Source organism: Colobus angolensis, unplaced genomic scaffold (genome assembly GCF_000951035.1).
Source record: "Colobus angolensis palliatus isolate OR3802 unplaced genomic scaffold, Cang.pa_1.0 Scaffold17, whole genome shotgun sequence".
Lineage (NCBI taxonomy): Eukaryota > Metazoa > Chordata > Mammalia > Primates > Cercopithecidae > Colobus > Colobus angolensis.
In genome coordinates, this window is record NW_012114821.1 from 2,084,527 (window position 1) to 2,145,719 (window position 61,193).

The window sequence follows — 61,193 nt, forward strand, 5'->3', positions numbered from 1 at the left end:
AAAAAAAAAAAAAAATCCTGGGTCCTGGCCTGGGCAGCTTATGTCAGAAGTGAAAGACTCAAATGAGATCCCACCGTCCACCCCTGATTCCCATATTTTAGCCAGAGCGCCCTAAGTCAAGTATAGGCAGGGTTCCACTGAAGGAGAAGGCCGTTGCATGCACAGATTCAGGGTGTAAATCTTCCTAGCCGTCCTCTTGCCAGGATGAATGTGCATTGGAGAAGGAGAAATGACCAGATTTTTCAGGATTTTCAGGATGACTGCACACTGATAATTCCTGGAGACTTAACATGACACAGTTCCTTCATTCCAGGGGGTGGGGGTGAGAGTGAGCAGGTCAGATGGCAAAGAACATTTGAGATCAGCTCCATCTTATAGTGAAACTATTAATAGCAAGCCAGGAACCACCATGTGGTGAATATTCCATTTCAGAATCCATACTTAGAACAGAGAAATGTTTGCCAGAAGCTTGGAAAAGAAGCCACACAAAATCCAGGCGTCTTCTGTCTCGGTGGGATCTCGGGGGTCCAGCGGCTGGGGGCATCTTCTGATTTCCCCCCAAGGGAAAGAGAATTGCTGCCCTGGTACCTCCCATCAATAAGTGAGGGGGACAGTGCCAGGCAGGGCATTCTGGATTTTGGAGGCAGAATAGTCTTCAGCAGATAACTGTTCTCCTTTTAAGAAAAATAAAGAGTCTGGCTTTCAACTGGGCTCAAGTGGAGGCTCACCACTTACTAGAGGTGAAACTAGTAAGCCAATGAACACTATGAATGTTCCATTTCAGAATACATGCTTAGAACAGGCAACCTATACCATAGAGTACAAGTTGTCAAGGGACCTGGGCCTCCATGAGTGAGTGTCACCCAGCCCTCATGCCCCAGATATGCACGGCAGCACCCTGCTAACCAGGAGGGGTGAGGCATGTGGCTCAGGCTTGTGCACGACTGACATGGCTGCACCCCGCTAGCCAGGAGGGGTGAGGCATGTGGCTCAGACTCACACATGGCTGATATGGCTGACTCCTGTTGCACTCCCTGGTCTCTCTCCCTACACTGATGGCCTCACAGGTTGTTCCCTCTGACCAGTCCTATAGAGGAGAAAATATTTCGGCCTAATTTCTGGATTTTTTAAATGAAATACTGGCATTACCTGAAAGTGCGTGGCCACACCCTTCCCCTCTGAGGGGTGGCCCTAAATGATGCAGAGGGTGAAACTGCCTTTGCAAAAATGATGAGTGAGAAAATTATGGCGGTGAAAGAGATCTGACCTGACCAATCCCATCTTGCCTTTAACTCCAAACTGCCCTCAGTCATTCCTAGGCTTGGGCCAAACTAAATTTGGGAAAAATTTAGTTTATAGTTGAAATTATTAGGTTGGTGCAAATGTCATTGTGATTTTTGCCATTAAAAGTAATTCAGTTACTTTTGCACCAACCCTTTCCCCAGACTAAATCACCTTTGTAAAACGAATGAAAGACTTCCACGTTAGGAGGCTGAGAGGGACCTGAATTCTGCTAAGATGTGGGCATAGTTATATGATTACCAGCCATTGCTCTGGAGGCCACAAGATTGGCAGCTTCCCCAGCTCCTCCTGCAGATAACTTCGCTATCGTAGAACCTGAGGTGGCCTTTTGAAGTGTCTTTTCAGGCTTTTGCATTTCTGACAACCGGATGGCCCCACCCAGACCCTCAACTCTTGGCTCACCTGGTCCTGTGGTCCTCACCCAGAGGCAGACTATCATTGCATCCCCAACCAGTCAGCAGCACCCATTCCCCTAGTCCCCCTGCCCACCAAACTATCCTGGAAATGTGTGGAGAAAACCTTGAAAAGCCCTAGCTATCAAACTCTCCTTGATCAGACGATTACGAGGGCAGAGGGGAAAGTCCACCTTATAAGCAGAACCTGTGGGACTCACCTGGCGTGGGTTTGCCTGGAAGGAGAAGGGGACAGAGCTGTAGCTGTATGTTGATTCAGCACCCAAAGGGGCTGGACTGGACAACCGGGGTCTGGGAGGGAACTCTGTGGGCCGGAAGGTCTCAGGGAATAGCTAGTGGGTAGACGTCTCTAAACGAGCCCAAATGTGGAGATATTCGTGTCCCAGCTACATGCTCAGTAAGCACAGCCTCAGCAGAGGCCTCTCCCGCCAGCGAAGTGCACAAGGTGCCCCCAGAGTGGCCCATCCTGGTCTCTGCTGGTGCAGGCGGCCTCGACAGCGGGGTGGGGGATGTGCAGCTCCACCTCGTGGTGCCCTCGCCCGTGCTGACGCGGCTGCTGTACTGTGAGGTCCAGCTCCTCCCTGGCGTCTGCTGCAGCACAGCCCAAGGGGCTCCTCAGGGGCCAGACCCAAGTCTGGGTGCCCAGAACAGGAACCTGGAACTCCGCTGCACACACACCTCTCTCTGGGCTGGCGAGTCTCCCTAGCCAGGGGAATGACATCTTCACTGCCGTGGGTCCAGCCCCAGGCTATTGAGATCCTGGACTAGCTGGGTGGTCTTTGGGCTCAGAGTTCCTTGATGGACATGAGGGAGCTTCGAGTGTTCACAGCAGGACCCCAAGAGGGCACAGCTGACACCACTAAGAGAAACGCCTTTCACCCCTTTGGGACCTCTCTGCCTCACGCCTCCAGCATGTGCTTGGTCCACAGGCAAGCCACTTTCCAGACTGAGCCCCAGCTCACCCCAGCAGACACTTCCTGCTGACGAGTGGGATTGTAAATGGTCAGAGAGGCCCCAGTTTGGAGTCATCACCCCCTCGCACGGTGGACTGTAGGATTAGTGTGTGTTGGTAAAAGAGGGTGACAGGACAGGACACACAGGCACCCCAGGGGGCCCCTCAGGCAGCTCATCGGACCCCGTCTGCCTTGAGGAGCTCAAGGTCCGGTGGAGACAGAGAAACAAAACCTTAGTGCCTGTCTACATGAGCACTCGTTTCCATAAACCTGCTGTGCCTCTGGGGAGGTTCTGACGCAGCCTGAGCCCTGCCTGGTCCTGGCCTGCCTGGCACTGGGGGTCCTGGGTGAGCATCTAGAGCATTGCTGTCATTGTGGGTCCTAAGCCTGTTGCCACCAAGTCCAGGGGCCCTGGGCCCAAGAGGAGCCTGCGTCGTCTGGTCAGCACCTTGGACAGGGGCACGGGATGTTGTTCGCGGCCATGGCCGCCGACTCCCGCCCGGCACAAGCCTGGTGCCTGGGCCCAAAGGGATGAGCAGAGCAGAAGCCAGCTCAGGTGGCTCTGACTCCAAAGCGCGGGGCCCAGAGCCCTAGGACTTCTTTCTCCGTGAGGAGCTCAGAGCACAGCATCGGGCCTCTTGCATTGTTCTCTGACCTGGGATGTTGGGAAGTCATCAGCACACCCTTCTCTGCATATTTCTCAGACTTGTTTTTGTTTTTAACAGCTTTATTGAGATATAATTGACATACAGTAAACTGTAAAAGTTTAGAGTGTACAGTCTGATAATTGTTGACACGTGCATGGTGAACCAGCATGCTGATGGAGGTAAGGAATGGATCCACCACTCTCAAAACAGCCCCCGCCCCTCTGTAATTCCTCCTCCATTCCCTCCCTACCCCGCAAGGCAATCACTGACTCACTTTCTCTAACTGTAGACTAGTTTGCATTTTCGGGAATTTTATCCGACTGGGATCATTCAGTTGAGACACGTGTTTTTGTCTGACTTACTTATTCTGAGCTTCGCCTGTGTGGCGGCGTGTATTAGCAGTTAATTCCTTTCCATTGCTGGGCAGTCTTCCATTCTTGGATGGAGCACACTTTGTTTACTCATTTGCATGTGGGTGGGTGCTTTGAGTCTTTCCAGCTTCTGTCCATTACAAGTAAGCCTGCTACGAAATTCGCATACGGGTCTTTTTAAGGATGTGAGCTTTCATTGCTTTCTGCTAAATACCCACAAGTGGAATGGCTGCACCATATGTAGGCATACATTTAACTTTTTAAGGAACTGCCAAACCATTTTCAAAGGTGGTTGTAGCATTTTCCATGTTCAGCAGCAGGACAGGAACGGTCTGTCACTCCACCTTTTCACCAAGACTCGGAGTCCTGTGATTGGAAAGTAAGGGAAAAGTCAGAGGATGACAGCGACATCTCAAAAGCACACAGGACCCCACTCGATCGGGCTCCTAGGGACCAAGTCTGGGATACTTTTTTAAAATTCAACTTTTAATTACGAGATCATTGTAGATCCACATGTAGTTGTGAGGAATAACACAGAGAGGTCCTGTGTGCCCTTCACCCAGTTTCCCTCAATCGTAACATCTTGTAAAGCTGAAAAGTGCAACAGCACAACCAGGACATGAGCATTGATGTGGTCAAGGCACAGACATTTCCGGCACTATGTGGGTCCCTCCTGTTGTCCTTTATAGCCACACCCTTCCCCCTCCTCCCCCCATTTCCAAGACCTCCCTCACTCTTGGGGAACACTCATCTGTTCTTGGGGAGCACTAATCTCCACTAACTCTTGGGGAACACTCATCTGTTCTTGGGGAATACTAATCTCCACTAACTCTTGGGGAATACTCCTCTCCATTTCTATAATTGTGTCATTTCAAGCATGAAATAGAAATAGAGCCCTACATTATGTAACCTCTTGGGGCCGGGCACGGTGGCTCATGCCTGTAATCCCAGTACTTTGGGAGGCTAAGGTGGGCAGATCACTTGAGATCAGGAGTTCAAGACCATCTTGGCCAACGTGGTGAAACCCCGTCTCTACTAAAAATAAAAACATTAGCCGGGTGTGGTGGCAGGCGCTTGTAATCCCGGCTACTCAGAAGTCTGAGGCAGGAGAATTGTCTGAACCTGGGAGGCGGAGGTTGCAGTGAGCCGAGATCGCACCACTGCATTCCGGCCTGGGCGACATCTCAAAAAAGATGGTTTCTGCCCCTCCCCTCTTTTTCTGCCCCTCTTTTTTGAGACTCCATCTCAAAAAAGAAAGAATGTCACTTCTTGGGACTGGCGTTTTCTCCTCAGCGTAGCTCTCTGAAGGTTTATCCATCTTTGGAGTGCGTCGAGCACTCGTTCCTTTTTATTGCTCAGTAGTGTTTCATGGTATGGATGTGTTGCACTTTGTTTAACCGTTTGCCCACTGAGGGATACCTGGGTTGCTTCTAATGTTGGGGTATTTGGTATCAAGCTGCGCTAAACATTCATGTTTAGGTGACATGGTTTGGCCGTGTCCTCGCCCACATCTCATCTTGAATTTCCACGTGTTGTGGGAGGGACCTGGTGGGAGGTAATTGAATCAGGGGGCAGGTCTTTACTGTGCTGTTCTCATGATAGTGAATAAGTCTAATGAGATCTGATGGTTTGGAAAAGCGGGAGTCTCCCTGCACAAGCTCTCTCTTTTCTTGCCGCCATCCTCATAAAACATGACTTGCTCCTTCTTGCCTTCCATCATGATTGTGAGGCTTCCCCAGCCATGTGGAACTATAAGTCCAATAAACCTCTTTCTTTTGTAAATTTCTCAGTCTCAGGTATGTCCTAATCAGTTGTGTGAAAACGGACTAATACGGCAGATTTGGGTGTGAACATAAGCCTCCATTTCTCTAAGTAAATGGCTGGGAGCACAATTATTGGATGGTATGGTAGTTGTATGTTTATTTGTTGTTGTTATTATTATTATGATTATTATTATTTGAGATGGAGTCTTGCTCTCTCACCCAGGCTGGAATGTAGTGGTGCTATCTGGGCTGACTGCAACCTCCACCTCCCAGGTTCAAGCGATTCTCCTGCCTCAGCTTCTGGAGTAGCTGAGACTACAGGTGTGCACCACCATGCCCAGCTAATTTTTGTACTTTTAGTAGAGGCTCAGTTTCACCATGTTGGCCAGGATGGCCTCAATCTCTTGATGCTATCCCAGGGGAACTCCTCCCAGCTGGTTGTTGGTGCAGCCCCTGGTGACCTCTGTCACTTGTTCTGAACCTGGGGAGAGAGGATGCTGGGCTCACAGCTCTGGGCCTCCAGGGGCAGCACAGAAGCCGGCTTTCCTGGAGGCGGTGAGGACCAGGGAGGACGGAATTCCTCTCCAGACCTCCCTGAACCTGGGGGCGGAATTCAGAGCAGCAGGTGGTCTCCCAGTGCCTGTGGGCGTCCGACCCAGGCTTGGCTGGGTCCTGTTTGTGTGCACAGATGTGACCGAGATGTCAGGAGAGGCCTCTGCCACCGTGTCTGTTTATAGGGGACCCTCCTCACAAGGCACAGAGGAAAACCCGGAATGGCCCTGAAAGAGAAGAAAGGCTCGTGTGAGCGCAGCAGGAGGTGCCAACATCACACCCCATGCTCAAGAAGAATGTTTTCCAGCCGAAGGAGGCCTGGGATTCTGCTGTCCCTGTCCCCAGGAAGCACTGCGCAGTTGGATAGGGAAGAAACAGGATCTTTGAAGTGCGAGTCAGTCCCAAGGGCTGAGCCGCCCCTGTAGCCCGCCTCCCTCCCGACCTGCCCAGGGCTCACCCAGGTGGGGGCTTTGCTGCCACCAAACCTGGACCCAGAAGGACAGAGGGGAGGGGCAGAAACCAGCATGAGCTGCATCCAGGTGAAGCTGCAGTCTCCATTTATACAAAACTTCCTTCAAAACAGGAGGAAGGAGGAGCAGATGCTGAAGGAGCAGTGAGGTGGCTGCCTGAGAAGGCGGCCAGGGCAGATGGCAAACAGGAACAGCCTGCCCAACAGGGCTGGAGTTCAGTGCTTGTCAAAGCCCCAGCTGGCCAGCCGGGTGCAGTGGCTCATGCCTGTAATCCTGGCACTCTGGGAGGCCAAGGTGGGAGGATCCCCTGAGGCCAGGAGTTGGAGATCAGCCTGGGCAACATAGTGAGATGCCCATTCTATAAATAAATAAATAAATAAATAAGTTGGGTGTGGTGGCACGTGCCTGTTGTCCCAGCTACTTGGGAGGCTGAGGTGGGAGGATCACTTGAGTCTAGGAGGGCAAGGCTGCAGTGAGCCATGATCGTGCCACTGCACTTCATCCTGGGTGACAGAACAAGACCCTATTTCAAAGATAAATGAATAAAAAGCCACCAGCCACCCCAAACCACTGGGAGAAGAGGACATGGTGCCGGGAGGGCCATGGGCGTGCTGAGGGCTACATGCCCATCAGCACATCAGTGAGGGAGTTTTCAAGGGAAGGTGACTTGCAGCCAAAATTCAAAATGTGCCTCTCTTATCTAGACTGGTGACAGAGGATGCAAAACCACGTACAGCAGGGTGGTGGCCTAGCTAGGCAGGGCATTGACGTCTTTGAAAGTAACAAGCCAGCCCTGCACCTGCTAGCCCCCAAAATACTCAGAAATGATCACAAAGAAAGAGGAGGGTGACGGTGCAGCAGCTCACACCTGTAATCCCAGCAGTTTGGGAGGCGGAGGCGGAGGATTGCTTGAGCCCAGGGGTTTGAGACCAGTCAGAGCAACATAGTGAGACTCCATCTCTACAAAATAAAAATGATAAATAAATAAGAAAGAAGGAAGACAGCAACACATGGCGGGCACGTCCTGGGGATGCCTGCTGCTGCCTGTGTCCCTGGGATGCCTGCTGGTGCCTGCTGCGGAGTTTAGAGTTGACCTGCATTGTGGCTTATGCCCTTTGGAACCAGAGCAGGGAGAGGACTTCCTGTTAACCAGGGTCTTCCCGTGGAATTGGAATGTACATCAGTTCTCTCTCTGGTCACCCCAAAAGAGATGGGTTTCGTTGGCCCTCTGGACTCCTGGCTGCTCCCCTCCTCTCCAGGCATATGTAGCATCCTAGGGCCTGCTTTTCCCAAGGGATCCAGAGGCTCAGCATGGAGTCCCCAGCCGAGTCCACGAGGAGGATGGAGGGAGGAGGAGGCTGCCTAGGCCAGAACTCAAAATCTAGGTCCCCCCACCCTGGATCCCCAGGCCCTGCTCACAGCTGAGCAGGAGCCCATGGAGGGAACCACTGAGCTCAGAAGCCCATCCCCACCCTCTCCAGGGACTGTCCGGGCTGGCCCTGCCCTGTGTGGACCACTGCATGCTGAAAGAAACCTAGGCCCTCCTGGGCACTGCAGGAGACTGGCTTCTAGGCCCGCTGACGGTGTGGAGGCAGTGGTAGCATGACAGGCTTTGGTCTGCAGGAGTAGGGGTGAGGGCAGAGCCGTGGGCTCCGAGCACACCTGGGTCTGGGGCCAGCCACTACCATGTGAAGATGCCCAGCAACCCCAGGCTCACAGCACCTCAGGTGACACCCTCAACCCTGAGCACACATTCTCCACCCTGGGACCGGCGTTCACAGCCATGGGTGTGAAGCCACATAGCATCCCACCCCCCTGCAGGGTCACAGGGCAAAATGCACTCAGCATAGCAGGCCTGGGTGGTCCTCAAGGAAACATGTGCCTCACACCACAGAGACACAGCCGGCCTTTCCTTCCACCCCGCCCTGGTGTCTTCACCTTTCTCTGCACACACCAGCATGGGCCCCAGAAGCAGGGGGAACTGTCCGTTATGCAGGCAGCAGGTCTAGGCTGAGAGCAGAGGCAGAATCTTGTAAGGGCCCTGACCTCTGCTCTCTCCCGTCAACCCTTGGTCCTGCCCCTGGACGCCTCCTCTGTGCCCAGTGGGATGTGTCCTCCTGGCCCCTCCGGCCCTGTCCTCATGGAGGTCTGCATCCCAGGGACCCTCGCCTGAATCCCCCTCCTGCCCCTTCCCTCAGACCTGGGCTGGGCCTGACAGAGGACAGAGGTCTGGGGAGGATTCCTGGGGTTCTTACGCAGCAGCCTTGCATGCCCAAGGAGGAGGATGCAGCCGTCACAGCCCGGGGGGAGGTGCAGGTCCACCCCCTGCCAGACTCAGCCCCAGTCTCAGCTCTGATGCATCCCCTCTTTGTCTAACAGTCCCCAAAAGCAGGGCACAGGGCTCCACACCGTGGGGTCACCAGGGACCGTGAAATCTGGGAGCAGAACCAGAAGTCTCTGAGCTCCTGAATGGACAGGGGGCTGAGGCTGAGAAAGTGTGGAGAGGACAGTTTGTTTTATCAAGTTCATGTTCAGTGAAACCAACTGGTTCCTCAGGCTCCCTCGGCTCTCACCCTGTGAGCATGATGGACACGGCATGCCCCCAGCACTCAGGCACTCAACCCTGGAAGCTTGAACAAGGACATCCAGGGCTTTGATTTTATCCAGCATGTCCAGATCTTATCATTCTTAAAAACTTTCTGTATCTCATATCTTAAGACCATATTCTCTGATACGATGAAGTCATACATTCCTAACAAAAAGGATAAATACATATTTTCACAAGTAAAAATGCAAAAAGCACATTCCAAATGAATAGATTCTTTAAAAGGAGAAGATCTTAAATATTTTTTTAAAAACCTAGAACAGATGAATGAGGAAAATACCGTTTCTCAAAATGGGATGCAGTGAAGGGTGGTAGCTGAGCAAAATGCATATCCTATGTCCTTACATGAAAGAAGAATAAAGGAGAACGTTCTGTTGGGAGTTCATTTTTAGCTTTTCAATTTTCTTTTTTGTTGTTGTTTTAACCTCTACTCAAGACAACTTGGATTAACTTTTCATTTTGAAACAGTTTCAGATTTATTAAAAAGTTGCAAAAAAAGTACAAGAATTATTCTGCTTTATATAGATTTTCCGAGTCTTAACATTTTTCATAACTGTAGTACAGTGATCAAAACCACAGAATCAGCACTGATAGAACAGTGCAGTCTAATCTACAGACCTCATTCAAATTTCAGCCATTGTCCACCTAACAGCCTTCTCCAGTCCAGCATCTAATCCAAGCTCACACGTTTCACTTGGTTGTCCAGCCCCTTTAGTCTGCTTTAACCTGGAATGGGTCCTCAGCACAGATTTATTTCATGACCTGACACTTTTGAAGAGTAAAGGCCAACCGTTTTGTAGAAAGCACCATCATTTGGGATTGTTGCTTAGGTGTGCTGCCCTGTGTGTTCACACTGACACCTCTTTCCCACTGCCATAATATTCTGTATTTCCTTCCTTCTTGCGTACTTTTGATCTCTTTTCTCCCATAGTGACAATGCTGGCTTGTGACAAAATCAATTTATTTCAACAGTTTAATGATGATGTGTCTGCATCTGTATTTATCCTATTTGAATTCACTGGGCTTTTGAATCTGTAATCTTTAGGTTTATGTTCTTTTTCAAAATTGAAACATTATCAGTCATTAGTTCTTCAGATCTCGTTTCTGTACTCCACTCTTTCTCCTCTCCTTCTGTGACACCAATTATACAGCTGTTGGACTTTTTGGTATTGTTCCTGAAGTGCCGTTCATTTTTTGTTTTGTTTTGTTTTGAGACAGAGTCTCCCTCTGTCACCCAGCCTGGAGTGCAGTGGTGTGATTTTGGCTCACTGCACCCTCTGCCTCACGAGTTCAAGCGATTCTCCTGCCTCCGCCTCCTGAGTAGCTGGGATTACAGACATCTGCCACCACACGTGGCTAATTCTTGTATTTTTAGTATAGATGGGGTTTTGCCATGTTGGCCAGGGTGGTCTTGAACTCCTGACCTCAGGTGATACATCTGCCTCGGCCTTCCAAAATACTAGGATGACAGGAGTGAGCCACTGAGCCTGGCCTCATTTTTTTATATCAGTGTCTTTTGTATTGTTCAAATTGGACAACTGCCATACTGACTCTTTCCCTTTTCATTTCCAGTCTGCTGTTGGCCCAGCCAGAGACTGCTTTATGTTTCCAGTGGTGCAATTCCCACTTTGCCATTCTTTGTACATTCCACTTTCTCCCTGAGCCTTCTTTTCTTTCCATTTATCTCAAGAGTGTTGGCCATTACTTGCTAGAGAATTCTTATGATAATTACTTTAAAGATGTTACATAAAAATTCTTATGATAATTACTTTAAAGCCAGTGCTGAGGATTGGAATCATCAGCACTGGCACCTACTGATTGCTATTTTCCTTGCTCATTGAGATTTTCCTGATCTTTTGTAGAAGTGATTTTGGATTGTGTCCTGGGCATTTTGAATGTTATGAGAACCTGTATCTTATTTAAGTGGTATGGAGAATACTGCTAGTTTTATTTTAGCAGCAATTGATGTGGTTGGGCTTACACTGCAAGTGCAGACCGACCTGCAGAGGCTGTGGCTTCCACATCAGCTCAGTCTTTAAAGCCTCATGGTGTTTGGGTATGCAGGTCACTCTGACCCCTCAGTGGAGGTCGATCCCATCACCTAGCTCTCATAGTCCATGCCATCGAGGGTCACATCCATGCAGGCCCAGCTCGGGAGTGAGCCTGGGGTTTTATTGATAACATGATGGATTGCTTTCCAAAGTTCCTCACCCCCTGCAGTTTCTCTGATGCTGTGTGGTCACCTGGGACTCTTCTTTGGGGCATCTAGTCAGAAGGCTGTGGCTCACTATGTCACAGTGCTTACACGTCCTCCCTCCTCAAGCCCCTCTGGGGTCATGATGTGGGAAGAGGTGGAGAGAAAAGACCTGTGGCCTTTACCCCGCCCTCTCAGAATCACAGCTTCTCTGATTAGAGGCAAGCTCCCTGCCCTCAGCGTTGTGAGTCCCTGCAGGCTCCATGGTGGCTTCTGTGGCTACTGCCAACCCACTCCCTGAGTAAGCCCTGGAGGGATCCCCCAGAGCTCCCCACCTGTGCCCTGGTGTCTGCTCCTAGAGTGTGGGCTGCCTTGAGTCAAGGCCAGGGAATGCCAGAGCAATGAAAAGGGAAAACTTTCCACTGGTTTGGTGGCCCTCACATTTTTACCTTATTTCTCAATCTTCCTGCTAATTTTCTGATCAGAGTGTCCATTTGCATGTGTCCTGGAGGCAGCTCAGATAGCTTCTCCATGTGTTTCAGGCCGGTTTCACAGCTGCACTCAGCAGAAGAGATGGGGGGAAACTACCTCCTCCACCTGACCTTGAGCTCGAACCAGCCTTGGCAGTGCTGCCCTTGACAAGCTGCAAGTTACCCTCTGCAGCAGATGCCGCCCCAACATCCCTAGGGCTATTTTCATTTGCGTTTCTTCCACGAGTGAAGGGCAACATTTTTCCTTATGTTTAAGTGGTATTTTATATCAGTGTTGCTAATTGTTTTTGTATGTTGCTCATACTTTCTATCAAGCTTTTGGCCTTTGCCTACCTCCCCCAATTAAGAGTTCTTTATAACTCCCTGGTATGTGTTTGTTTGTTTGTGTGTGTGCCCATGTGCCCCTCATACAAAATATCTATATTTTTATAGAGTCAAATTAGTCAATCTTTTATTTTTTGCATTTGGATTGAATTAAACTAGAAAATCTTTCTCCACACTCAGGTTATAAAGATATTCACAGTCAGGCGTGATGGCTCACGCCTGTCATCCCAACACTTTGGGAGGCTGAGGCAGGTGAATCACAAGGTCAGGAGTTCGAGACCAGCCTGGCCAACATGGTGAAACACCATCTCTACTAAAAATACAAAAAATTAGCTGGGCGTGGTGGTGGATGCCTGTAATCCCAGTTACTTGGGAGGCTGAGGCAGGAGAATGGCTTGAACCCATGAGGCAGAGCTTGCAGTGAGCTGAGATCACGCCGCTGCACTCCAACCTGGGCGAGAGAGCAAGACTCTATCTCAAAAAAAAAAAAGATTCACATATTATTTCTTTTGGTATTTGTACGCTTTGGTTGTTTAACATTAATTCTTACGTGTGCTATATGGATGTATGGGTGGAGGTCCTATTTGACTTCTTCCAGGAATCCATTCATTTGTTCAAACATCAATTATTTTAACAAGTTTATCTTTGATTCAGAGATTTGAGATTCTCCCTGCTTCGTACCCTGAGTTTCCATGCATTCTTGGGTGTATTTCTGGTCTTTCTATTCTCCTTCACTTGATTATTCATTCTCATGACAACACCACACCATTTTAATTTTTGAGGGTTTTTTTTTTCTTTTAGTATGTTTTAATCTCTGGTAGTGCTAACCCATCAATAACTCAACTTTTTTCGGAGTTTTCCCTAACCAATCTTGAATGTTTTTGTTTGCATATGTTTCAACTTGTCTTGTTCAAGAAAAAGAAGTCATGATTTTTATAGCAATCACATTAAATGAAAACATTTTATAAATTAGGGAGGACTGATGTCTAATGGCATTGGTGCCATTAGACAACAGTGAACAGCTGAGAATAAGGAACAGCTTTACAGTTGCTCAAGGCTCCAGGTGCATCTTGCAGGCGTGCATTGAATTTTACTCCCTTAGATTTTGCACACTTTAAAATCTGATTTATTTCTAAACATTGGATTTTCCCCCCAATTGTAAATGAGGTTTTCTCTTCCATTATATCTTCTAGTTGATTATTGCTTCTATATAAAAAGGTTGTTGGTTTTCACTTTAATTTCATATTATACTACCTCATTGAATGATTTCATTGAATTTTCTAGTCTTAGCATTGCTCCATTAGGACTTTTTTCCTTTTTCCTTTTTTTTTTTTGATGGAGTCTCACTCTGTCATCCAGGCTGGAATGCAGTGGTGCAATCTTGGCTCACTGCATCCTCCACTTCCTGGGTTCAAGCAATTCTCCCACCTTAGCCTCCTGAGTAGCTGGGATTATAGGCGCTTGCCACCACACCCAGCTAATTTTTTGTATTTTTAGTAGAGACAGGGTTTTGCCATGTTGGCCAGACTAGTCTTGATCTCTTGACCTCGTGATCCACCCGCCTCAGCCTCCCAAAGTACTGGGATTACAGGAGTGAGCCACTGCGCCCAGCCAGGGCTTTCTTCAAAGAGTTTCTGAGGTAGATGGGTCAGCTGCAAATAGACTGTATTTTCCTCAAATCTTATGCCTCCAATTGCTTTCTCCTCTATTTTTCTTTGCTTCTGTCTCCACTGCAATGTTTAAAAAATGACGGTGTCTGTCCTGCTCTTGTTCAGTGCATTAGTGGGACTGCATCCAATACTTTCCCATATGAAGGGGTGGCCTGCCCCTCCACACCTGTGGGCATTTCTCGTTAGGTGGAACGAGAGACTTGAGAAAAGAAATGAGACACAGAGACAACGTATAGAGAGAGAAAAAGTGGGCCCAGGGGACTGGCGCTCAGCATACAGAGGACCCATGCTGGCACCGGTCTCTGAGTTCCCTTAGTATTTATTGATAATTATCTTTACCATCTTAGAAAAAAGGGAAGTGGCAGGATAATAGGATCATCAGAGGGAGAAGGTCAGCAGTAAGACATATGAATAAAGATCTCTGTGACATGAATAAGTTTAAGGAAAAGTGCTGTGCCTTGATCTGCATAGGCAAACATCTCCATAAACCTCTTAGTGCATAAAGAGCAGCATTGCTAGCAAGTCCCACCTTTTGCCCTAACGAGGTTTTCTCCTTTCTCAGTAAACAGAACATATAATCGGGTTTTATACCGAGATGTTCCATTGCCCAGGGACAGTCAAGAGACAGATGCTTTTCTCTATCTCAACTGCCAAGAGGCCTTCTTTCCTCTGGTACTAGTCCTCCTCAGCACAGACCCTTCACGGGTGTCAGGTTGGGGGACGATCAGGTCTTTCCCTTCCCATGAGGCCATATTTCAGACTATCACATGGGGAGAAACCTTAGACAATACCTAGCTTTCCTAGGCAGAGGTCCCTGCGACCTTTGGCAGTGTACGCGTCCCTGGGTACTTGAGATTAAGATAATGGTGATGACTTTTCACAAGCATACTGCCTTCAGGTACTTGTTTAACAAAGCACACCCTGCACAGCCCAAAATCCGTTAAACCTTGAGTCACCACAGCACATGTCTCTTGCAAGGACAAGGTTGGGGGTAGGGTCACAGATTAACAGCATCTCAAATACAGAACAAAACGGAGTCTCTTATGTCTACTTCCTTCTATATAGACACAGTAACAGTCTGATCTCTCTTTTCCCCACACCCACACAGTGAGTTTCTGGCTTCAGGGTTCTCTCACGCACACGCACACGCATACACACACATGCATGCCCACACACAATCATGTTATTGTCCTGTGTGCTACTGAATTTGTCTTGCTAATATTTTATTTAAGATTATTGCACTGATATATAAAAGTGCTATATTTTCCTTTTTGGTATCCTCTTTATCATGTTTAGCTGTCAATGTCATGCTTGCCTTGTAAAAGGAACTTGGAAACTTTACCTCTTGGGTCCAATCTGGCAAATTATGTTGTTACTAGAAATACTTCATTTCATCTAAATTTTCAAACTTATTCCATATAGGTATGCCAAATGTCTCTTGTGGTCATTTATTTCATTTTTATTTATTTTTTTGACACAGGGTCTCATTCTGCTGTCCGGGCCGGAGTGCAGTGGTGTGATCTCAGCTCATTGCAGCCTTTACCTCCTGGACTGAAGCAGTCCTCCTGCCTCAGCCTCCCCAGTAGCTGAGACCACAGACATGCACCACCCAACCCGGCTTCTTGTGCCAGTTGGATCAATTTTACTGGTGTGATTTACACACGACAAAAAGCACCCATTTTAAGTGGTCAGCTCAATGAATATTGGCAAATTTACATACCACCACCACCACACTCATCACACTTGCCTCCCACAACAGGCACTTGCCATGAGTGGCATGGTCCCCCCATCGACATCCAGCTCCAGGCAGCCGCTGATCCACTTCCCACATTTGGCACTTGATTCAATTTCCACTTGCTGGGATTTTGCATGAATGGGTGACTGGGACAGTTCAGCCTCTTTAACCACTCAAGCCATTTATCTGTGTTTCCCCTTCCGTCTCATTCTCAGTCCTGCCAGCAATGTCACCATTTTGCGCATCTGTTGACTTTGTGGATCTTCTCTATTTTAGTATATTTTGATTTCTGATTTATTTAATAACACCTTTAGGGGGACATTTTCCTTCAGACCTCCTTGGGTTTAATTTATTGTTCTTCTTCTCAAGGTTCTAGACCTGAATACATGGTTTCTTAATTTTCAACCCCTCTTCCTTTCTAACACTAGGGCTTAAGTCTATATGTTTTCCTCAAAGCACTGCTCTTATTTTAAACAAATGCTGGTTCTGATTTTTGTTACTATGCAGCTCAAGGAATTTTTAAAAAGCCTATTATAGTTTCTTCTTTAACAGATGAACTAACTGAAATGTTAATTAAATTTCCCATATTTGAAATTTTAAAGTTTATCTTCATAAACATTTAATTTAAATGCACATGGTCAGAGAACATGGTGCATGGGAAATGTGTTACCCTGGGACATTGAATGTGTCAGGTCTATACCACTGGGTGGGTGTGTTACCCTGGGACATTGAACATGTCAGGTCTACACTCTGGGCTGGTGTGTTAACCTGGGACATTGAATGTGTCAGGTCTGCCCCGCTGGGGACAGCATCGCCATTTCTGGCTGTAGGGTGTCTGATAAAAGGTCTTGATTGTCCTTTGTTACTCAACTGTATAGAAGGGTTTTTCCCCTATCAGTAGGGGGAGGATGGGTGATTGATTATCGATGTTTCTGCAATTGTTATTTTTAAAAATAAATTTGTATATAAAAAATGATGTGTTAAAATTGAAAATCCACATACAAAAACAAAGCAAAACAAAACAAAAAACTAACCCAGACACAAATCTTATACCTTTCACAAAAACGAACTAAAAAGGACCATAGGCCTGAATGCAAAATGCAAAACTATAAACCTCCTAGAAGAAAATGCAGGAGAAAATCGATGTGACCCTGGGTTTGGTGATGAGTTTTTAGATACAACATTGAAAACATAATCCCTAAAATTTAAAAAATTGATTTAAAAAATCGACAAAGAGGTTGGGCATGGTGGCTCAACCTGTTTCTCTTGAGCTCAAAGGATCTGCCCGCCTGAGGCTCCTAAAGTGTAATCCCAGCATTTTGGGAGCCTGAGGCAGGCAGATTCCTTGAGTCCAAGGGTTTGAGACCAGCCTGGGCAACTTAGGAAGACCCTGTCTGTATTTAAAAACAAAAAACAAAAAAAAAAAACTCAATAAGAACATAAAAAATGAAGAAAGCATCTGACCAGACACCTTACCAAAGATACACCACTGGCAAGTAAGCAGATGGAACAAGGCTCAGGGAATAGGGAATTGCAAACGAAGACACCTATAAGACACCAGCACCGCTTTTTAAGTGGCTGAAATCCAGAACACTGACAATATCAACAATATCAGTTTCTGGCTGGGATGCAGAGCGACGGGCACTCCCTGTCATTGCTGGTGAGGGTGCAAAGTGGCGCGGCCACCATGTATTGGGGGAAATTTGCCCCTGATAATTCACGTAGGTTCTTTCCTATTTTCCTAAGTGTCAGCTGGTCTGAGAAATAAAGGGAAAGAGTACAAAAGAGAGAAATTTTAAAGCTGGGTGTCCGGGGGAGACATCACATGTTGGCAGGTTCCATGATGCCCCCCTGCCATAAAACCAGTAAGTTTTTATTAGTGATTTTCAAAAGAGGAGGGAGTGTACAAATAGGGGGTGAGTCACAGAGATCACATGCTGCAAGGGCGACAAAAGATCACAAGGCAGGAAGTCAGGGCGAGATCACAAGGTCAGGGCGAAACTAGAATCACTAATGAACTTCCATGTCCAGCTGTGCACGCGTTGTCATTGATAAACAAGTTCAAGAGCAGAGAACTGGCCTGACTAGAATTCACCAGGTGGGAATTTCCTAATGCTAGCAAGCCTGGGGGTGCTGCAGGAGACTAAGGTGTGTTTTATCCCTATCTACATCTGCATAAGGCAGACATCCCCAGAGTGACCATTTCAGAGGCCTCCCCTAGGAATGCATTCTTTTCCCAGGGCTGTTAATTATTAATATTCCTTACTGGGGAAAGCATTCAGTGATATTTATCTTACCTGTTTTTGGTTATAAGAGAAATATGGCTCTGTCCTGCCCACCCACAGGCAGCCAGACTTGAAGGTTATCTCCCTTGTTCCCTGAACATCACTGTTATCCTGTTCTTAAGGTGCCAGATTTCATATTATTCAAATACACATGCTCTACAATTTGTGCAGTTAACGCAATCATCACAGGCTCCTGAGGTGACATTCATCCTCAGCTTATGAAGATGACAGGATTAAGAGATTAAAGTAAAGACAGGCATAGAAAATCACAAGAGTATTGATTGGGGAAGGGATAAATGTCCATGAAATCTTTACAATTTATGTTCTTCTGCCATGGCTTCAGCCGGTCCCTCCGTTCAGGGTCCCTGACTTCCTGCAACAGCCATGGAAGACAGGTGTGAAGTTTTTCACACAGCTACACAGAGGCTTCCCGGCAGCTCTGGCAATTGTGCTCTGTGGCATTTAACCAGAGAGGTTGAAGACTGACGTCCACATAAGAACCTGAATGTGGATGTTTACTGTAGCTTCATTCGTAATTGCCTATGCTTGGAAGCAACAAGATGTCTTTTGATAAGTGAGTGGATAAACAAATCGTGCTACATGAAGATGGTGGACTATTACTGAGGGATAAAAAGAGATGAGGTAACTAGCCATGAGAAGACATGGAGGAACTGTAAATGCAAGTCCCTAAGTGAAAGAAGCTAATCTGAAAATGCTCCACACTGTGTTTCCAACCACAGGACATTCTGGAAAAGGGAAAACTGGAGTCAGGAAAAGAATCAGTGGTTGCTGGGGTTCAAGGGGAGGGAGGGATGACTAGGGAGAGCACAGGGGATTTCTCTCCAGCTGTGGAAGTATTCCACTAGACACAGCAGTGATGGCACTGGACATTGTGCATTTATCAAAACCCATGGAACTTTATAGCACAAGGAGTGAATTTTTTTTTTTTTTTTTTTTTTTTGCCATTCTTCTTTTTGAAATGGAGTCTCACTCTGTCACCCAGGCTAGAGTGAGGTGGCGTGATCTTGGCCCACTGCAACTTCTGTCTCCCCAGTTCAAGCAATTCTCCTGCCTCAGCCTCCCGAGTAGCTGGGATTACAGGTGCCCAGCACCACGCCTGACTAATTTTTGTACTTTTAGTAGAGATAGTGTTTCACCATGTTGGCCAGGCTGGTCTCGAACTCCTGACCTCAGGTGATCTGCCCGCCTCAGCTTCCCAAAGTGCTGGGATCACAGGCATGAACCACGGTGCCCGGCTTGCCATTATTCTTATGATACGGAAAAATATGGATTCTGGCAGCTTTGGTTTTTATGTGTTGCCCCACACTCCTGAGCGTTTGCCTGGCCGGCCTGGCTGTCTGCCCCGTGCCTCTCCCTTGTACAGGTGGCGCTGGGCCACTTGCCTGCATGTTCTCAAGGTCCCCTGCCGTGTCCCGTCCCCCTGTTGGAGGCTCAGCCCCTGGTCTGATCGCTGCCTGTGGGGAACACAGATGGCTCAGGTTCCCCAGGTAACGGGGAGGGCCCCACTGCCCTGGAGAGACTAGAACAGTGGCTCAGAATTTTCTCAGGTCAGAAGGACAGGGAAACTGAGGGCCAGGAGAGAAGCAGTGGTGTGGGAAGGCACGCACCGCCCTCCTCCTCCGCCCTGACCGTCCCTTCTGTGACCACTTCCCAGTCTCACGTGCTCACCCTCAGCAAGCGTTTATTTACCACTCGAGGAGTTTTTTCTCATTCATCTCTGAAGCATTTAGTCATCATCTTTCCTTCCTTCATCCTTTTTTTAAAAAATCCATTTATACAGACAAACTGTGGTGGCACACACCTGTAATCCCAGCATTTTGGGAGGTCGAGGCAGGAGGATCACTTGAGGCCAGGAGTTCAAGACCAACCTGAGCAATATAGTGAGACTCTGTTTCCACAAAACATAAAAATGAGCTGGAGTGGTGGCACGCGCCTGTGGTCCTAGCTACTCAGGAGGGTGATGTGGAGGATCGCTTGAGCCTGGGAAGTCAAGGCTGCACTGAGCTAGGATTGTGCCACTGCGCTCCAACCTGGGCAACAGAGCAAGACCTTGTCTCAAATAATAATTTTTAAAAAATCAATGTATTAAGCAATGTTTCTGAGTTCCAGCTGAGCAGGTGCCCTGAAGGAATTGTGGTTCCCGTCCTCCTGTCCAGAGAGGCCAAAGCCCCCAGCTCTCAAAGGCACAAGAGTGGCTGGTCCAGTGGCTGTGGGGAGGCGGGCCATAGGGTTAGGTGCCCAGATTAGATTCACACATATTTCCTAGGAAAATGCATCAGGGAAGACCTGCATGGCCACTCTCACTGCGGCCAGATGACTTCCCAGTACCTTCCTGTGCAGAAAAACAGAAGCTTTCGGGCCAGGGTCCTGGGGAATCTCCTGCCAGCACTGGTCTTGCTGGCTGCCCCAAGGCATCGGATGCCAGATTCCTGACGTTAGGAGGAGCACCAGGCACCCTGCCCTGAGGATCTGCCCTAGCCGTCAGCGTTGGAATTCAGCCGAAAATTCATAACTGCAAGAGGAGAGGAGCAGGTCCTGCCCTGCCTGGGAACCCGAGGACCCTTCTCTGGAGAGCCTGCAGCCTGCCGAGGACAGGGGATCCAGGGCCTCTTCCTGAGGGGGCTGCCATGGCCTCCTGGGTCCACAGGGGAAACATTGACTGGCTGGAGGACAGCAGGGGGTGCAGTGCACAGGCGCAGGGGTGCAGGCTGCAGGGGTGCTGTGAAGACCTGCCCTCGGGCAGCAGGTGGCAGACCCAGCATTGTCCTTCATCTGGGGCTTGGCTACCTGGTGAGGCCACCTCCTTCCTGATGCAGAAGGCCTCCTTCTCAGCCACCCCTGCCCCAGGACAGCTCCAGGATGTCCCATGGTGCCCTGCTTAGCCTGGCCAGTCCTGAACTCGGCATTGGTCCCCTCTGCCCCAGCCTGCACATTACCCGTGCCTCACCTGGCAGCCCTCCCATTCCTACCCTCCCCTTGCTGGCACTGTCCATCAGTCCTGACCTCCTGCTATCCTACTGTGGCTGCTCAGACGGGCACCCCAACCCTGGTCACATGCCACAGACCCCTTTCTCCAGGCTCATCCCCACCTCCACTCAGGGGCCCCAGCCCTTCTAGGATCCAAGCCCCGAGCCTGTGACATACTTCTTACCCACTGCTGGGCCTTAGGCTGCAGGGACGGTCCCTATCCTCAACCTCCCAGCTGGAAGGCTTTTTGCAGATCTGGCTGCTCCAGTGGCCGCCGGTACCGACCCACAGAGCCCTTTGCTGAGGGCTGGGCAGGGCGGGTGGACGGGGAGGAGGAAGAAGGAATGAGCACCATGGAGCATGAGAGTTTATTGTCTTCAAGAGGGTGAAGGTCGTGGTCCCAATGTACGGGTGGGGGCACCCACAGTGTTATCCTTCCTGGGTTTCCCTTGGGCAGAGGGAGAGCCCCAGCTGTGGCCACACCTGGGCTCTCCTGCCTCTCAAAGGGTCCTGGACAGCATTCAGGGCAAGGGGCCTCATGCAAGGGGCCATCGCCCACCAGAGGCACCATCCTTGCCCATCACCCAACACCAGAGGCACCGTCCTTCCCATCACCCACACTGGAGGCACTGTCCTTCCCCAGGAGGAACAGTTGCTGAATCCATGGGGTTCCCCAGCAAAGGGGCCCCTGTGGGGGAGGAGTGAGGTGGCTAGATCCAGGGTGGAGGCAATGGCACCTTCCCCACCACCTCAGAGAGGGAGGGTCCCCCCAGTGTCCTGGAAGGGGCGGACAGAGGATGGCAGTGGGAGGCAGGAGACAGGACAGGCCAGCAGGGCCAAGAGGGGGTGTAGAGGGAGGGCCCTCACAACAGGGCCCCAAGGAGGCCGAGGCCCACCTGGAGCAGGAGCCCCCCTTGCAGGGCCCAGCGCCCCTCCTGTGGGGTCGGTGCCCTGTTACAGAGAGCCCCGGAACAGCAGCGCCTAGTAATCACGCCTTGCACCGAGGGGGCTGGCGACCATTCAAATTTCATGTTGGTGTTGGGACATCTGGGAGCACAGCGTTTGCTGAGCAGGGTGTGTACACTCCATTCTGCAGAAAAGAGGAGAGGCAGGTGGCCCCAGAGTCCCCAGCAAGGAAGTATCCACAGTTATCAGGAAAATGCAAGGATGCTTTCCAAAGGGGCAGCCAGGACCCAGAAGAGCTAGAGCAAGGAACCTGGCCCTGTGAGGGGGACCAAGAGACCACTGTCTCCTGTCCTTTCCTGGGCAAGGTGCTGCAGAGCTGGGGAGCCTGGCTGCCCAGGCCACCTCCACCCCGCAGCACAGCAAATACAGACTCCAGGGCAACTGGCTGTAAGGGGCTTTCCCTTGAAGCCAGGCACAGCCTGGACCACCCTGCCAGCCCTGGGGCGCGTGCGTCGTGGGGAGAAGGGGTGACTCAGAGCAGTGGAAAGGGGCTGCCCATCACAGAAAACCTGCTGGGCTGGGTGCCCAGCCCTGGGCTCGTTTCTCTGTGAGGCTCACTTAAAGACATGGCAGAGACGTTCTGATGGACACGTGTCTGTCAACAACCACGGAACCCCTGAAAGGATGCACAACACTCAAAACCCAAATGGTGGAGAAAAGAGCTTGGGTGGAATCTCCTTTGTGTGTCATAGTGTGTTATGGTGTGTTGCGTTGCATTCTATTTTATTACATTATGTTGTGTTGTATCGTATTATATTAAGTTGCAGTATACACGTTATATTTGTTACGTTGTGTTATACTATATGACCCTGTCATACACTGTATTAGATTCCCAGCGCAGCCTGCCCGATGCTGGGCTGTATGGCAGGCCTATTGTGCTGTGCTAGGAAGGGCGGATAACCCCTCCACCCGAACAGCTGCCTCTCCCCACCCCTGTGTGTTCCTGCTGTCTTTGTAAATTCAGTGACGTTGGAGCCTTTGTCCTGCTGACAGTTCCTAGAGACACTTCAAATGGAGGAGAAAAAGAAAAGTCAAAATTCACACTCTGGGATGCTCGCCCAAACCCAGCGCGGGAGAGACAGCAGGAGGCACTGTCGGACCCACACGGCCCCAGGCCCTGGAGCGCCGAGGACGCATCAGCTGAGCTGCTGAGAGGCGGGCGCCTGGCAACTGCCCTCTGCCCCAGGGGGAACTCACTAAAAGAGATGACCACCTCGTTGGAGATGCAGACTTGGTCCAGCGGGCTGCACGAGGTGGGTGGGCACTGCCTCCAGCTGCTCACCTTGAAGCACTGGTAGCAGCTCAGGTTCCGAGCTGTGGGCAGCAAGCGGGGCGCGGTGGACCAGGGTCCGCAGCCCCAGCCCCAGCCCCGATGCCCCCAGCCCTGCCAGGGCCGCTCCTTACCTGGCGTCGTGGCGCAGCCAGCAGACGCGGCAGCCAGCGGGAGGGCACACAGGGCTAGAACGAGCCCCTCCATGACGCCAGAGGGCTCAGCCTGAGTGGGGTGAGGTGGGTGTTGCGGGGGACTTCACCCACAGAGCCCCCTCCCCAGCTTCCTGCTCCCTAACCGGGCTTCACTCAGGGCGCAGCCCCCATCCCACCCCAGCCTCTGCGCTCCCGGATGCGGCTTCACCCCCCAACCTCCTGCTCCCGCGCTCGCTCTCCTCCCTTCCCCACATCCCCTCTCCCTGGGCCCTCTGCCTTTGGTCCCCCTTCCAATCTCTCTAAACCCTCGCAGCCCTGTTCTCACCCGACCCTCATCCCAGCCCCCGGCCCACAGTCCGGACCCCTCTCCAGGCACCTTCTCTCCTGCCGGGCTGCGGGCATCTGCGCCCTGGAGGAGGAGTCAGTCCTGGGACCAAGGGGGCTGGACCGGCCGGCCCCTCCTCTGGTCTCGTGCACTGGGGCGGCTCCCGGGGTTCCTGCAGGTCTGCCTGCAGCCGCCTCCTGCGGAAAATAGCCCGAGACCCGGGAGGAGGGGGACGCCTGCAGGTCCCCCAAGGCCAGCCTCAACCCCAATCACAGACCCTGGGCTCCACGCCGTAGGGAACGTCGGGCCAGATTTGGTTGCTGACTCGGGGACCCACGGAGGCTGAGGGAGACCCAGAGGGCCCTGAGCTCCTCAAAGGGCGCGGAGGGCGGGAAGACCCTTTCCCTGGGATGGGGCGGGAGTGGTCTGGATTTGGCAGCAGATGAGGGAGGGAGGAGGCTTCAAGGCGGAGGAGGAGGAAGAGGGAGGAGGCGGAGTAGGGACCCTGGGGACCCTGGGGCGCAGGTGAGATTTGGACAACCTGAGATGGAACGGGCGGCGGCCAGGGCAGGGCAGCCCGGAGCTGGCCAGGCAGATCCAGGAAGGAGCATAGTTAAGGGCAAATGAGGTCGTCGGGGATGGTTAGGCCACAGGCACAGAATCTTCGTTCTTTCTAGAGTGCTTGGAGTGCTTTCCCCCGGCAGAGGTGGCCTGGGAGGAGGGGAGAAGGGAGGAGAAGGGCAGACGCCTCCAGGGGCCCCTTGGGCGCGCTCAGTGGCTCAGAGAAAAGCAGGGCATAGCCTTACAGGAGCCTGGAGCAAGGGTTGGAGGCTGCTGCTCCAAAACCCCTGCTAAGTTTCTGGGACCTGCAGGGGGCTGAGTCTGCGCCTTTGAAGACTGGTGCCCTGGAAAAAGGGCTCCTGTGCAGGCTGCCTCCCAGCTCTGTCCTCCCACACTTCGACCGCTCACAGGTGAGGCTGGGGCCCAGCCGGGTCTGTCCGGGTGCCTAAGCGTCCCTGGGCCCCTCCGAGGCTGTGGTTCCAATTTCTTTTGCAGCATCTGCCTGGCCCCATGTAGGTCTTGGATGCAGAGTGTTAGGCCGCCCCCGTCACAGCGCAGACCTGCGCCCTCCCCACTAAACTCATCTGCCTCCTATACGGGGTCTTCCCTTTGTCCTGTTGTTTATTTTTATTATTATTATTATTATTATTTTTTACCCCGGGAGCCAAGGGAGTTGACCCGTGTTGTCACTGGGCCACTGGAACCCAACAGTGTGGACATCCTGGTTGGTGGGCACCCAGCTCTCCCCTCCGGAGGCACTGTCACACCCTCCCCCACCTCACCAGGGGGCACAGAGCCCTGCTGGACCCAGGCGACGTCAGGAAATGCTGTCCTCAGTCTGGAGGACCACCGACCCACTTTCCTCCATGGAGCCCCTCCCTGGGACCTCGGTCTCTCGAAGCTGTCTCTCTAAGGGGCAGCCCCAGGCTCTCCCCTCCAGCCCAGGTGGTCACACAGCTTTCACCCTGTGTCAGGTTCACTGTTTTCTCCTTCCTGCCTTCATTTCCTGAATCACATCCTTTTGAGCATGTGTGATGACAAGGCAGGGCTGGACCCTGGGCCTGCAGCAGTGAACCGGCCCAGTCACCTGCCCTAAGGGGTCTTGCAGGAGGTAAGTGGCAGAAAGAAGAAAGGAGCAACTGCTACCCATCAGGTGGTTGGTAAGGGCTGCCTCTGGCCCCAGCGTGACTGCTGCCTACCACCTCCAGGGGCCTCTGCATCCCCTCCTGCACTGCAGCCCAGCAAGCCCCTCCCCTGCTGTGGCTTCCGGGTAACAGCTGCTGGGAGAGAAGGTGCCGACCCGGCCCAAGAGTGAGTGTGCAGGCAGGTGGCGCCATTTCCCCTGCATCCACGCAGTGGCCCACCCAGCAGGACTGTCCGTTCCTGTTTCCCCTGGTGCATGCTCTGGGGATGCCCCAGATGGGCCCTGCCCTCTGACCCCTGCCTGTCCAGGCTCAGCGTCCTCTGCTCCCTTTGTCCTCTGATGTTCCAGCCCTTTCTGCCACCCAGCCTGTGTGTGGGTCGGGGCTGGTTTGGGGGTGGGTTTAGAGGGCACGGGATGGAAGTCGTTGGAGGGGAGGGGCCGTATGCCCTTTGTTTATCATGTGCATTTTTTCATTTGCCATTCACACTGTGATTGATTTGAATGAATTTGGCACTGTGAAATCTGCAAAGTCAAAAATCAAAAGAACAATCAGAAGAACAGTGGCATTGGAGGCATGTGCAGTAAAGGAGTCCAGGTGGCAGTTGGAGGTCAGAGGCTGGAAGGAACACACAGTTCTCAAAGGAAGTGGCTGAGGGGTCTGCAGAGACTCATCTGAGCCTGCGGCTGGCGGTGAGATGTTGGAGCAGCCACGGCCAAGAGGGCCGTGCTCAGAGCCGCACAGCTTTTAGTGCCCACGAGAAGGCACTGGCCCTCCTCAGGGCTGACCATGTTCCTCGGTACTGCATCCAGCGGTGCTCCTGGCCTCGTTTCTTCTCTCCTTGGTGAATTAACTCCCAGACACAGCAGCCCCTGGAGGTGGCGGGGAGTAGCCAGGGACGGGAAAGGGTCGGTCAGCCTGTGGTCAGCAGGGCGGCGGGTGCAGGCCTGGTGTTCCCAGGATACTTTGCTGGGTCATGCAGTTGTCCCCATCACGGATCACTGCAGCTCCCCGGAAGGCACAGCCTGTTGCTGTTCCTGGGGGCACCCCTGGAACGAGCATAGTTCGTGGACAGGCTTCAAAACAGCCCAGAGCAAAGATGTGGGTGTGAGGGAGGGGCACGGCTCTGGGGTCTTTGCCTCCACGGTTCCCTGACTTGGTCCCGCAGTTGCCCTGGAGAGGCAGGGCCACCTCCTTGTTAAGGGCTTGCTTGTTCCTGCTGGTCTCTCTCAGGAGCCCCCGTCCCCTGGCCCCAGACTCCAACACCTGTCCAGGTGTGTGAGCTAGTGTCCATCTGGCAGGAGAGGCCTGTAGGAGCACAGCCCACAGGCCCCAGTGACGTTTGCTGAGTGTTTATTCTATCGATATTCTTCATTTCTGGCCTGACTTCAATCTTAGGAGGTGGGGACCATGATGAGTCCAATTCTAAAAATAATGAAATGGAACAGAGACCTGAGGAGATGGCTTCCTGACGGGGGACCAATGTCCCAATTTTAGCACTGAAGTCCTGCGACCTGGGAAGCCCTCAGTGCTGGGCAAACCCGGATGGTTGGTGCCCTGATTCAGGATCACCCAGGTAATAGGTAGAGGGCTGAATTCAAGCCCGGCTCAGCCGCACGGAGCCTCGGCCTGCACTCTGCTTCCGAGTGGTGCTGGGAGCAGCACTGTCCAAGGAGCCTGGGTCATAAAACCCAGCTGGTGAATAGGAACCATGTTTGTATGTTCTAGAAGAGGAAAGAATAGAATTGAACCGAATAACAAAGATCAGGGTACATTATGCACAATTAGGACACATATATTTTAATGAAGAAAGTATTTAAATAAAAATGTATTTTATTTATGTTTCTATATTTTTGTGTATGTATGTGTATATAATGTTTTAGATATACAAATAAATATTGTGTTTCATATTTTATTTCATATTTTATGTTTATGTTTTGTTATAAATATGTTGATCAGTTATAAATGTATGTGAATAAGTTCTGTGAATGTTTTCTGTGTCAGCGTTTTGGGTGTGTTTATATTTATTTAACTTTTTAAAGTGCAGATCTCAATCAGGAAAATGTGAGAGCTTCCTGTTTAGATGAAGTGGATGACCTTCCTTCCTGCCCTTATTGTATTCACCGTCCGAGAGCTGGGTGCCAGGAAGCTGCTGTGTGGGTATGTGTGCCAACCCTGGCATAGGCATGGACAGAAACACACTGTGGAATTTTTCCAGTGAGGGGGTCTTGGCATGATGTCCAGAGGCCTCCCCGAGTGGTGTCCTGAATGAGTCCCACAGTCTCCGTCCCTGCACTCTTGCTATGGAATGCCAGGCTGAATTGTTGACACTGAAGATCACTGTGCTCCCGCTACACTTGTACCTCTGACCCTTTTTCCTTTTCACCTGGGCTGTTGGGAAGCTCAGATCCTAACCATTTGCCCCCAGGTGCACATGCGGGGCCTGGCAGGTTTCTTGTCGCCCCTCCTGGCTCTGCCCAGGTCGTAACCTGCTTGCCTTTCTCCTCCCCTTGCCATGTAGAACCCTGGTTTGAGCGTCAATTCTTAGGGCCGTGGAGCTTTAGCCCTTTTGACTCTTCATAGTTTTGGTGCCTTGGCTTCTTTCACGCTCCAGTTCCTGGCCCTGCCTTGGGGGCTCCATGCACAGCTCTCCCTGGGAACAGGTCGTCTCCTTGCCCTGTCTTAATCTGGGGACTGGTGTCTGGGCGTCCCCAGCGAGACCCCTCTCTGCTGCTGACAGGGCTCCCAGGATGAACGACAGCGGCACCCCAGAGAGGCATGAGGGTGCAGAGAGAACCGGGTCAGCAGTGGGGGCCTCACACTCTGGCTCCTCACTCCCCGAGCCTGAGCAATTCATCAGGTGCTCTCCGTCTTAGATGGACAGGTGTGTGCGATTGTGTTCCATTTCTGACTTTGGGTTTAGTGACGTCAGTAAGCCTGAATGGTCTCCCCTCAGTGCACAGCCCTTCTTGTTAATGCTGCACAATCAGTCAAACACAGGCACCAGGGAGCCGTGAACCAGAGAGCCCAGGACTTTGATTTTGTTCTAAATGTACAGATTGTTATTATTTTCTTTTTTTTCAAGGCAACAGTGAGCAAGGGTTTTGTTATCATTTTCAAACTGGCACATTTACCACACTGACAATATTCTCTGACCCAGCACAGAAGTTCTTAACAAAAGCATCAGTGACATAGTTACACATGTTAAAAGATTGAAAACCACTATTCTAATAAACCACAGTTAAAGAAGAAGTCATATTGGAAATTAAAATACCTAGAAATGATTAAAACTAAGATACTACTATCAAAACTATTGGGCTGCAGGAAAAGCTGTACCTGAGAAAAAAAATCTAACTCTACATATTTGCATTGGGAAATAAGAAAGGTTAATTTTTTTTTTTTTTTTTTTTTTTTTTTTTGAGATTGGAGTCTTGTTCTCTTGCCCAGGCTGGAGTGCAGTGGCACGATCTCAGCTCACTGCAACCTCCGCTTCCTGGGCCCAGGTAATTCTCTCACCTCAGCCTTCCCAAGTAGCTGAGAGTACAGTTTTGCACCATCATGCCTGGCTACTTTTTGTATTTTTAGTAGAGATGAGGTTTCATCATGTTGCCCAGGCTGGTCTCAAATCTCTGGGCTAAGCAACCCTCCTGCCTCAGCTTCCCAAGTAGCTGAGAGTACAGTTTTGCACCATCATGCCTGGCTACTTTTTGTATTTTTAGTAGAGATGAGGTTTCATCATGTTGCCCAGGCTGGTCTCGAACCCCTGGCCTCAAATGATCCACCCTCCTCAGCCTCCCAAAGTGCTGGGATTACAGGCGTGAGCCAACGTGCCTGGCCTTATTTTTGAATTAATAATTTTCTCAGCCATTAGAGTGATATTTGGTGAGTAGGAGGGAGACTTTTTTCTTAGGCAATCAATGCTGGAGTTATTGAGGGAAACTGGTGGGAAGCCTGAAGTTAGCAAGCTCAGGGTCCAATCTCCGCATTTCGAAACTCAACTGAAGAAAAGGGACAGGACTGAGAATGCCCATTAACTAAACACAGAACCAAGGTAAAATCACATGGCTATGGCTGCGTCTTTGAAGGAACAAAAATTAGATGAATATCTGGGAAGACTGAATAAAGAAAAAAGATCCACAGATGAATAATGTAAATGAAAAAATGGGTCATAATGACAAATAACTCCCAGATTTTGTAATGCAAAAAGACAAGAGTTTCACTTCCAGTTAGCATGAGGAAAGAGTGTGAAGCCATCCTTTCTATTTCAACAATGAGAAAAAAATGGAATTATGAACAAAAATTATCATTGCTTTCAAATGCATTGGAAAATGATGGGTGCAAATCTGAAGGAACTGCCAGTCTGGGGGGACCCTTCCTCGCAGTGGAGCTGAATGGTGCTGAGGGCGGGTTAGTCATTGGCAGAGCTCTATCTGCAGGGAGAGACTGATGTTTCTTGGTTCTTTTGCATATAATTTCTAGCACACTACCAAAAATTATAAGAATTACAGGAGAGTGTGCTTTTCAACCAAGAGATAAGCTATGCAATAGAAGCAGACACACAGATAACCCAGATGAAAGAATTAGCAGACAAGTGCTTTACAATACTGTTGTAAATACATGAAATAAGATGGAGGAAAGGATGAACAAAATGGATGAAAAGGTGGAGAATTTCAACAGAAAGATGGAAGCTATGAAAATAAGTGCTTATTATCTGTTATTAAAAATAAAATAATAAAAAATATGTGTTTATTATTATATTAACCAATTAATATAATACCTGAAATTAAGAACTCATTGAATGGGCTTAAGAGCAGACTAAACATACAGTAGCAAAAAGGATTAATAAAGTTTCAGACAGGTCTATAGAAATTATCCAAAATAAAGCACAGAGACAAAGTAGAATTAAAGGTACACAAACACAAACACACACACACACACACACACACACACAGAGACAGAGAGGAGAGGGCCATATGATACTGATCCAACTGTCTAACATGTATATTGGAATCCCAGGAGAAGGGTGAGAATGGGATAGGAGCAATATTATTTTCATGGATAGTAGCCAATTTTCCAAAGCTGATAAGAGGCATTAACCCACAGATTGAACAGGCTTATTGAACTCCATGAAGTATAAAGCTGAAGAAAGCCATACACTTGTCACATCGTAGTCAAACTGCTGAAACTAAAGGAAAAGAGAAAAATGTTAGATGTAACCAGGAGGAAAAAACACCTTAGCACTAGGGAACCCCGAGAATGATGGCTGTCTCCTCAAACAGGAACCCCAAGGATGATGGCTGTCTCCTCAAACAGGAACCCCGAGAATGACGCTGTCTCGTCAAACAGGAACCCCAAGGATGACGGCTGTCTCCTCAAATAGGAACCCCGAGAATGACGGCTGTCTCCTCTAATAGGAACCATGAGAATGACGGCTGTCTCCTGAAACAGGGACTCTGAGAATGACAGCTGTCTTCTCAAATAGGAACCATGAGAATGACAGCTGTCTTCTCAAACAGGCACCCCCGGAATGATGGCTGTCTCCTCAAACAGGCACCTCAAGGATGATGGCTGTCTCCTCAAATAGGAACCATGAGAATGACGGCTGTCTTCTCAAACAGGCACCCCCAGAATGATGGCTGTCTCCTCAAACAGGAACCCCAAGGATGATGGCTGTCTTCTCAAATAGGAACCATGAGAATGATAGCTGTCTTCTCAAACAGGCACCCCCAGAATGATGGCTGTCTCCTCAAACAGGAAGGCTGTCTTCTCAAACAGGCACCCCCAGAATGATGGCTGGCTCCTCAAACAGGAACCATGAGAATGACGGCTGTCTCCTCAAACAGGAAACCCCAGAATGACGGCTGTCTCCTCAAACAGGAACCTCCAGAATGACGGCTGTCTCCTCAAACAGGAACCCCCAGAATGATGGCTGTCTCCTCAAACAGGAACCCCGAGGATGACGGCTGTCTTCTCAAACAGGAACTTTGGAAGCCAGAAGCAGACACTGGTAAGAAATAAAATTGCCAGCTTGGACTCTGACACTATGCACAATTTCCCTCACAAATTAGGGCAAAATAAAGGCATTTTTCAGATAAATAAAAGCTGAGAGGAATTGCTGCCAACTGCAATGTCAGGAGGAAGCATAGGGGTGCCACATCCTTTTCAGAAGGTAAGTGTGAGGGGAGGTTGTGTTAGATGCTGTGTTGACTTTGGGGTGGATGGTGCTGGATTTTCTGTTGTAACCTTGAACCCAGCACGTCCTCTTCTGAAGAACCACCGGACTCCCTCCCGTGTGGCTCTGAATTAGAGTTTTCCAAGGGAAACTCACGTAGAACTTGGAAGATTAAGCAGAGGCCCTCCTTTCCTGGGATGGCTGAAGCCGGGTGTGTGTGCAGACGGCAGCCTCACAGAGATTCTCCTGCGAGCTCGTGGAGATGCTCTTTGCTGTAGAGAGTGACAGTAGGTGGAAGCTGTTTGGGGACCTTGGGTATTGCAGCAGCTTCCAGGAAAACTTATTTATTTATCATAGACTCTATTTCTTTGAGCAGTTTTGGCTTTATAGAAAATCGAGAAGATTGTACAGAGGGTTCCCATGTATCCTCCCCTCTTTCACATCTCTCCTATTACTAGCACCTTGCATTCATGTGGTACAATGGATAAACCAATACTGACACGTGGTTACTAACACAAGGTTATAGCTTACATCAGAGCTCACTCTTTGTGTTGTATATTCTGCGGGTTTTGACAAATCCATAACATCATGTGTCCACCATTACAATGTTGCAGAATCGTTTCAGGGCCCTAAAAATCCCCTTGCTCCACCCACTCATCCCTCCCCTCTAACCCATAGCCCTCTGACCACTGCTGCCAGGAGAATGTTTGAGACCTCTTCTTGGGTGCTTCAAGCTGACATGTCCACCATCAAGTCTTCTCACTGTGGGGACAGCTTCCCTGACATCCATGCTGCCGGGTCTTCCACCAGCCGTGCCGTCTCCTGAGTCTGTGTTCCACCCTTTATTCCATCCCGTGTGAAAACAAGCGACCTTCCCTTCCCCAGCACACTCTGATCCATACACATCTCTCTCTGGGTGAAAGTGTGTGCTCTGGGAAGCCAGCCAAATCCTGTTAGAATACTTCGTAACATAAATACTAAGTCTGTTAATTTACAACATCAGTCCTTGTATAAAATAATAAGGTAGAGGAGGAGTGAGAGGAGAATAAAAGAAATAATATATAAAAACACAGGGCAACTGCGGCCAGGCGCGGTGGCTCATACCTGTAATCCCAGCACTTTGGGAGGCCAAGGCGGGTGGATCACGAGGTCGGGAGTTCGAGACCAGCCTGGCCAACATGGTGAAAGCCCGTCTCTACTAAAGATAAAATAATTAGCTGGTTGTGGTGGTGCGTGCCTGTAATCTCAGCTACTCCGGAGGCTGGGGCAGGAGAATAGCTTGAACCCAGGAAGCGGAGGTTGCAGTGAGCTGAGATAGCACCACTGCACTCCAGCCTGGGTGACAGGGTGAGATTCCATCTCAAAAAAAAAAAGAAAGAAAAAAAATATATATGTATATAGCAGCTGGAGAAAGCCCATGGGCACTTGTTACGGCTGAACCGTGCCCCCCTCAAATTCATATATTGAGCCCTCACCCCACTATCTCAGAATGTGATTGCATTTGAAAATAGGGTCCTTAACGAGGTGATTACGGTAGAATGGGGTCATTAGTGTGGGCCCTAGTCCAGCATGCCTGGTGTCCTTATAAGAGGAGATGAGGACGCAGACACACACAGAGGGCAACTGTGACAGAATGCAGGGTGTAGATGCCATCTACACGCCAAGGACAGGGGCCCCAGGGGGAGCCAGCCCTGCTGACACCTTGATCTCGGACCTCCAGCCTCCAGGACCAGAGAATCCATTCCTGTAGCTTAAGCCCCCAGTTGTGGTGTTTGTTATGGTGGCCAGAGGTGACTAGTGCACTGCTGGACCCTAATGCCTGGGGCTTGCTATGACGCTGGGTGCGGCTGCTGTAACATCCCCTGTCCCCTGTTCATTCACGTGTATTTTGTCCTCAGGAAAGGGCTCTTTACTGGTGGGCTTGGAGCCGCCACAGGTTCAGGTGTTCTCTGCTTGCAGAGTCTAATTAACAAGAGCAGGGGCCGGTAGAAAGGAAGAAACGAAGAGACTTCATTAGCCAAGACTAGTGAAAGGAAGTAGCTGGATTCTGACCCAAAGCAACCACTTCAAACGTGGGGGGAAAGGCAAGGGTTCACAAATGGAAAGCTCGATATGGAAGGCATACAGGAATCGCGCTGAGCACAGCGCCTGTGTGTCCTGTCCTGGTGGCGGTCTTGGGTCTCAGCCCACCTAGAACGTGGGCTGGCATCATCGCAACTGTGGCCAGGCTGTTAATTACCCGCTTCGAAGTCATCTCCGGAATTTTGCAGCTGGGTCTCCAGGCTTGGCCTGTCTGTCTCAAGATTAGCCTGTGGCACTTCTAAGAAGGCACATAATTAGATACTAATGGACCATTAGAGAAACGGGAGGGATTATTTACAGTGAGAAAGGGAGGGATGAGGCGTCTATTTCAAGGCTGAGGGAAAAGGCTTCTGCAGTTTGCTTCAAGGTTATATCTTGAAACCGAAGAGAAAAGAAACAAGTCTAAAAATGCATTTTGAAGACCAGGCATTCAGTTACCAAGCCCTCACTGCGGAAGTGTTTGGACTTTCCACAGCCTTGTCTCTTTCTAGGGGCTCTGGTTCCCATTAACTTTTTCTCTTGGATGTGGGAGACGTAAGAGATGACAGACAGCCTTGAGCCCAGAGACATTTCCCTCCACCCCGTGGTGCGGTGCCAGCTCGCTTCCTTGGTGAGTCGAAAATAGCCCCAGCTAGGATGGCACGGCCCCTTGCTTTGCCTATTGACTCAGAGACAGGAGCTCAGAACCACCATGGGTCAACCTTGGCTTCCAACTCCCAGGACCCTTGGGGTCCTCCTGGGCTGGTGCGGGGAGCATTTCTCCCTGGGACATAAGATCTCAGATCCTCAGACCCAGCCCAGCTCACTCCTGCAGTGACAGGATAAACAATTCTGGGAGTGGCACTGCAGAAGAGCTCGGATTTTTACCCTAAGCATGTAGTTTTCTAGGAAATTATTAGTCAATCTAGAGCAAGATTCTCAGGAAAAAAAAAGAAATTATTAGTCAAGTGCCCTTTTGTTGGCATAAATCACCATAACAACCACTATAAATAAATAATTAGTGTTCTCCAAGGAAACTGAGACAAGAAAATTTTGACTCTTGCCTGTTGTGTTAGTCTGTTCTTTTGTTGTTGTAAAGAAATACCCAAGACTGGGCAACTTACAAAGAAAAGAGGTTTAATTGGCTCTTGGTATTGCAGGCTGTACAGGAAGCATGGCGCCGGCATCTGCTCGGCTTCTTGGGAGGCCTCAGGAAGTTTCCAATCATGGCAGAAGGCAAAGGGGAAGCATGTTGTGGGGAAAAGAAAGAGAGATCAGATTGTTACTGTGTCTAAGTAGAAAAGGAAGACATAAGAAACTCCATTTTGATCTGTGCTAAGAAAAATTGTTCTGCTTTGAGACATGGTTAATCTGTAACTTTAGCCCCAGCCCTGTGTTCACAGACACATGTGCTGTATTGAATCAAGGTTTAAGGGCTTTAGGGCTGTGCAGGATGTGCCTTGTTAGCAATATGTTTGCAGGCAGTATGCTGGGTAAAAGTCGTCGCCATTCTCATTCTCTATTAACCAGGGACACAATGCACTGCGGAAAGCCACAGGGACCTCTGCCTGAGAAAGCCTGGGTGTTGTCCAAGGTTTGCCCCCACTGAGACAGCCTGAGATATGGCCTCGTGGGAAAGGAAAGACCCTGTATCCCCCAGCTCAACACCCGTGAAGGGTCTGTGCTGAGGAGGAGGAGAGAAAGAGGGAGGCCTCTTCGCAGTTGAGATAAGAGGAAGGCCTCTGTCTCCTGCTCTTCCCTGGGAATGGCATGTCTCAGTGTAAAACCGACCATTCATTCTATTCTGAGATAGGAGAAAACCGCCCTGTGGCTGGAGGCGAGATATGCTGGCAGCAATACTGCTCTGTTACTCTTTGCTACACTGAGATGTTTGTGTAAAATGAAGCATAAGTCTGGCCTATGTGCACATCCAGGCACAGCACCTTCCCTTGAAATTATTCATGATACAGGTTCCTTTGCTCACATGTTTCCCTGCTGACCTTCTCCCCACCATCACCCTGTTGCCCTGCCACACCCCCCTCACCAAGATAGTAAAAATAGTGATCAATAAATACTGAGGGAACTCAGAGACCAGTGCTGGTGCAGGTCCTCACACGTTAAGCGCCAGTCTCCTGGGCCTGCTATGCTTTCTCGATTCTTTGTCTCTGTGTCTTATTTGTTTTCTCAGTCTCTCGCCTCCACCTGACGAGAAATACCCACAGGCGTGGAGGGGCAGGGGTCCCTGTGGCTTTCCGCAGTGCATTGTGTCCCTGGTTAACAGAGAATGGAGAATGGCGACGACTATTACTGAGCATACTGCCTGCAAACATATTGTTAACAAGGCACATCCCGCACAGCCCTAAATCCCTTAAACCTTGATTCAATACAGCACATGTTTCTGTGAGCACAGGGCTGGGGCTCAAGTTACAGGTGAACAGCATCTCAAAGCAGAGCAATTTTTCTTAGTACACATCAAAATGGAGTTTCTTATGTCTTCTTTTTCTACATAGACACAGTAACAATCTGATCTTTCTTTTCCCCACAGCAGGTATCTCACATAACAAGAGTGGAGCTGGGGGTAGGAGGCGCCTCACTCTTTTAAACAATTACATCTCACATGAGCTCAGAGTGAGAACTCACTCACTGTCATGAGGATGGCACCAACATGTTCATGAGGGACCCACCCCCACAATCCAACCACCACCCACCAGGCCCACCTCCGCCACCAGGGACTACACTCCCGGAGACTTCTGAAATCCCACCAGGCCCACCTCCGCCACCAGGGACTACACTCCCGGAGACTTCTGAAATCCCACCAGGCCCACCTCCGCCACCAGGGACTACACTCCCGGAGACTTCTGAAATCCCACCAGGCCCACCTCCGCCACCAGGGACTACACTCCCGGAGACTTCTGAAATCCCACCAGGCCCACCTCTGCCACCAGGGATTACACTTCTGGAGACTTCTGAAATGCCTTTGGGGCCTTTTCCCCATGAGATTTAGAAGAGACAGACATCTAAACCATATCATTCCACCCTGGGCTTCCTGAATCTCATGTCCTTCTCACATTGCAAAGTAAGATCGTCCCTTCTCAGTAGCTCCCCAAAGTCTTAACTCGTCCCAGCATCAACACAACCAAAAGCCTCCAGTCCCAGGTTCAGTCTCATCTGGAAATGAGTTCCTTCCACCTATGAGCCTGCAAACTCAAAGACAAATTATTTATTTCCAAGATACAATGGGGATGCAGGCATTGGGTAAACATTCCCATTCCAAAAGGGAGAAATTGGCCAAAAGAAAGGGACAACTGTCCTCTCTCTGGTCTTTGCCTCCAAGATGACAAAGAAAAGAAGGAACAATGGTCATGCCAAGAAGGGCTGCGGCCATGTGCAGCCGATTCGCTGCGCGAATGGTGCCTAATGTGTGGCCAAGGACAAGGCCATTAAGAAATTCATCATCTGAGGCTGGGCGTGGTGGCTCACACCTGTAATCCCAGCACTTCGGGAGGCCAAGGTGGGTGGATCACCTGAGATCAGGAGTTCCAGACCAGCCTGGCCAACATGGCAAAACCCTGTCTCTACTAAAAATACAAAAAATAGCCGGGTGTGATGGTGGGTGCCTGTAATCCCAGCTACTCAGGAGGCATGAGAATCGCTTGAACCTGGGAGGCGGAGTGCACCACTGCACTCCAGCCTGAGCGACAGAGTTAGACTCCATCTCAAAAGAAAAAGAAAACAGAAAAGAAAAGAAAAGAAATTCATCGTTGGAAACATCATGAGGCCACAGCAGTCAGGGACTTTTCTGAAGCAAGCGTCTTCAATGCCTGTGTGCTTCCCAAGCTGTATGTGAAGCTACATTCTTGTGCAGGTTGTGCAATTCACAACAAGGTAGTCAGGAAGGGATCTCGTGAAGCCCACAAGGACTGAACACCCCCACCTTGATTTAGACCTGTGAATGCTGCCCTGTGACCCCCACCAAAGCCCACATGAGGAACTGAGTCATTAAAGACTAAAGACGGACTCTTCTCAGGAGAAAAATAAAATGGATATTGTACAGAAAGAGAGAAAGAAAGAAAGAAAGAAAGAAAGAAAGAAAGAAAGAAAGAAAGAAAGAAAGAAAGAAAGAAAGAAAGAAAGAAAGAAAGAAAGAAAGAAAGAAAAAGAAAGAAAGAAGGAAAGAGACAAGCGGCCACACGCAAGTCCTGCGCCCAGCACAGGAGTCATTAAGTCTTCCAGCTCCAGTACAGGCAATACTCCATCCCTTCCTACACAGTCATCTAGGGAGAATTCTGTCAGATTGGAAGAACTTTGGTTATCCATCCATGACCAAGAAAAAAAAAAATCTTCTATTGCAACACAGCTTGGCCAATGTTTGTTTGGGGGTCTGAGACATGGTGGCCAGTTTTTGGATCTTTGCAATTTCATACCATCTATCCATTAGAACCATTCTGCCAGAGGTCAGGTAAAGGGGGCAGAACACCTGACATGCAGACAGGTATGTGGCTGCATAATGAGGATGCAGAAGAAAAGGGAAGTGAGCTCATGGTGTGAGGCACTGCTAAGGTCTGTCCTGCTCCCCAGGGGAGGAGGAGAAAACCTCCAAGCCTGACAGTGAGTGCCCTAAACCCCAGAGTGTCTCCTGCCCCAGCTCAGAAAAGAGAGGGAATGTGACTCCCAGAGTACAGGGAAGCACCAGGGCTACTGTCTTCCTCTCAGACTAGGCAAGGTACTAATTTTGGCCAAGGAGTCAACGGAGTCCAGAGCAGGGCGCTGCACAACGTTCCCACGATGACAACATTCATCAGCAAGCAGCTCCAGCCCGAAATGATTGGGCCTGTAATCCCTGCTCCACCTCAGACTTGTTAAATTGGAAGAACTCTAACCCTCCCTACAGACAGGGAGGATCCCCGAAAGATGGCTGAATTATTGACCGCTGTTTGCTGCACACCATCTCACCTGGGCAGACGTGCAGGCTCTCTGGGACAATATGCTCACTGCAGATGAGCGTATTACTTTTAAATAGAGTAAAGGAAGAGGCACAGCACCTTCATGATGAAAATCCAGACAACACTCCAGATCCTGACTGGGGCAATTCCCCGCACGGACCCAAACTGGGATGTTGTAGAGGACATACATCCCACCGTAGCTCACCTGTATACTTTGTCTGTTGCTCTTCCTGGAGATCATAAATGGTTTGCAGTACTGGATTTAAAAGAAGCTTTCTGTTGCCTACCCACAGACACAGAAAGCTAACTGTTGTTCACCTTTGAATAGATAGGTCCTAAAGCCACACACAATTTCAGTATCATTGGACTGTGCTCCCACCAGGATTTCAAAGCTCTCCAACTATATTTGGAGTAGCCTTGGCTCAAGATTTGAGGCGCTTACAGGCCGGGCGCGGTGGCTCAAGCCTATAATCCCAGCACTTTGGGAGGCCGAGACGGGCGGATCACGAGGTCAGGAGATCGAGACCATCCTGGCTAACACGGTGAAACCCCGTCTCTACTAGCAATACAAAAAACTAGCCGGGCAAGGTGGCAGGCGCCTGTAGTCCCAGCTACTCGGGAGGCTGAGGCAGGAGAATGGCGGGAACCCGGGAGGCGGAGCTTGCAGTGAGCTGAGATCCGGCCACTGCACTGCAGCCTGGGTGACAGAGCGAGACTCCGTCTCAAAAAAAAAAAAAAAAAAAAAAAAAACAAACATTTGAGGCGCTTACAATGGAAAAACTGGGTATAGTTATAATACGTGGATGATTTACTAATGTCTAGCCCCTCTGAATGGGACTATCAGAATAACACCATTAAAACCCTAAACCATCTAGCAACCTATGGATCTAAGGTTTCGAGTAAAAAGGCTCAAATATGCCAACAAACTGTGGAATACTTAGGTTTTCTTTTATAGAAGGGAAACAGAGCTCTAACAGTGGAAGGGTGAAATGCAACCTCTTCCATCTCAGCCACAGCTACCCGAAGGCAGCTAAGAGGATTTCTAGGCGTAACAGGGTTTTGTTAATCTGGATTCCTAACTATGAACTACTGATGAAGCCGCTAGACAAACTGTTGAAGAAGCTAACAATGGCCCCTTCTCCTGTGAACAAAACACCAGCACGCATGTGAATAACTGAAACCTAAGTTAACCTCTGCCCTAGTCCTCGGGCTCCCAAATTCTCACAAGCCCTTTCACGAGCCTGAGAGACTGGGTCTAACACTAGGGGTCCTTACACAGAAATTAGGAAGAATATTGCAGCCAGTGGCTTACTGGACACTGTGGCCATAGACTGGCCCCTTGTGTAAGGGTGGTCGCTGCCACCTGCCTACTGTTAAAGGAAGCTGAAAAGTTGGTTTGGGGACAGCCCATCATGATCCACGAACCTCACCAGGTGCCGGTGTTACTAGAACAGAAGGACTGACAGCAGGCAGGCTGAGCAAATGCCAGGCCACACCTCCAGATGACCCTACAGTAAAAGTGCAGACTGCTGGAGCCTTAAACCCAGAAGCTGTACTTCCTGCTACTGAAGAGCACAAAGAACCTATACACAATCATTTAGAAATGATCTACCAGGTGTCTTCCAGTTGCCCTAATTTAAAGGACATAGCCCTGCCACATTCAGACTGGACATTGTTCATGGATGGGAGCAGCCTGGTAACCAACAGAAAAAGAAATGCTGCATATGCCTTGGTAACTGTTTCCAAGGTAACAGAAGTGGGGACTTTACCAACGGGAACCTCTGCACAGGAGGCAGAACTGATTGCCCTTATGAGAGCCCTGCGGTTGTCCCAAGTACACAGGACACTCCGAATAAATTGGGAGTCACACTCAGCATGGAGACCACAATCCTCTGGACCGATGGAAAGGAAAAATCAAACCCTAAAAACAGTTCTTACCAAACCGTGTCAGGAAACTCAACTGAAATGGATTTAGGGCTTTGGCCTTGCACTGCTCTGGGTAAGAGTGACCCCCAGAAGTGGGATCAGGTTAAGTCCCTATGAAATTATATAGGGGAGACCCTTGGCTGCTAATCTGTCTCAGGTTACTGGGGTGCCCCTTGGTAGAAAGCCAACTATTAAACTTCCTCAGGTGGGACAAATTCTTCATGTTTTGCATAAGCTCGCTCCGAACAGGAGCCCTGTGAACTCGGCAGAACCAGTCGGCTTGTTCCAGCCTGGTGACCAAGTGCTGCTAAAAAATGGGCCCAACTCAGCAGCTGTCTGTCCCCTTTGTCAACACCAAGCTTTCACAACAACGGAAAGTTTCAGAAAATCTTGACATGTGATTCGTAAGCCCTTGTTCTTCTCCAAGGTTGCCCTGGTTATTCTAAAACTTCAGTATTTCCAGGTAAATTATAGACTCAGCAGGCGAATTTTGACATCCTCATCATTATCATCATTCCTGATACCCTTTTGATCAGGATTGCATCAAGTTTCTACATCAGTTTAAAAGCATTAACTCTTCCAACAGATGCCTTTGTATGTCCTTCCTTATGTAGATCTCCATTTTTTCCTCATGTGTATTTTTATTTTTATTTCTTTGAAATGGAGTCTCACTCTGTCATCAAGGCTGGAGTGCAATGGTGCGATCTTGGCTCACTGCAACCTCCGCTTCCTGGGCTCAAGTGATTTTCGTGCCTCAGCTTCCCAAGTAGCTGGGATTACAGGCACCCACCACCATACCCGGCTAAGTTTTTGTATATTTAGTAGAGACAGGATTTCACCATGTTTACCAGGCTGGTCTTGAACTCCTGACCTCATGATCCACCCACCTCAGCCTCCCAGAGTGCTGGGATTACAGGCGTGAGCCACCATGCCCAGCCTCATGTGTATTTTCTTGGTTTTCAGGGTAGAGGTCTTCTGCATCTCTCGTTAGGTTTCATTTTAAACATTATATTGGTTTTGATGATAATATAAATGATATTGTCTTTTACATTTCACTTTACCTTGTCAGTCTGTAGAATATATTTGATTTTTGTACCTTGACCTTCAGAACCCTGTTAAATTTATGTATATTTTGTTTGCAAATTCTTTTGGTTTCTCCCCATATGCAAATATATCATTTGCAAATAATGACATTTCATTTCCTTTCTAGTCATACCTTTTTCTTTTTTTTTTTGAGACGGAGTCTTGCTCTGTCACTCGGGCTGGAGTGCAGTGGCTGAATCTCAGCTCACTGCAACCTCCGCCTCCCGGGTTTATGCCATTCTCCTGCCTCAGCCTCCCGAGTAGCTGGGACTACAGGCACCTGCCACCTCGCCCGGCTAGATTTTTTTGTAGTTTTTTTGTTTTAGAGACGGGGTTTCACCATGTTAGCCAGGATGGTCTCGATCTCCTGACCTCGTGATCCGCCCGTCTCGGCCTCCCAAAGTGCTGGGATTACAGGCTTGAGCCACCGCGCCCGGCCTAGTCATACCTTTTTCTTGCCATATTGCATTTATTTCTTTCCAACCTTTATATGTTTTATTTCTAATTCCAGATTAATTGCATGGTTGAGTATGGGACACATGTGATAAACGTTCTACATTCACTTAAAGAAATGTGGATTCTCCAGGTGTTTGGTACAGTATTCCATGTATGTTCAGTATGTGAATATTTATAATCTTGTGTAAATTCATGTATTCTATTTTTTTGTCTGCTTGTTCTATCAGTTACTTAAAGATTCATATTAAAATACCTGGCCAGGCGCAGTGGCTCGTGCCTGTAATCCCAGCACTTTGGGAGGCCAAGGCGGGCAGATCACCCGAAGTCAGGAATTCAAGACCAGCCTGACCAACATGGAGAAACCCCGTCTCTACTAGATTAGCCGGGTGCCGTGGCGGGTGCCTGTAGTCCCAGCTACACGGGAGGCTGAGGCAGGAGAATCACTTGAACCTGGGAGGTGGAGGTTGCATTGAGCCAAGATCGCGCCATTGCACTCTAGTCTGGGCAACAAGAACAAAACTCCATCTCAAAAACAAAACAAAACAAACACCAAACAAACAAACAAACACCTAAGTGTGATTGTGGATTTGCCTTGATTTTCAGCTTTGTCATATTGTGCTTAAACGTTTTGAAGCTGTTATTAGATATGTACAAATGTAGATTAAAATATTGTCCTATTGTGTTGACCCTTTTATCACTATAAATATCCTTTTATTTCAGCTGCATTTCCTGCCTAATACTATCAGTATGATGTATCTTTTCCCATTGTTTTGTTTCAGTGACCTTTTTTTTTTTTTTTGTAGAGACAGGGTCTTGCTTTGTTGCCCAGGCTTGTCTTGAACTCTTGGGCTCAAGAGATCCTCCGACCTCAGCCCCTCAAAGTGCTGGGATTACAGACGTGAGCCACCATGTCTGGCCTGTGTCCTTCCTTTTTTTTTTTTTTTTTTTTTCTGAGGCGGAGTCTCGCTCTGTCGCCCGGGCTGGAGTGCAATGGCCGGATCTCAGCTCACTGCAAGCTCCGCCTCCCGGGTTCCTGCCATTCTCCTGCCTCAGCCTCCCGAGTAGCTGGGACTACAGGCGCCCGCCACCTCGCCCGGCTAGTTTTTTGTATTTTTTAGTAGAGACGGGGTTTCACCATGTTAGGCAGGATGGTCTCGATCTCCTGACCTCGTGATCCGCCCGTCTAGGCCTCCCAAAGTGCTGGGATTACAGGCTGGAGCCACCGCGCCCGGCCTGTCCTTCCTTTTAAAATAAGTGCTGTGACCAGTTTATTGTTATCTTTATTCAGCCTAAAACTTTCTGTCTTTAAATTAGAATAAGTTCATTTACATTTAACGTGAGAACAAACATAGTTGGGTTAAAATATTTCATTTCACTGTGTGCTTTTATTTTTTCCCAGCTTTTTTTTTTCTTTGTTTTCCTTTACTGTATTCTTTTGGATTTGTTAAATCTTTCTCATGTTTTCTTTTGTTATATTCTTAGATACATTTTACGTGACTCGTCAGAGGTCATTTTAGACATAACGATATGCATCTTTGACTTATAGTCCGTCTTAAGTTGGACTTATTATAGGCTCCAGCCCTACAGGGCCTGTGGGTTTTTCTCCTCATGGGTGGAGATGAGAGATCGTAGAAATAAAGACACAAGACAAAGAGATAGAAGAAAAGACATTTGGGCCCCGGGGACCACTACCACCAAGGTTCGGAGACCGGTAGCCGCCCCGAATGCCTGGCTGCGCTGTCATTTATTGTATACAAGGCAAGAGGGCAGGATAAGGAGTGTGAGTTGTCTCCAACGATGGGTAAGGTCACATGAGTCATGTGTCCACTGGACAGGGGGCCCTTCCCTATTTGGTAGTCAAGGCGGAGAGAGAGAGGGGAGAGTTTATGTCATTATTTCTTCTATGTATTTCTGGAGAGATCAAAGACTTTAATACTTTCACTAACTCTGCTACTGCTATCTAGAAGGCAGAGCCAGGTGCGCAGGGTGGAACGTGAAAGTGGACCAGGAGCGTGACCGCTGAAGCACAGCATCACAGGGAGATGTTGAGGCCTCCGGATGACTGTGGGCGGGTCTGACTGATGTCAGGCCTTCCACAAGAGGTGGTGGAGCAGAGTCTTCTCTAACTCCCCCAGGGAAAGGGAGACTCCCTTTCCCAGTCTGCTAAGTAACGGGTGCCTGCCCAGGCACTGGCATTACCGCTAGACCAAGGAGCCCTCTAGTGGCCCTGTCTGGGCATGACAGAGGGCTCACATTTGTCTTCTGGTCACTTCTCACCATGTCCCTTCAGCTCCTATCTCTGTATGGCCTGGTTTTTCCTAGGTTATAATTGTAGAACAAAGATTATTATACTATTGGAAAAAAGAGTAATGCTACAAACTAATGATTGATAATATTCATATAGAGTCATATCTATAATCTATTTCTAGTATAACTATTCTTATTCTATGTATTGTCTTTATTAGACTGGAACAGCTTGTGCCCTCGGTCTCTTGCCTCGGCACCTGGGTGGCTTGCCGCCCACACTCATGAACAATTCAAGAACATTACACAGCATAACTTCATTTACCTACCTCTATTCCATTGTACTTTTGTTGTTTTAATATTTGCTTGTGCCAGACACAGTGGCTCACGCCTGTAATCCCAGTACTTTGAGAGGCTGAGGTAGGAGGATCACTTGAGCTCAGGAGTTCAAGACAAGCCAGATATTGGGGAAACCCCCCCAATGTTTCAACATAGGCTCTTTCTATTTTCCGTGTCAGCTGGCTGAGAAATAAAGAGAAAGAGTACAAAGAGAGGAATTGTACAGCTGGGCCACCAGGGGTGACATCACATATCGGTAGGACCATGATGCCCACCTGAGCCTCAAACCAGCAAGTTTTTTATTAAGGATTTCAAAAGAGGAGGGGTGTAATAACAGAGAGTAGGTACAAAGATCACATGCTTCAAAGAGCAAAAAGCAGAACAAAGATCACATGCTTCTGAGGGAACAGGACAAACGGCAAAAGCAGAACTACTGATAAGGGTCTATGTTCAGCAGTGCACATATTGTCTTGATAAACATCTTAAACAACAGATAACAGGGTTCAAGAACAGAGAACCGGTCTGATCACAAATTTACCAGAGTGGAGTTTTTTCCCTACCCTAGTAAGCCTGAGGGCACTGCAGGAGACCAGGGCATATCTCAGTCCTTATCTCAACCGCATAAGATAGACACTCCCAGAGTGGCCGTTTATAGACCTCTCCCCAGGAATGTATTCATTTCCCAGGGTATTAATATTAATATTCCTTGCTAGGAAAAGAATTTAGCGATATCTCTCCTATTTGCACATCCGTTTATAGGCTCTCTGCAAGAAGGAAAATATGGCTCTTTCTGCCCAACCCCGCAGGCAGTCAGATCTTACAGCTGTCTTCCCTTGTTGCCTAAAAATCACTGTTATTCTGTTCTTTTTCAAGGTGCACTGATTTCATATTGTTCACACATACATGTTTTATAATCAATTTATACAGTTAACACAATTACCACAGTGATCCTGAGGTGACATACATCCTCAACTTACAAAGATAACAGGATTAAGAGATTAAAGACAGGCATAAGAAATTGGGAACTGATAAATATCCATGAAATCTTCACAATTTATGTTCCTCTGCCGCAGCTCCAGTCGGTCCCTCTGTTCGGGGTCCCTGACTTCCTGCAACACCAGGCAACATATGATTCCATTTCTACAAAAAAATTTTAAAAATTAGCTGAGTGTGGTCATGTGTGCCTATAGTCCCATGTATATTTACTTGTATATATGTTTTAAACCTACAAGATGTTATTCTTATTTTACACCAGTAATTACACCAATATTATTTTATGCTTATCCAAGTAGTTATTATTTCTGCTTCTCTTGCATTCTTAGAGTTCCGTACTCCGATTTGGGATTGTTGTAAGTTAGCTTGAAGAATGGTGCTGGAACAATCAAATATTTGTCTAAAAAAAAAAAAACTCTTCAGTAAATCACGATCTCAAGCCTCACAGCCTACCCAAAACCATCCTAGCCCTGAATGCAGGACTTAAAAACAATAAAACATTTAGAAGTCAACACATGGGAATATTTTAAGAAATCTTTGTCTACTCCACAAAAACACTAACTATCAGAGTAAACGTACATGAATTTGACCTCATTAATATTGAGAATTTCTGTTCATAAGAAGACGTGGCCGCATGTGGTGGCTCACGACTGTAATCCCCGCACTCTGGGAGGCTGAGGCAGGCAGATCACTTGAGCCCAGGAGTTCAAGGCCAGCCTGACCAATCATCTCTATTTTATTTTTAAAAATATATTACATATAGGATGGATATGCCTGTCTAATCATTCACCTGCCACCTCGCTGCCTGTCCTTTCTGAGGTGGCCTTAACCTGGTCACTCCCTGTCCCAGCCCCTTGTTTGTGCATCCTGAGAACCCTCATCACTATCTGAAATGCTCTATTTGTTTGTAATTGAATACAGTTAAATTAATTGCACTGACATTAATGACCTTGCCTCCACTTTCTTTCTTCTCAATTTGACTCAGTATGTGGGCTGCCAAGATTTGACAGAGATGCAGAGGGAGGGAGGGTCGGACAGAGGCAACGCTGAGACCACCCTCACCATGGGCCGTATCCCTCCAGAGCTGCTGAGACCACCCGCGCCGTGGGCCGCATCCCTCTAGTCACGCGTGGGCTGGTTGAAATCTCTCATATGGCACCCGACACAGGCCACCAATCAGGCCGGCCGCAAGAACTGGAAAATCTCACCCAGTCTAACTGGCTGTTGGATGGTTTTTCAAGGACACTTCGACAGACAGAAGCCCTAGATAGAGCTCATCAGATCAACACAGCAATTAACCTGAATGTGCCCTTTGAGGTCATCAAACAATGCCTTACTTCTTGCTGGATTCATCCCGCCAGCGGCCAAGTCTACAACATTGAATCAACCCTCCCAAAACTGTGGGCATTGATGATCTGACTGGGGACCCTCACATTCAGCATGAGGATGATAAACCAGAGATGGTTATCAAGAGACTAAAGGCAGCCAGGCACAGTGGTTCACGCCTGTATTCCCAGCATTTTGGGAGGCTGAGGCAGGTGGATCACAAGGTCAGGAGTTCTAAACCAGGCTGGCCAATAAGGTGAAACCCCATCTCTACTAAAAATACAAAAATTAGCCGGGCGTGGTGGTGGGCACCTGTAGTCCCGGCTACTCAGGAGGCTGAGCAGGAGAATCGCTTAAACCTGGGAGGTGGAGATTGCAGTGAGCCAAGATGGCGCCACCGCACTCCAGCCTGTACAACAGAGCGAGACTCTGGCTCAAAATAAATAAATAAATAAATAAATAAATAAATAAATAAATAAATAAAGAGACTAAAGGCTTATGAAGCCAAACAAAGCCAGTCCTGGAATATCACCAGAGAAAAGGGGGTGTTGGAAACATTCTCCGGAACAGAAACCAACAAGATTTGGTCCTATATATATACTTTCCTACAAACTAAAGTTCCACAAACAAGCCAGAAAGCTTCAGTTACTTCATGAGGAGAAATGTGTGTAACTATGAATAGTAAGATGGGCAAACCTCCTAGTCCCTGCATCTAGAAGTGCTTTTCCTAAGACTTCCAGTGTGTATGAATTCTTTGAAAACTATATGACTTTTATTTCTACTGATTTTATTCTGGATACTAAGGATGTGCCAAATGAGTCAGATACTAAGATTCGTCCTTTGAAATCATGTAGTGTGTTTTATGCAGCTATCCTCAAAAACATCAGTGATGCCTGAACTTTTAAAACATCTGTTAGAGCAAAATTAAACGAGCATTTGGTAGTAATCTCACTTTGTGTTCAGTTAATACGTGGTTGATAAAGTTTCCATATTTTTCTGGAAAAGTTAAAAAAAAGTTACATGTCATTTGAGGAAAATATGTAATCAGAAATTTTTGCATAGATTGATTCCAAAGAAGGCATTTCTAGCATTGTGGAACATGGTGAGACATTATATAAATTCCAGAAAGAAAGCAACTGGATTTAGAGATTTATCGTAAGACACAAATTCACTGCTGCCTTTACAGTAAGAAATGTATGTGCTAACCATATAGGCTGTATTTATTTTGTTTTTAAGGATACTTTCAGTTTGCTCAGAATTTTCAATTTGCTATAAACATGTATCAGTTAGCATACAGAAAAATATTACTTTAAGATGACTTGTTTCCTTTGAAAGTACATATATACTCAGGGCTATGATTTATGTCAGAAACTGACATTATAAGTCCTTGGACGAGCACCAAAGTTGAACGAATTTTCAACAAAATGTAATTAAAGTCTGTATGTTTTCAGATATGACTCAGGTTAAGAAATGTGTTTTAGGATCTACTTGATGGTTTCTCTTTTTGATCCAAATGTATGATCTGCCCTGATAAATAACAAGTCATAGCGCCACCCAGCTGCCAAAAAAAGAAAAGAAAACAGAGAAAACCGCGGCACCGTGTAAATAAAGCAAGCACACTTTGTGGTGAGTAAACAGATGAGGCATGCCTCGCATAAATAGCCATCAATCATAATTAGTAAACGGGTGTGCCAATAAAGAGAATTTACGTAAACAGCTGTGCCAATAAAGAGAATTTACGTGACAGGTTAACAAGGACCAGGAAAGTGAGTGAGTTTCCTGAAGGAGTTCTTGGTTCCTGATCAGAGAACTCCATACTGGTAGCACTCATTGCCGCCTTATTGTAAGGAGAAAGAACTCTACCGGCGTCATCTGAGCAGCCATTTACAAATCGGAATCTAAAGTGATTCCTGAGTGGGGCAGCAAGGACGGTTGCTGACGTGCTGTGTGGTCTGGTAGAAGTGGGGCAGTATGAGAGGTGGAGGAAATACCCGATGGCGTCTTCCATGGTGTATTTACTCTTCCTTTGCTTGGTGCCAAGTCAAATGAAACAAGCCCTCGTACAAGCTGTTATTAATTGTCTTTAAAAATCTGTTCCGTTGTTTTCCAGGTACTTAAAATACCAGTGCCAGTAAGTAGTTCTTATGTATTTTGGGGGGAAAATTTCATTTTCCTTTTCCTCTGATATTTAAAAAATTCATCTATCTTTCAAGATGAACCAAAGTTTCTTAAAATAATTATAGCAAACACTTCATTCTTCATAAAACTTTCTATAATGCCTTATTTGAATGTTAATCATATGTGCTTTTTTTTTTTTTGATACGGAGTCTTGCTCTGCCGCCCAGGCTGGAGTGCAGCGGCCGGATCTCAGCTCACTGCAAGCTCCGCCTCCCGGGTTCCCGCCATTCTCCTGCCTCAGCCTCCCGAGTAGCTGGGACTACAGGCGCCCACCTCGTCGCCCGGCTAGTTTTTTTTGTATTTTTTAGTAGACACGGGGTTTCACCGTATTAGCCAGGATGGTTTCGATCTCCTGACCTAGTGATTCGCCCGTCTTGGCCTCCCAAAGTGCTGGGATTACAGGCTTGAGCCACCGCGCCCGGCCTGTGCTTTCTAAAATGTTGTAAACTACCAAACTTATGGATTATTGCTAGGCTATCAGGCATACATTAGTCTTTATCAGAATAAAATGAAATTTAATAACTGTGGCTATTACTTTGTCGTTGGTCCTTCCCAGGGCCTGCTCCCCACCCCACCTTCCTTCCTGCTGCCTGATGTCTCAATGGCTTCTGAATGACTGTGTTCTAATAAAAGATCTTAAAACAGAAAAGCAGCAGCAACAACAACAACAAAATAAAGTTGGACTAAAAGTGAAGGCTAAACGTATGATAATAATCAGCACTATTAAAGGGAGTAGGGCAGACAACAGCCATTGCTTCCCAGTTCCCATGGAAGGCCTGAAGATTCCATTTTGTCTGCCTGGGTAACAATGTTTTTAATACGTTCTAGGACCAAACCGGGCTGACTGATGTAGCCACAGCATTCTCCTTTTAGATACAGACATGTTCCCCCTTGTCCAGCATGAGAAGATTGAAGGTCCCTCGGTTTTGCAGGACTACAGCAGCCAGGGAGTCCAGCTGCTATTGAAGACTCGTGAAGCCCTCTGCCGTTTGCTGGAGGGCCATTCAGTCTCCCAAGACAGTTTATGCTGGATTCCCAAGGCTCTGTCTCCCATAGCTGTCCCTGCTAATCCCAACAGAGAGGATAACACTAAACCCAAGGGAATAAGGGGTCCTGCTCAGCGGCGGCTCGCACAATGTTGGTACGTGGGAAAAGGGAGAGACACAGTAGCCCATGCGGGGTTAGATGGGGCGAGCTGTAAGTGATGGAACGCTGTCCCTTCCAGAGTGCAAGGAGTCGTAGACACGCTGGAGATCCACAACCCCCCAAAACTCCGTGTGCTACAAAAGTATTTTTCATTAAAGTGGTGAAAGCAGTGGAGGTTCTAGAAAAGACGGTTTTCTATTTTCTGGCCTATGAGTGAAAGGTTTTGTGCAGCTATGTTGGCAGTGCTCACTGGGTCCACCAGGGACAGGAGAGTTGGATGGTGGTGTTAACAAGTTCTTTAACTAGGGTTCCCCTCTTAGGGTCCTACCACAGGTGTAGTTGTCTTTTTTTTTTTTGAGACAGAGTCTTGTTCTGTTGTCCAGGCTGGAATGCAGTGGCACGATCTCAGCTCACTTCAGGCTCCACCTCGTGGGTTCATGCCATTCTCCTGCCTCAGCCTCCCAAGTACCTGGGATTACAGGCGCCCACCACCACGTCTGACTAATTTTTTTTTTTTTTTTTTTTTTTTTTTTTTTTTTTAGTAGAGACGGGGTTTCACCGTGTTAGCCAGGATGGTCTCGATCTCCTGACCTTGTGATCTGCCTGCCTCAGCCTCCCAAAGTGCTGGGATTACAGGTGTGAGCCACCGCGCCCGGCCACGTGTAGTTATCTTTAACAGGAAATGTTGACGGTCCCCAGAGGATACATTGAGATAGAGTGATTAAAGGCTTCCCATGTGAAGGCAGCCCCAGCAGAAACCCCGTCCCAGCTTTGTTGACAGGAAGTAGAGACCATGCCAGTCAGGGAACAGGATAGAGCAGGAAATTGATTGCATGGGCGAGTTGCCCATTTATCAGTATAGTTCCTGCAGGCATGTGGACTAGATAGTGACCCAGTGACAAAGGTTCATCTACACTGACTCTCTTGGAGTTTTCCTGCAAATGTGTTGGAACTGGCGTGATTGCTGTAAAGGCAGAAGGGGAAATATTCCAGATAAAAGATACGCTAAGAAAGCATTTCTCCTTTTGGGACATTTGAACTACTGTTGATCGTTAAGAGGGGGAACTTAAGGAACCCATGACCCCATCCAATAAAATCCCTTTGTATTGACTGTTGGGACAGCTATCCCCATCCTGCCGGCCAGTGAGTTTGCTCCTGGAGGTGTGCTGGGAGGCCAGAGTCTTCCACGGGCACAGGTCTGGCATATTCCCGCGTTTGGCAGTCATGGAAAGCCAGCCAGGCTGAGTTATGTTTCATAGACTAACAGTATGGTTAACTGCTTCCCTAGCACACAGACCAGCATCTCTAAAAGTGCTTAGAGCACAGCAGGTGAGCACCAAGAAAAGGAAGATGTTACTTGTCTTCCAGATCAGCCCCATCTGGGGTTGTTTTCTTGAATAGAAACTTCAGAGCCTCTTTGAGCTCTTGGGTGTAATGAGCGGCTTCCTCTGGTTTCTGTAAAGGTTTATTGCAAAGTTTAATTCTGGTCATGCGGGCCCAGCTGGCGATTCCCTGCAGCTTTACAGCCACTGGGGGTGGTTTGCAGCACTTGGGAAGGTCCCTTCCATTTAGGAAGAAGTTGACCTGCTGGGGAGCCTTCCTTCTAGGTATTCAACAGGACCCAGCCTCCAGGCAGCACTTCGGGCTTCTGCTTCACTTGGCCAGGCGAGGGCAGCACTGTGTTTCCATATTCCTGGATGGCCAGATGTACCTGGCCTAGATGTCGAATATATGTTATAATAGACTGAGTTTCAGGTTTGATTAACGGGTCTAAGGTGAGGGAGGGTCTCCCATAAGTCATTTAAAAAAGACTAAGTTTCCTCTTCCCTTCGGGGACCGTTTGTATTCTCATGAACGCTGTAGACAACAGAGTATAGCCAGACCCAGAAATTTCCTGGCATAATTTTGCCAGGGTTTGCTTTAAAGTGTGACTGGTCCTTTCAACCTTGCCGGAGGATTGCGGCCTCCATGAGGAGTGGAGATGATACTTAATTCCCAAAGCTCGAGCTCCCTGCTGGGGTTCTAGTCGCAAGGAGTGGGAGAGGCCAAAACACGCCTTGGCCACTTCTGTAACTTTCTCTGTTCTTGGGGGAGAGCTTCCACCCATCCGGTAAAGGTATTTAAAGCCTCGAAAGGAGGGCGTGTGGGTGCAGTCAATCTGCCAGTCCTCAACAGGACGGGTTGCTGGGTTCAGCGAGAGGCTGTCCTTGTTTGCCCCCAGGGTTATTTTGGGAGCAAAGTTCACAGGCCCAGGTGACTCTATTGTGGTTGCCAGGCCCTTGCCCATAAAGAGATGGTCCACCCAGGTGGTCATGGTGTCCCGCCTCATATGGAGATAATCATGTAAATTTTTTTTTTTTCTTTGAGACAGAGTCTCATTCTGTCACCCAGGCTGGAGTGCAGTGGCTCAGTCTTGGCTCACTGCCACCTCTGCCTCCCAGGTTCAAGTGATTCTCCTGCCTCAGCCTCCCGAGTAGCTGGAATTACAGGTGGGTGCCACCACGCCCGGCTAATTTTTGTATTTTTAGTAGAGATGGGGTTTCTCCATGTAGGCTAGGGTAGTCTAGAATTTCTGACCTCAAGTGATCCACTCGCTTCGACCTCCCAAAGTGCTGGGATTACAGGCGTGAGCCACTGTGCCTAGCCGGGAATCACGTAAACTTTTAACCATTTTCTACTGGTCGGGCTGAGGAAGCAAGAGCTTTTGACCTATGAGCCACTAACCCTCAGGTGTTAGAGTCCCCCGACTTTCTTTAGCTCATGCTTGTTTTGATGTTTTACTTATTGTTATGTTTGAGTCAGAGTCTCGCTCTGTCACCCAGACTGGAGTGCGTGGTGCAATCTTGGGTCGATGCAACTTCTGCCTCCTGGGTTCAAGTGACTCTCCCGCCTCAGCCTCCCGAGTAGCTGGGATTACAGGCGCGTGCCATCACATCCCACTAATTTTGTATTTTTAGTAGAGACAGGGTTTCACCATGTTGGCCAGGCTGGTCTCCAACTGCTGACCTCAGGTGATCTGCTCGCCTTGGCCTCCTAAAGTGCTGGGATTAGAGGCATGAGCCACCATGCCCAGCTGCTTGTTCTTTTGTAGTTAAGATGGATTTACATCAAGAGAATGGGCACAGGGGAACAAGGCCAGCTGGGCCACTGCTCCCGGAATTCCCTCTTAGCTTTCCTGTCAGCCCTTGCATTTCCCAATGTCACTGAGGAGTTTCCTCTTTGATGTCCCAGGCAGTGAAGGACTGCCACTTGCTCAGGCTCCTGCACAGCCTCTAAAACCTGCAGTGTTTCTTTTGCATGTTTAATGGGGGATTTCCTTGCATTTAGAAGACCCATTTTCCAAGTAGCTGTGTGTGCACGAGGGACAAGGAAGGTGCCCTTGGAGTTGGTGCACCTGTGAAGTGCCTTTCCGTGACCCTGAGCCGGGCCCTGGCGAGAGGACTCGCTCTGCTTTTTGCGCCGAGGTGTCAGGTGGCAGCATGGGCATCTGTTGTTTGGTGTAAACTCACCACAGCATGTCCTGCCCCTCTTTTTTTATTTTCCATGCAACTACTTCCATCAGTGAGCCATTCAGCACCAGGATTCTAGAGGGCGCACCCCTGAGGTCTATTCCACTGCAGAAGGCCTGGCCCATGTTTCAACCCCGGAACGAGTTAGGCTGTCCCAGGAACAAGCTAGCATGAGAGGCTGGATTAAGGGTACCACAAGTTTTTATAGTAATCTTGAGGGAGTCCAGGAGGGCGCCTGATCACGGCGAGCCTTCCTCCCGAGAGCCAACATGGCCCTTTATTTCTAAAACTCCCTGCACCTGGAGGGGAGAGAGGACCTCGAAGGTGTGTCTGAAAGTCAGGTTTTGGGGCCGGGCGAGGTGGCTCACTCCTATAATCCCAGCACTTTAGGAGGCCGAGACAGGTGGATCACTTGAGGTCAGGAGTTTGAGACCAGCTTGGCCAATGTGGTGAAACCCTGCGTCTACTAAAAATACAAAAATTAGCCAGATGCGGTGGTGCACGCCTGTAATTCCAGCTACTCAGGAGGCTGAGGCAGGAGAATTGCTTGAACCCGGAAGTGAAGGTTGCAGTGAGCTGAGATTGCACCACTGCACTCCAGCCTGGCGACAGAGCAAGACTCCGTCTCAAAAAAAAACCAAACCAAAACAAAAAAAAGCAAACAAAAAAAATGAAAAAAGTCAGGTTTTGGGCTTCTTCTACTGGAATGGCGATGGCTGTGACTGCCCTAAGGAGCCAACCAGACGAGGCGTTTCTCCCACCACTGAACAAGGTGTTCTTCCCACAACCAGACACGGTGTTTCTCCCAGTTTTGGGGGGACTCCTAGGGCTACTCTCCATTTCTCTGCTACAGAAGGTGAGTTTTTGTTTTTTTGCTTCCATTGGATTCGATCGTTTATTGATGTGAGTCCATAAATTAGATCATTTATGGGACATGTGCCATAATGGTCCCCTCTCCATTCGGGACCTCCCATAAGGGGAGCAGTTTCTCTGGCCTGGATGGTGTGATGTCCCAGCGCGAGTACCTCCAGCCGGGCAAGTCCCTATTGTACCTGCAAAGGAGGAGCATAAGGAGGGGGTGAAACGGGATTAGATTCCACAGGAGACTCTGATAGTGCAGGGGATGCTGGGGAGTCAGAAGGAGGAAAGGAGCCCTGAGAACCCCTACTTGGACTTGGAGTTGGGCCATGGGGCCTGGGGACCCTTCCCTTTAATAAAAGAGGGTCTTCGCATGGGTCTGGGGGGCTTTCTGGCTTACTGGATTTTAGCCTGCAGCTGCTGCGTAAGTAGAGCCGGGTTCTGTTGTAAGGCCACACATGCTTGCTTATAGGGTACTTAGGACCATTGTCCCTGATTCCTACGGAAAGACAGAGCTGCAGGATGTCGATGAAGCTCATGGTTCCACTCTCTGACCACTTTTCATTGTCAGCGAACTTGTACCCAGGCCAAACAGTGTAACATAAGATGTCTTTTCCTTTTAAGCTCATCTATCCGAAAGGTGTTCCAGTTTTTAAAGATATGTCCCAGGGGCGGTCAGTGAGAATAAAGGAAGTGATTCCCATGGTGCCGAGATAATCCTGCAATGAAAAAAACAGATACCAAAGTCCAGGAGGTCATAGGTGTCCCTGAGCCAAGCTGGACCATGACAGGGTCTGGGACATCCCCTTGAATCCTCATGAAACCAGGGCCCTAGGAGGTCACGGGCATTTGGCATGCACCGTCCTGGGTCTCACGGGCGCTGGAAGTCTCCAGGCCCGACTGAGGTGGCCCCCCCCTGCTGGCTGGGAGGCCCGACATCTCGCCAGCAAGCCTTTCCCTGCCTCACTGGTTGGCCATTGGTGATGTCCAATTACAGTGCCTGGAATGTCTGATGCAATCCCCGCGGCCCGGCATCTACATGACTAAGCATCTTTTGTTCAGCAAGGAAAGCCAGCTGAAGGACCATCTGAAGGAGCTGGAAAATGCATAAGGTCTGGAGGGACAGGGCACTCTTAATGTGTCCCTCAAAACAGACTTTGGCCAGGCGCGGTGGCTCATGCCTGTAATCCCAACACTTTGGGAGGCCAAGGTGGATGGATCACTTGAGGTCAGCAGTTCAAGACCAGCCTGGCCAACATGGTGAAACCCCATCTCTACTAAAAGTATAAAAAATTAGCTGGGCGTGGTGGCAGACCCCTGTAGTCCCAGCAACCCGGGAAGCTGAGGCAGGAGAGTTGCTTTAACCCAGGAGGCACAGGTTGCCGTGAGCAGAGATGGTGGCATTGCACTCCAGCCTGGGCAAAAGAGACTCTGTCAAAAAAAAAAAAAAGAAAAAAGAAAAAAAGAAAATTTTGTAAAACAGAAAACGCGATCAGACAATAAATCACAATGGCCACGAGGTGGCGGCCGAGTGCTACCAGAGGGACAGCAAACAGCTGCGTCTGAAATGAGGCCAGAAAGGTGTGAAATGAAGCAGCAAAACAGCCCAAATACTGAATGTTGAGAGCAACCCACGTGGTTAGGATAATGATGAGTGGTGCAGAGGCAGCCAGAGGACAGCAGCACGTATATCCACAGACAAGGTACAGGCAACGCAGAGGCAGCCAGAGGGCAGCAGCACGTATACCCACAGACAGGGTACAGGCAACGCAGAGGCAGCCAGAGGGCAGCAGCACGTATACCCACAGACAGGGTACAGGCAACGTAGAAACCTTTCCCAGCGCTTGACTGAAACAGCCCTGGGAAAAGCAGCAGCAGCCAACCAGGCAGCCTGGCGCTGCCACGGTACCCGCTGCGGGGAAGGGAAACTGGAGTGAATGACGCGGACAAACCTCCATCCGAGTCACGGCACCAGAAACGTTGACGGCTGCTGGGAGGCCTCCATTCTTGTCTTCTTAGTTTAAAAGAATTTAAACAAGAGATACACAGCCAAGGAGAAGCAGCACAGAGCAACGTATTGCAAAGGAGAAAGAATATTTTGAAAGTGCGACGCAGGAGACAGGACGCCCTGAGAGAGAGGATTCAGGGTCGTCTGCTCGTAAGGGCGAGACAGCAGAGACTGGCGTCAGGGAGGCTCCTCCATGGGAGTCTTCCATGGTTACTCACAGCGGGTGGGCAGAGGCGTTGCTAGGAAACATGTTGGGGGGGGTCCTCTGGGTGCACATGCGCAGTACCTGCACCTGCTTGTTCAGAAGTTGCGTGTCTCATTAGCATCTTAAATCTCCACCCAGGGGTGCGTTTTCTATTATAATGAGCAAAGGGTCAGTCTGAGGACAGGGAAAGTCAAATATGCATGCTCTCTAGTTGGGGAGGGGGGATTTCTCTCCTGGAGCTAGCTTTGCTTGGGGGAGCTGGACCACAGTGCAAATGCAAAGGCTTACTGTGTTGACTGTACAGTGGTCATGGCTGCATCCTAAGGATATGGTCACTTCCTTGACTACCTATCCTGGCTCATAAGCAGAAGTCAAGCCCCTGGGCCGGGCGCCATGCCTCACAGCACTTTGAGAAGCCCAGGCAGGTGGATAACAAGGTCAGGAGTTTGAGACCAGCCTGGCCAACACGGTGAAACCCCGTCTCTACTAAAAATATGAAAAAAAAAAAAAAAAAAAACTGGGTGCGCTGGCAGGCGCCTGTAATCCCAGCTACTCCAGAGGCTGAGGCAGGAGAATCACTTGAACCCGGGAGGCAGAGATTGCAGTGAGCTGAGATGGCGCCATTGCACTCCAGCCTGGGTGACAGAGCAAGACTCCATCTAAAAATATATATATATATATATTCAAGCCCTTACCATAATGCTAACCTTGTGGTCTTTCATTAGTTTTACAAAGGCGGCTTTGGTCTTAAGGAGTGGAGTAGTTTTGGGAAGAGACTATTATCGTCCTTTATTTTTTATTTGTATTTATTTATTTTTGTTTTGAGATGGAGTTTCGCTCTTGTACTCAGGCTGGAGTGCAATGGCACAATCTCAGCTCACTGCAACCTCCGCATCTCAGGTTCAAGTGATTCTCCTGCCTCAGCTTCCTGAGTAGCTGGGATTACAGGTGCCCGCCACCAAGTCAGCTAATTTTTAATTTTTTTAGTAGAGACAGAGTTTCATCATGTTGGTCAGGCTGGTCTTGAACTCCTGACTTCAGGTGATTCACCTGCCTCAGTCTTTCAAAGGTATTACAGGTGTGAGCCATCATGCCTGGCCCATCCTTACTTTAAACTATGAACTAAATTCCTCCCATAGTTAGCTTGGCCTATGCCACCTGAGCAAAGGCAGGTTAGCTTGTGAGATTCGAAGCAAGCTGGAGTCAGTTATGTTAGATTCTTCTCTTTTTTTTGAGCAGGAGTCTCACTCTGTCACCCAGGCTAGAGTGCAGTAGCACAATCTCGGCTCACTGCAAGCTCCGCTTCCCAGGTTCACGCCATTCTCCTGCCTCAGCCTCCCGAGTAGCTGGGACTACAGGTGCCTGCCACCACGTCCCGCTAATTTTTTTTTTTTTGTAGTTTTATTAGAGATGGGGTTTCACTGTGTTAGCCAGGATGGTCTCGATCTCCTGACCTTGTGATCCACTCGCCTCGGCCTCCCAAAGTGCTCGGATTACAGGCATGAGCCACCACACCTGGCCTCCTCTCATTGTTATAATCTTGCTAAAGTGGTTTTACTCCTGGCCTCAAGCTATCTTCCTGCCTCGGCCTCCCAAAGTGATGAGATTACCGATGTGAGCCACCAGGCCCACCTACTGCCAATTCTAGTGTAAAGAGTAAATTGGGCTGGCCGTGGTGGCTCACACATGCAATCCCAGCACTTTGGGAGGCCAAGATGAGCGGATCATTTGAGGTTAGGCTGGCTTAGAACCGTCTGGGTGAATGAATACCTGTCTCAGCCTGGAGTCAGGGCTAGATTCAGAACAGCCTGGGTGGACGGCCGTCTCAGCCTGGAGTCAGGGCTGGGCTCAGAACCGTCTGGGTGAATGAATGCCTGTCTCAGCCTGGAGTCAGGGCTGGGCTCAGAACGGTCTGAGTGCTTGGCCGTCTCAGCCTGCAGTCAGGGCTGGGCTCAGAACGGTCTGGGCTGATGGCCCTCTCAGCCTGGGGTCAGGGCTGGGCTCAGGGCTGGGCTCAGAACAGTCTGGGTGGACAGCGGTCTTAGCCTGGAGTCAGGGCTGGGCTCAGACAACCAGCAGAGGCTTTGCCCTGCCATGCCAGGAGCCACATCTCATGACCAGGTCCTGGCCTTCCACACTGGCCAGACGCCTCCATCCGAGACGTCCTGGTCCCTCCGACTGCACAGTGTGACAGCCACCACCCAGCCATGCCAGACGCTTCCATCCGAGATGTCCTGGTCCCTCCGCCTGCCGTGTGCCAGCCACCACCCAGCCGTGCCGGGTAAGATGCCCAATTAAATTGGAATTTCAGATAAACAATTTTAGCATAAGTATGTCCCCAACATTGGTAAAAATGACTATTTGTTGTTGGTAAAAATGACTATTTGTTGTTTATCTGAGATTCAGAATAAGCTGGGCATCTTGGACTTTTTATTTGCTCAACCTAGAAACTCATGAGTGCCTAAGGAGGTCAAGGGAAATTCCCGACCACCCCAAATCTGTGTCGGACCCGGGGCAGTCACAACGGGGTGCAGTGGTTGTACCTGGTGACTCAGGCCGCTTGTCTACCTCCTCATGTCCCCGCCTGCCCCTAGCACCACGGTGTCATGCCCTACCCTCCAGTGGGCCCAGAAAGCAGCGCGTTTGCCCAGGGCCATGGTCCTCTAGGCACAGGGTTCAGCCCAAGGAGGGCAGCCCTGGTTCCCAAGCCTCCTGCAGCGCTGACTGTCCACTGCAGCTGGCCTGGGGTCTGCAGCTGGCCTTCTGCTTCTGGCCCTGGCTCACCTCTCCAGAAGGTCTCTGGAAGCTTCTTCCCCACAGGGTCCTCCCTTCTACAGTAATCTTCCCCGGTTCTGGGAAACAAACTGGAGAGGCCCAGGCGCACCCACCTCTTCTCTCGGGGTCTCCACAGCTTCTCCTCTGCCTCCTCCCCGAGGGGATCACTCCATCCCTTCCCCTCTCCAGTGACCCTCTCCACACCCACCCGGCTTCCCCCTTCCTCTGAGCACCCCAGACCCCAAAGGATGAGGTGAGGGAGCCTTTGGAGAAATGTTGCCTGAGGTCACGGGTCCCCCACTCTCGGGGGAATCACGCGGCCTGATGCCCGGCAGTCAGCCCCTCTCCGCGGGCAGCCCCTCCCCGCAGGCAGCCCCTCCCTGCAGGCAGCTCCTCCCCGCAGGCAGCCCCCTCCCCGCAGGCAGCCGCCTCCCCGCCTCACCTCACAGCTGCAGGGATCTGGGTTCGGAAGTGTTGGAGGCAGCTCAGGTTGAAGGCCGGGCAGCGGGCACTTCTCCCCCAGCCTCCTGGGGCCCGGGCATCACTGGAAGCGGAGTTTGTCCCCACTTTGTATCAGTCGCAAAGAAAGAGCACCCAATTGGACAAAAGGCAAGCCGGCTGCGTTTCTGGCCCAGAGTGGGTGAAAGTGAGCCTCTGCCCTGTGGGGGAGGCTGAGGCCGGGGGTGGTGAGGAGTCCCATGCGGGGAGGAGGCTGTAGGAGCACCTCAATGCGCCTCTTGATACCACGCATGCTTAGCAAGCCCTGGGGACTGTCCTTTCGGGCGGGGACTTCCGGCTTGTAATGACATGTCACTGACTTAAAGGGAACTGGGGTCACCAGCTCTGGTTTGTGCCCATCTGGTGCGTTCTTATCTCCCTGGTATTTGGCAGGGGATCCTAAGCCTCATCTGGCATGCTGAGACATCTGGAGCTCATCAAGCCTTGGAGCCTGTAGATAAAGAGATTAAAGGAAAAAAGAAAAGAAATCCCGCCCTGGGAGAGTTGGGGCAGGATTAGCCCGGAGGCCACGCCTCTGCGGGGTCTCCCATAGGCTGGGCCAGTCTCTGCCCTCCCTGCTTCCAGAACCCTGAAGGCTGATGGCGGCCAGTCTCCACCCACCCCAGAGCCCAGCCTAGCAGTAGAAGGCCGCCCACCCTGTTCAAATGTCCCTCTTCTTCCAGGGTCATCCTGCACGCCACTCTCACAGAGGCCAGGCAGGTGGTGGGGCCGGGAGTTTATCCTCTGCCTGAGGGGGGGTCTGGGGTGCAACTGAGCCTTTCACCCTTTGAGAGGAGTCAGGGTCATGCAGTGTCTCCAGCAAGTGGTGGCAGAAACTGATGAAGCATCCTAATCACAAAATAGGAAGAGAGTTTACAAAATAGGAGCGTTTACCAAGAGCCTCTCCCTCCCTCCCTCTGTGGGAAAAGAAAGAGAGATCAGCCTGTTACTGTGTCTATATAGAAGGAAGCAGACATAAGAGGCTCCATTTTGTTCTGTATTTGAGATGCTGTTAATCTGTGACCCGACCCCCAACCTTGTCCTTGCAAGAGACATGTGCTGTGGTGACTTAAGGTTTAAAGGATTTTGGGCTGTGCAGGATCAGGATGTGCTTTGTTTTGGGCTGTGCAGGATGTGCTTTGTTTTTTTTTGTTTTTTTTTGTTTTTTTGTTTTTTTGAGACGGAGTCTCGCTCTGTCGCCCGGGCTGGAGGGCAGTGGCCGGATCTCTGCTGTTAATCTGTGACCCTACCCCCAACCTTGTCCTTGCAAGAGACATGTGCTGTGGTGACT

General features: G+C 49.2%; 2 pseudogenes; both read left to right on the forward strand.

Moving 5' to 3' along the window:
* Nucleotides 1–30,432: 30,432 nt before the first annotated feature.
* Nucleotides 30,433–31,148, forward strand: LOC105509008 (annotated as a pseudogene).
* A 468-nt stretch (nucleotides 31,149–31,616) lies between these two features.
* LOC105509118 lies at nucleotides 31,617–47,381 on the forward strand (annotated as a pseudogene).
* The last annotated feature ends 13,812 nt before the right edge of the window (nucleotides 47,382–61,193 follow it).